Source organism: Diaphorina citri, unplaced genomic scaffold (assembly GCF_000475195.1).
Source record: "Diaphorina citri unplaced genomic scaffold, Diaci psyllid genome assembly version 1.1 scaffold1727, whole genome shotgun sequence".
Lineage (NCBI taxonomy): Eukaryota > Metazoa > Arthropoda > Insecta > Hemiptera > Psyllidae > Diaphorina > Diaphorina citri.
The window spans coordinates 6,101-61,100 of record NW_007379153.1 but is presented as its reverse complement, the minus strand read 5'-3'; the positions used below and the strand labels follow the sequence as shown (position 1 = coordinate 61,100).

General features: G+C 39.8%; 1 protein-coding gene across 1 annotated transcript; it reads right to left on the bottom strand.

Annotated features, from left to right (window-relative positions):
• Window positions 1–32,943: 32,943 nt before the first annotated feature.
• Window positions 32,944–34,655, bottom strand: LOC103517040 (zinc finger A20 and AN1 domain-containing stress-associated protein 1-like). The gene is made up of 2 exons (XM_008482047.2): window positions 33,968–34,655; window positions 32,944–33,124 (listed from the first exon to the last, which is right to left on the bottom strand). The coding sequence occupies exon 1, from the start codon at window positions 34,349–34,351 to the stop codon at window positions 33,992–33,994; it is 360 nt and encodes a 119-aa protein (XP_008480269.1). The 5' UTR covers window positions 34,352–34,655; the 3' UTR covers window positions 32,944–33,124; window positions 33,968–33,991.
• Between the last annotated feature and the right edge of the window lie 20,345 nt (window positions 34,656–55,000).

The following is a 55,000-nucleotide window of genomic DNA, read 5'->3' as shown; positions in this document are numbered from 1 at the left end:
CAAATGTTATGCAATTTTGGCATCCCCGAACAAATCACAAGAGACACAGAAATAGAATACTGTAATTGAACAAGACCCTGACAAAATTGATAGATTTTGCCTGTGTAGTAATTAGCTAATTAGTAACTTTTACGATCTCTTTTTACTTTTTGATTTTGCCTTCTACAGTCGAACCTGTTTAAGTAGGAATAGCTAATTAGTAACTTTTACGATCTCTTTTTACTTTTGCCTTCTACAGTCGAACCTGTCTAAGTGGGAATCCAAGGGACCGACAACTTTTTCCTTCTTCAAATCTTTCCTCTTACAGAGATCTACAACTCCAAATCAAGAGGAAATGACCAAACTGCATTTTAAATACATAGCTCCCAAACAGTTTATTGTTACGACCAACAAGAACTATAAACAGCTTATTCTTCGTGTGCTTAGACAGTGCCGAAGCTTCAGAGAGGGTCTGAGGAAAGGATTTTTTCTGTAGGTTTGATATAGGGAGCTGTAACTGCTAAGGTCTTATCGTCCCGAAATCGAAGAGAGAACGAAGCCAGGATAGGAGAAAGCCAGCCGTTCCGAGAACGAACATTATTCGTTCGGGATAAAATCCGCCCCGGGCGGCAATCGAACCCGCAGCCTAGCGCTTACAAGGCAGACGCGCTACCAACCAAGCTAACTAGGCTGGCTGAGGAAAGGGAACTTGTCGCCATTCACCTGACAAGGGAACTTATTTCAAAGTTTTTATCCGTGACAAAATGCTTGGTTTGGATAAAGAGAGGTCACATTTGGGCATTAATTACTCCATTGTATTCTTTAGCACTGAATAATGTCTGGTCTCGGTCCTAGGATGAACCTCATCACCCTCCACCACTGGGTACCATCACCTCCATCAGTTAAGCACTTAGATAGGACTAAAGACTACAATGTAATCCTAGCACTAGCCTAGGTCACAAGCTGGAGACGTGGGCGTGACATTAACATAGAAAAACGGATACCACTAGACTACAGGGTCACTCAGCAGGAATTGCGAGATAGTTAGGTGGGACAAAACACTTTGAAATGGGGAAAAGGTGGTTTTACTCCCAAAAGTGGAGTAAAAAGGCTTCTTTCCCAGCCAAAATTCGCTGTATTCCGAATGCAAATATTTTAACAGGAATAATTGCTCTTGTTTAGATGTTGGGCTACCTAAAAAGGGTACCAGGGGGACAGAGTGTATTGTGTCTCTTCCAGGCCATTTGATAAAGGGCTCAAGGACATAGCTAGGCACCTACTATACGGAATAGACATACCTACTACAAAATGACTCTGAACCATCATCTTCTTGATTCACCCGGTATATGAAGGGCAGAGCTTCCTATTTCTCGGCTAAGTTCAGATCGTAGGTGGGCAATGTGGCACCAAACAGCATAATGATTCTCCTGATATAACAACGCCCCGGGCGGGAAGCGAACCCGCGGCCTAGCGCTTACAAGGCAGACGCGCTACCAACCAAGCTAACTAGGCTGGCCGAGGAAAGGGAACTTGTCGCCATTCACCTGACAAGGGAACTTATTTTAAAGTTTTTATCCGAGACAAAATGCTTGGTTTCGATAAAGAGAGGTCACATTTGGACATTAATTACTCCATTGTATTCTTTAGCACTGAATAATGTCTGGTCTCGGTCCTAGAATGAACCTCATCACCCTCCACCACTGGGTACCATCACCTCCATCAGTTAAGCACTTAGATAAGACTAAAGACTACAATGTAATCCTAGCACTAGCCTAGGTCACAAGCTGGAGACGTGGGCGTGACATTAACATAGAAACACGGATACCACTAGACTACAGGGTCACTCAGCAGGAATTGCGAGATAGTTAGGTGGGACAAAACACACAAAAATGGGGAAAAGGTGGGTTTACTCCCAAAGGTGGAGTAAAAAGGCTTCTTTCACAGCCAAATTCGCTGTATTCCGAATGCAAATATTTTAACGGGAATAATTGCTCTTGTTTAGATGTTGGGCTACCTAAAAAGGGTACCAGGGGGGACAGAGTGTATTGTGTCTCTTCCAGGCCATTTGATAAAGGGCTCAAGGACATAGCTAGGCACCTACTATACGGAATAGACATACTACAAAATGACTGTGAACCATCTTCTTGATTCACCCGGTATATGAAGAGGGTAGAGCTTCCTATTTATCGGCTAAGTTCAGATCGTAGGTGGGCAATGTGGCAGCAAACAGCATAATGATTCTCCAGATATAACAACGTATACACGATAGTTTATGCCTTCAACAGACTCTGAAGGGGCTTGTTTTTGCTGACTGATGGTATCTAGTAGTAAGTTTACATACTCTTTGTAGACCAGAGTTAGAGTTACTCACAAATAAGTGATAAAATTCTTTGCCCCGTTGGTGCGTTGGCTGAGACTTGAACTTGCCAAGAGTCAAGTTTTCGACCCAGCTGAGATATATCGTTCTATGAAATCTCCAAATGCTTATAGGAAGTAGGAACCTTTTCTTCGTCTCCTCATTCCAGTCCGAGGTTTGATAGAGGGAATTGGAATTGTACACTGTGACGACGAACGTCACATCGAAATCAAAGAGAGACGAACGGGATAATAGAAAGCCAGCCGTTCCGAGAACGAACCTTATCTCTTTTGGGATACATACTCTTTGTAGACCAGAGTTAGAGTTACTCACAAATAAGTGATAAAATTCTTTGCCCCGTTGGTGCGTTGGCTGAGACTTGAATTGCCAAGAGTCAAGTTTTCGACCCAGCTGAGCTATATCGTTCTATGAAATCTCCAAATGCTTAGGAAGTAGGAACCTTTTCCTCGTCTCCTCATTCCAGTCCGAGGTTTAATAGAGGGAATTGGACTTGTACACTGTGACCACGAACGTCACATCGAAATCAAAGAGAAGAACGGGATAATAGAAAGCCAGCCGTTCCGAGAACGAACCTTATCTCTTTTGGGCTCAGCAGTTCTGTACATTACCATATTGGACGACGAGTATTGAAAATTTTCCACTAAAAAAGTCAGGCCTCCAGCTTTCACAAAAATCGAAAAAGAAAGCAAACCAGTGTCAACTGTCAGGCCATTAACGCAGTGACCGCGTTAGCTATGGATAGTATACTTTGTATTCTGAGGGCGAGGGAGGACTCTGTTAGCATACTTTGGATTTGGAGAAGAATATTAACGAATTTTATTATTTCTGCAAATAATAGACGGATAATAAACAATGTGAAGTAAACAAGAGAGGAGGAGGAGGAGGAGGAGGAGGAGGAGGAGGAGAAAGGGGATATAAAAAACTAGTCCACATTATTATTTTGTTGAGCATAATATTGTACAGCATTTTAGCGATATTACAAACATACAGGGTGGTTGAGGAAAACCTCAGGGTGGATTCGGAAGAAGCGCTCATACCATGGTAGATCCACATCGAATGAAGTATACGTGCACACTATATGTATTTTCCCATCCTCAAATCCTTTGATCTTACCTACTTAACATGAGTTTCAGATGTCAAATGACTTTGGTCGACTCTTGTGTAGACGTAATTTGCCCAAAGGATTTTTTGGGCTCCCAAAAGGCCTGCACCACGTTTAGTCACCCTGTACATGGATAGCAACGAAAGACATTCGGACGGAGGGAGGGGATACCGTACAAGCTAGGAATGAGAGAGGGAGAGAGAGAAAGATATCGAGGGAGCAAGAAAGGGGGAAGGAGGGAGGGAACAAGCGAGAGAGGGGGAGGGAGAGGGAGAAGGAGAGAGAGAGGGAGGGAGGAAGAGAGAGAGAGAGAGAGAGGGAGGGAGGAAGAGAGAGAGAGTGAAAGAGAAAATGTAAAGTACAAGAAAAGAGAATGACGAGAAAAAGAGTAGGAATTACAGAACGAAGATGGAAAGAGGGAGAAAGGGGGGATTGAAGAAAACTAGGTAAAGGGGAAGAGAGAGAGAAAGAGAGGGACGGGAAGAGAGAGAGAGAGAGAAAGACGAGCGATAAATCGACAAGATGGGGAGAGAAAGAGATACAGGACAAAGTAGAGGACAGAGAAGAGAAGAGAGCTAAAGGAAGAAGAAAAAGATATTGAGACCAAAAATAGAAACATGCAGGGGTGGAAAAGAAGGAGGAGAAGAAGCAGGAGGAGGAAGAGGAGGAGGAGAAACAGGAGGAGGAGGAGGAGGAGAAGAAATAGAAGGAGGAGAAAAAGAGGAGGGATGAATTGACGTTATTTCTTTCCCTAACATGAGAAGTTGGGGGAAAGTTAGTTTTTGCTCGTAAAATTATAAATTTTTGACACAAGTTTATTCTGTCCGTTTCCCCTCGCCTCATATTCGAGAGAGGAGAGAGGGGAAGGAGGAGGAGGAGGGGAAGGAGAGGGTATATAGACATATTTTCCGACAAACATCTTGGCGTCAGTTCAAATATTAAACTCAAATATTTGCCCCCGTCTGCCCTATGTCCTTCTCTCCTTACTTTTTATGTGCAATATAAACCGGTATGCGAATATCACACGACTTTCTATATGACCATTCTGTATTGCCTTTGACCGATGCCGATGGCCGGCCAGCTTTCAGTTAGGGTCAATGGTACATAAAAACTTACAATAATAGTCCATACTTACTTACTTACTCCAGGGTCTTCACAGACCGCGAGGGTCCTTGACCTCCCCCACCAGCCTTCTCCATTCTTGTCTGTCCTGGGCGATGGTCTGCCAATCTTGTCGGATTCCAATGGATTCGAGAGATTCCCTGACACCACCTTCCCATGTGTTTCTTGGGCGTCCAACAGGTCGAGGGTTGGAGTATTGTAGGTTGAGGGTTCTCTTGATATTGGATGCCTCTTCTGCTCGCGCCACATGTCCTGCCCACTGGAGTATCTTAGCTCGGATGATGTTGCTGATTATTGGTTTGTTGTATAGTGACCTTAGCTCTGCGTTTTTTCTTCTTCTCCATATATTTAATTCTATGTCGAAAATGGGACCAAATATTTTCCTTAGCACTCTGTTCTCAAAAGCTTGTAACCGTGATATAATTTGTTGTTTCAGAGGCCAGGTTTCGCTGCCGTATAACAGTACCGGTTGGATTATGGTGTTGTATATTTTGAGTTTGGCATTTTTTGATATTCTCTTTGATTTTAACACATTGTTCATTGAGTAAAGACTTCTGCTAGCATTGTTCATTCTACAGTTAATTTCGGGGTCTATCCTGTTCTCTTCATTTATGTTAATCCCCAGGTATGTAAAATCTGACACACGTTCGAAAGTTTTGTTGTTTATCCTTATGGTGTTGGGATTGGTGGGGTTTTTGGTTTTTGAGACTAGCATGAATTTGGTTTTGTCTATGTTCATCTTTAATCCTACTTGCAAAGCTCTTTGTTCTAATGTGTTCAGGCTTTCTTCGATTTCTGTGATGTTATTTCCCAACATAGCTATATCATCAGCGTAGGCTAGGAGTTTGCAAACAAGAGAGTCGTCCTTCCATATATCTTGGATAACCTTCTGTAGTGTTACGTTGAATAGGAGTGGGGATAGGCCGTCTCCCTGTTTCAAACCGCTTTCTACTGTAAATGCTGTTGATAGCTCTCCCCCTACTCTTATTTTGTTGATGGATCCAACTGCGCATTCTTTTACCAATCTTACTAGTTTCTTGGTAAGTACCTAATTGGCCATAACAATGATAGTTTTAAATCTCGGAATCCACTAATGGCTGATAAGTAATTGCTAAATGTGTATTAAATAAATAAATTTTATTTTATTTATTTGATTAAATAAATAAATAATAAAATAAAATAAATCTCGGAATAATTTTGGCTTTTGGTCACTAACTTGAGGTAATAGGTTAATAGGAAGTAAAAATTACAAGGAGAAATTGGAGAGGAAAAACGAGTGAATGAAAACGTGGGCAGGATGACGTCTTCTTTTCTTCATTGGGGTAGGTGCTAGGTGGGCATTTACATTTCTTCTTTTTTTCTTTCGTCTTCTCCATCTTATTCGTCGTCTCCCTCTTTCTCTTCTACTTCTTCTTCTTCTTGTTCTACTTCTTCCACTTCTTCTCCTTCTTCTTCTTCTTCCACTTCTTCTTCTTCTTCCACTTCTTCTTCTTCTTCCTCTTCTTCTTCCTCTTCTTCTTCCTCTTCTTCTTCTTCTTCCTCTTCTTCTTCCTCTTCTTCTTCCTCTTCTTCTTCCTCCTTTTCTTTCTCTTCCTCTTTTTCTTTCTCTTCTTCTTCTTTTTTGGCTTCATCATCTCCTCCTTCGTTTTGTTTTGCATTTTTCGTCTTCTTTTTGATTCACTTGTTCTTCATGACATCCGCAATTCCGCATGAATGCTACTACAAGTTCTGCCTGCTGAATACAAAATTTTGGAGACATCGAAAATGTCTCTTAAGTCGAAATTTATAAGGCCTCTCTCTATGTACAATTGTACATGTACATACGTATTTTTATTACTGTAATGACTTGGATCCATGTACATATCTCATCTGTATACAATGTATACATATACATACATATTAGGTATGTCTGACTCCCTGTTTGTCTCTCTGGCTGACATACAGTCCGGTCCGTCCGTCCGTTTGTCTATTTGTCTACTAATTTCTACTTAGTGTTACAACTTTTGTTTCCCAAGGAGTGTTTTTTAGTCCATATGTGGAGCGCTCTTTAGGTACGCCCCCCCAAAGGACTTCGGTACAACAATACCCGGGGTGCGAAATCCCATTTACAATTTACATGACCCATCCCCAGGAGAAGAGACCCCAACCCTAGGAGGACATCTTCCTTTCTTCAAATACTCAATTAGACTATGGTTCAACATGGCTGGTCTGGTCAATCAGTCATTGCACTAATGGTAACTAGCTATGCAGAAGAAGGTGGATTCAGATCCCATCACCAAAAGAAAATTTGTACTCGTATTTTGTATCAGGTATTGCAAATTTTTCAATGGGACACTTTTGCTTTGGGGGGTCAGACTACCCACAGAAACTTTACACTCCGATTTGTATTGTAAATTTTTCAATGGGATTTATGGGATATTTTCTCTAGTCCTTTTGGGGTTGACTGCGTTGGAGCACATCATTTATGCTTTTATTAGGTATACCTACTCCATTTTATCAAGATTTACCTTGCCCTTGGGATAAATAAAAGAAACAATTTACTATAATGAAACAATGCAATCAGTAGAAGAAATTATACTAACTAGCTAATTTACCCATGACATGTTAGTAGTATATTGTTTTTCGGTCCAATTTTTATCGCCATATTGCACTCTGTTTTCAGCAAGTAGGTATACAGGTATAGGTAGCTACTTATTACACAAGGTCAGTTTTCCTGAACTAATTTACAAACCAGGATTACAATCTCATGTTCAAGTGTCTGGGAACCTCTTGAGCGTTCTCGCAGACGATGCCCGGACAGTCTCCAAGCATTCTCAAAGGTTAATAAACAGGATATTATAGACCAGGAGGTGAGAGACCAATCAACTGAATGAAGTACACGAGTTTGTAATCTGAATCTGGTATAGACTCTGTTAGAGTAGTGTTGTACAGTGTACACGAGTGAATTCTGCATAATCTGCATATACTTGTATAGATAATATGCTTACTTATTGAGATAATGGTGCATATATTTGTAGAATATGATATGCTTACTTATTGCTTATTGAGATAAGAGATAATGAGATCTAATAGCTCGTGGCTTCTCACTTCACTTATCGAGTTACCCAGTGGATTCAATGATCTCTAATATGCAATCTATATCAGCTCTGTCACTAACATTGTGATAACTAAGTACAATAAGTAATTAAAATCGATTGTAATGAGATCTAATAGCTCGTGGCTTCTCACTTCACTTATCGAGTTACCCAGTGGATTCAATGATCTCTAATATTCAATCTATCAGCTCTGTCACTAACATTGTGATAACTACAACAAGTAATTAAAATCGATTGTTAATTGCAATTCAAATCAACATAAATTGACACTAATCAGCATAATTAGAAACTGATAGTAGTCATAATGATTTAATAGAGAATTATAGATAATGTAGAGATTGTAGCGCGATCTACAGGAGAAAGAGAAATAATCTAAGGAAGAAGGGCGAGATGAAAAGGAAGAGGAGAAGGAAGGAGAGTGTGAGGAGAAGGAGAAAGAAGAGAAGGCGGAGGAAGAAGCAAGGTAATGAGATCTAATAGCTCGTGGCTTCTCACTTCACTTATCGAGTTACCCAGTGGATTCAATGATCTCTAATATTCAATCTATCAGCTACTCTATCACTAACATTGTGATAACTACAATAAGTATAATTAAAATCGATTGTTAATTGCAATTCAAATCAACATAAATTGACACTAATCAAGATAATTAGAAACTGATAATAGTGATAATGATTACCAAGCTCAGTGGTGTAGTGGTTATCGCCGTGGACTTCGGATCTGGAGGTTGGTGGTTCTGGTCCAAGTCATGAAATTTAGCGGAGTGTATTATACGGGGAACAACATTAGTGACAAGCAATTTTATTATGCTTAACACAGTTGAAATTCCTTTCCTTTTTAGTGATAATGATTTAATAGAGAATTCTATAGATTGGTTTAGAGATTGTAGAGCGATCTATAGGAGAAAGAGAAGTGATATAGGGAAGAAGGATGAGGAGAAAAGGAAGAAGAGTGTGAGGAGGAGGAGAAGAAGAAGAAGGATGAAGAGCGATAGGAAGATGAAGAAGGCCAGGAGGAGAAATATTAGGAGAAGGCGGAGAAGGAAAAAGAGCAGGAAGAAGAGAAGAAGGCCAGGAGGAGGAGGAGAGAACACCAAGATTATTAAAAGGTAACATTGACAACAAGAATTCAGCGAAGGAGGAGAGAAGAATTTGAAGAACAAAAATAAGGAAAAAGAAGAAGGGGAAAAATAATGAAAAATAATAAAGAGGAAGGGGAAAAATAGGGGAAAAAGAGAAGGGAAAGAGGGAGGAAATGTTCATCAGAGGTTCAGACCTTTGCACTTTTCCCTCGTCATATATTTTCCGGGCATGACGGATTCCAAGTAACATTATGTGGAAAAATAGCTGAAGGGAAAAATAGGGGGAAAAACTAAAAAAAAGGTAGTAATAAAAGTTGCTATTTTTTCACGGCAATCAAAAAACATGACAAGAGAAACGTCTGGAAAGAGAATGGAAAATAAGGGGATGAAGGGAGAGAGGGAAGGGGAGGGAGAGGGAGATAAAGAGAGAGGAAGAAGGGATGGAGAGAGGTGGGGGGGGAGAGAATTTTTCGAATTTTAAATTGAAATTGTACTCTGTTTTGCATTAAGAAATGACAACAATAATGCAAAGAGGTGTATTAAGAAAGAGGAGAAAGAAAGACGGAGATACGAGGAGTGGGGAGAGAGAGGGAGGGAGGGAGAGAGAAAGAAGGAAAAGGGTTTAAAAGAGAATGACAGACGTAAACATGATAAAGGCAATGGATGTGGTTAATGCTCTATTTGCTCTATGACGTCATAGTTTTGAATTGAAATGAGGCCGAAGAGAGAAACAAGGAAGGGACAGAGGGAGAGAGACAGGCGGGTGAGGAGAAATGAGGCCGAAAAGAGAGAGGGAAAAAGGATGAAGTGAGAGGGCGGCAAGGGGAAAGAAGACCGAAGAGAGAGAAAGGGAGGGAGAGAGGAGAAGGGGAGAGGAAGAGAGGAGGGAATGAAGAAAAAAGAGAGAGGGCGGGGCAGACAGAGAGAAAATGGGAGACAGAAAAAGAGGTAGGGAAAGAGGGGTAAAAATGGAAGAGATTGAAGCCATGTCGGAAAGGTCGAGAAGAGAAAATAGAGCCATATTGTAGAGACAACCACAAAATGCAAGGGGGAGAGAATAAAAGAGGGAGGAAAGAGAGAGAGAGAGAGAAAGGGAGAGAAGGGAGGGAAAGGGAGTGGTTATCAGTTCATTTCCTTTGGATTTTCAATCAATGTCCACAATATTGTGTATTTTGGCAATCGGGCAGACACAATATTACAAACATCACATATACCTACCCAAGTACATGTCATTTCCTTTGGATTTTCAATCAATGTCCACAATATTGTGGATTTTGGCAATCGGGCAGACACAATATTACAAACATCACATACCTAATTACAGTAATTACCTACCCAAGTACATGTGGGGTCACACATTCAGATCAGTATTTAATCCGTCCGGATTAACACTGACAAGGAGTGTGTTAATCCAAAAGTACTTACTTTAATCTCGGTATGATCCAGTTTTAGGAGGCGTTTGGTATTGGCCGTTTGTGCTTATCACTGTGAAAACAAACTCCTGAAGTCGAGGCAATGTGGACGGTTTCACTCGGCCGTCGACTATGTGCGGGCACAGCTCAACAGATGGGCCTCGGTGGCGTGACGCTCGCCTGGTAAACAGGAGGGCGAGGGTTCGATCCGTAATTCCCTCAAGATATTTCCCCCTGACTTTGATACTCGTATTTAAGAAGAGATACTGCAGACGATCTGGTAGATGAATCAGACAACGGATGATTCAGAGGAATTCTTTATTATCCAACAATACTCGTATGTAAAATTATTTTTAAATTCAAAGTCTAGCTTATAGCTCCACTAAATACTCAGTAGTCCAATAGTGAAGTTAAAACCCCTTAAAAATAAAGAAAAAAAAGGTTCTTCTCTCTTCTCTTGCATCGCTATTGCATGAGGTAAACAGGAGAGCGCGTGGGTTCGATCCCAGCCATCGAAGGAACTTAATTAGTCCTCAATATGATTTGAGAATTTGACGACAATAACAGTAGTATCCTATACTGCTGGGGCAAAGGAGCTAGGGGCAACAATCACTCTAAGGAGGAGGAAGAAAAGAAGGAAAAGCAGAAGAAGGGACAACGAAAAAGGGGGAGAAGAACGAAAGGAAATTATTCAGAAAACATCATATAAAATAAACTAAAACTCTAATAAATAGTAAATCCGATTTCCTGAATTGAGTAAAACGGAGGAAAAAATTAACCCATTTGATGATGACGTCCCCCAAAAGGCTGCAGTTACATTATTTTATCAGGTTTTCTAGTCTTCCCACGACCACCGCGCGTCAAATTCAAACAGTAGTCTTTATGCCAGCCTGAGTTACCTTGGAAGATTTCAAGCTTATCTTGTGAGCGGGTCGTAGGTTCAATTCCCGCCAAGGGCGAACTAAACAGATAAGGTGCGTTCTCGGACCAGTTGACGACAATAACAGTAGTATCCTATACTGCTGGGGCAAAGGAGCTAGGGGCAACAATCACTCTAAGGAGGAGGAAGAAAAGAAGGATAAGCAGAAGAAGGGACAACGAAAAAGGGGGAGAAGAACGAAAGGAAATTATTCAGAAAACATCATAAAATAAACTAAAACTCTAATAAAATAGTAAATCCGATTTCCTGAATTGAGAAAAACGGAGGAAAAAATTAACCCATTTGATGATGACGTTCCCCAAAAGGCTGCAGTTACATTATTTTATCAGGTTTTCTAGTCTTCCCACGACCACCGCGAGTCAAATTCAAACAGTAATCTTTATGCCAGCCTCAGTTACCTTGGAAGATTTCAAGCCTATCTTGTGAGCGGGTCGTAGGTTCAATTCCCGCCAAGGGCGAACTAAACAGATAAGGTGCGTTCTCGGACCAGCTGATCCCATTCCCATTGTCCTCTTTTTATCTGTTCGATTTCGGGACGATAACTCGTATTTATCGACCTCTTTACACTGTCGCCATTAATCTCGGCTCCTAAGAGCAACCCCAGTCACTATTTCTTTACGGAACTCTCGAAGGTAATTAAGAAAAGAGCGGAGAGCAGAGACTGCCATTTTCATCGTCCTGTTTAATAATCTAGCCCGACCACCGCGAGTCAAATTCAAACAGTAGTCTTTATGCCAGCCTCAGTTACCTTGGAAGATTTCAAGCTCATCTTGTGAGCGGGTCGTAGGTTCAATTCCCGCCAAGGGCGAACTAAACAGATAAGGTGCGTTCTCGGACCAGCTGATGTTGGCGTTTTCCCATTCAGTCCTCTTTTTCTCTGTTCGATTTCGGGACGATACCCTGTATTTATCGACCTCTTTACACTGTCGCCATTAATCTCGCCTCCTAAGCAAACCCAGTCTTTACAAAACTCTCGACACAAGGTAATTAAGAAAAGAGCGGAGAGCAGAGACTGCCATTTTCATCATCCTGTTTAATAATCTGGCCCCGTTGTGGCAGGAGTTAAGGGAATAATGAAGTGTGTGGGAGTGAAGATATAGGGGGGCAAAGGGCTAGGAGAAAAGGGCCAAGGGGTAATAAGGATACCCTTCATCCTGGAAGGGTCTGGAAGAGGGTATGGTAAGGGTAAAGGGCGGAGAAAATGATGATGGCAAAATGTGGAGAAAAATAAGTTGCTTGCCATACAGAAGGTCCTGGGTTCGAATACCACCATCGACAAAAATTTGTACTCGTTTTTCGATTGCAAATATTTCAACGGGTTATTTTCTGGTGTTCTCGTGTTGACCCAGCACCTAAATGGGAAGTATTGTGTCTCTTCTCGGTGTAGAAACGAACATCAGTAAAATAGTGTTTTCTTTCTGCTTAATTCCGATGCTATTAGTTTCCTTGAGGAATATCAGTAATTTGGTGTTATTCTTCTGCTTAATTCTGATGCTACTAAAAACAGTGTTTTCTTTCCCCTGATGCTCTCTTAATAACAAGTTCTTGGAAATCCCGGGGATTTTGTTTCCATATACCTTGTCGTGTAATTTATTGATTGCTCTTGTCTGGAGGGAAGTCATTAGTCGAATCATATAGAACATTCCTTGTGTTAATGTGTCTCGAGACTGTTGACTCAGGATTTGGCGACAGTGGTGTAGTTTGCTGTTGGTATTAGCTGCCGGAACTTCCTCAAGAGAATACAGAATACAGGTATGATTGTGACCTGTATTTTATTTAGGTTTGTGACCAGGGATCAGTGGCCCCTACGTGAAAGTTATTACAAGCTCCAATGTCTAAAAGAAAAAAAAAAAAGAAAAAAAAAAAAAAAAAAAAAAAAAAACAGATGCCACTGAGGGAGAAATGACCCAGAATGGGGGTTGTTGCAACCTACACCTTTAGTTAATTAAAAATGCAATACTTACTTAGGCTGAAAACAGAGGAGCGAAGAGCATGGCCCATCGAGCAGGTAGAGGGAAGTAACGACAGAGGGAAGCGAAGCGACGACTTCAAACCACATTAGAACTGAGAGCAAAAAGCTCTATGCTCTTTGCTCTCCCTCCGCTTTTTAAGTTAGCCTCAGCCTTAGGCCTACAATAATGTCAATAAGATAATGAACAATGCCGACCATAGTCGGCGCCCCCTTTCGGGCATAAGGTGAACAACAGGGGTTAAAATTCTTCAAAATGACATCTCCACTGACGAGGATTTAAAAACTTTTGTGTAGGATACAAACCAGAAGAAGACGAGGAAAAGGAAAAAGAGGAAAACAGATAGAACAGAGGAAAAAGAAACAAAATTCTCAATAAATATGCGTTTTAATTAAGCCACCCAGTATAAGGAAGACATATTAATGTTCATGTCGATTCTAAATCGATAAACACGTAGGAATCGCATCTAAATCGATAACCCCGGGCGGGAATCGAACCCGCGGCCTAGCGCTTACGAGGCAGACGCACTACCAACTAAGCTAACTAGGCTGGCAGGTTTTGGATTTGGATTGTTAGTACTGTTAGTAGAAGTCCGCATTGGCGTACTAACAGTCGGGGCTATAAAAGATTTCTTTACTGAGGGCTTTTCAGCTTTCTACAGTTCACTGAACGACTAGCAAAGTCGGCCTCAATACAACACCATTCGCCGCGTTATTAGCCACCCAGTATAAGGAAGACATATTAATGTTCATGTCGATTCTAAATCGATAAACACGTAGGAATCGCATCTAAATCGATAAACATATAGAAATAGCATCTAAATCGATAAATCAATATACGGACACTAATGGGATGTTTCTATTGGTCCTTATAAGGGCAAAGGGTCCTTCCACTTAACCCGTATTTAATTCAATCAGAGAATGACATATCTGTAATTTGTAGGTATTTGCTGTGTAGAAAGAGGAAGGAAGTGGTAGAGAGGAAAGGAACGGACAATGAAAGTAGGTAGGTAAGTAGAGGGAAGGTCGGAAGGACGAAGGAAGAGGGCCAAAGGAAAAGTCCGAGAGAGATGTGAAGGAAAAAAAAAGAGATGTATTTTCATGACAAGACGGGTCTACTTAACCCGTATTTAATTCAATCAGAGAATGACATATCTGTAATTTGTAGGTATTTGCTGTGTAGAAAGAGGGAGGAAGTGGTATGGAGAGGAAAGGAACGGACAATGAAAGTAGGTAGGTAAGTAGAGGGAAGGTCGGAAGGACGAAGGAAGAGGGCAAAAGGAAAAGTCCGAGAGAGATGTAAAGGAAGAAAAAGAGATGTATTTTCATGACAAGACGGGAAAAAAGAGAACGGGAGAGATATTGTAATTTCATCACAATCTAAAATCTAATCTAAATCTAAATCTTGATTTATTTGTGGTGAAGCTGAGATTCCATCAATAAAATTTATCAACGCCCGACGTTCATGCAACATTTCAACATACTCAACGGGGGATTAAAAGCGAGCATTAGAAACGGCAAAATGATAAATTGCGAACAGAAAGCGTTTCGCACATGATTTCAACATACTCAACGGGGGATTAAAAGCGAGCATTAGAAACGGCAAAATGATAAATTGCGAACAGAAAGCGTTTCGCACATGTTACAAACTTATCAACGCCCGACGTTCATGCAACATTTCAACATACTCAACGGGGGATTAAAAGCGAGCATTAGAAACGGCAAAATGATAAACTGCGAACAGAAAGCGTTTCGCACATGTTAAATACGGTCGGAATTCACTGTTGAAGTCATAAATGCATCAACGCGTCATGAGAACTGGCATTTATTGCATCAATAATATCCCTTCATCACTTGAACGCTAATGCAGCGTTGCTCCAATTTCCTCCGAGTTTTTCGCTCTAATATACGAACGCTCTCGGGTGTGGATCGTAATTTTTCGCTCTATTGTAGCCGGGCGCTGTTTTCGAGAGTAACGATAATGATCGACGTCTGGTTTCTAGGGCTCTTCAGACAATTCCGGATCGTTGAGAGTTCAGAGCCATGCCCGGCTTTATAGTTACTGTAGAGAAAATATTTATGAAGGAAAAAGGGGGTAGTAACGACAGGAGGGGCTAGGAAAAGGGAGTAATGATGATACAAGGAGGGAATGAAGGGAAAATGGTCCTTATGGAATTTATACCCACATGTACGCTCTCGAGGCTACTTATTTGCTAAATTGAAGGGAATTCTGGTAGGCAGCTTCTTAGTCTTAAGAAGCTGCCTACCAGAACCATTTTGGATTATACTTTCAATGGCATTTCCCCAAGATGTGCATTTCAAAATTTCCCAGAATACCTTCTGAGATAACATTTTTCGTCAATATTGCTCGAGAAAAGAATACCTTGTTCCTTTTGTTTAGCAGGTTATTTGCTAAATTGGAGGGAATTTCAACTTGGTCTTAAGAAGCTGCCTATCAGAACCATTTTGGATTATACTTTCAATGATGGCATTTCCCCAAGATGTGTATTTCAAAATTTCCCAGAATCCCTTCTGAGATAACATTTTTCGCCAATATTGCTCGAGAAAAGAATACCTTGTTCCTTTTGTTTAGCAGGCTTTCAGTAAAATCAATCCGTCAGAATAAAAAAGATACCAGAATTACCAGCAACATTTATCCGTTCTGTCCTTTCACTTCGTCCATTATTATCCAACACATGGAGGTAGGTTTTAATGCGTTAACCTACATATTCATCTCATAAAATATTCGCCCATAAACTTGGCGAAGCCATCAACCAGAGGGGTACGTCAGTGCATTTTTTGCAGCGTCTAAACTCCTTCCACCCCTCCCTCCTACAACCCTGCGTTCAATACAAATTTTAGGAAGAAGTAAGGAGGGTTGGGGAGGGAGAGGGAGAGTTATTTTATCAAACAAGCGTCAGTCATGTCCAAATTTAATATTCTCTGGAAAAAAAAAGTTGAATATGACTCAGTGGTGCGTTCCATATTAAAATTTTCACAAGAAAGAGGGGCCAGGGGAGGGGATTTTTTTTCCCCCGAAAGCTAGGTTGTACCTATTCAATTTGTGCAGCTTTTTAGTCCGTCCTTCCTTTATTATTACGATAGTAATAAAAAAAAGGTATAGTGGACGGGCTATTGTATTCGCTTCGGTGTCTGTCAGTCTGTCTGTCTGTCCCCATAGAAGGACTTATCCAAACCTACGGACCGCCCTATATATCAAATTAAAGGTCTTTTTAACAGGAACACGAAAGTGGTGGTGCAAATTTTGTCCAGAAAACCATAAAGCCAAAAAAACCGGTTTTTGGGGGATTTTTGTCACATTTTCTCACACAAATGAGCTCTGATCTTGAAATTTGTCGCGACGACCTATAAACTCAAAGTTTTTGGTGGATTTTTTTCACATTTTCTCACACAAATGAGCTCTGATCTTGAAATTTGTCGCGACAACCTATGAACTCGGAGCGATAACACTTCAGTCGATCATTTAAGACCGGTTTTAGCGTCACCTATGTTAAGCTACGCCGAGCAAGGCCAATAAAATTTTTTTTTTAAAAAAAAAAAAAACCTGTTTTAAAAAAAAAAAAAAAAAAAAAAAAAAAAAAAAAAAAAAAAATACGATGAGGGCAAAGAGAGAAACAAGAACATGGGTAGAGACAAGGGGGTGAGATACGGGCAAAGGGCAGACAGAGAGCATATAGCGAGGACAAAGAGAGAAACGGGAACTTCAGGATCGATAGTCCAGATGAAATTTAGTGTCCTAGGTCATGATGGTATGCCGAGTGGAAACCACTCTTCTCCTTTTTACTTTCTTTACCACACTATCTCTCCCGGGTCCAATAGAGACGAGAGTTTTTGCAGATGGTTGTAATTTTATCAAAAGAAAGGGCTTAAAGAATGCTATCAAACCAGTAGTATTCCAAAATTGTAGTCATAAAAACAACAATCTGGTGTGAACATCACACGACTTTCCTTATCCTATTGAATGATGCTTATTTGAGTGTTCTTTTACCCTAACTTTTACAATATCTCTAACCGTTTTGTCGCTATTGCTGAAAACCGCCAAAAAACGGTCGAAATCTGTCCAAAAGCGGTCAAAATAACACAGACAGACACACACACGGACCAATGGCTGAAACTTTGTATTTAGGCTCTAGGGACCTCAAAACGCGTTTTGGCTCTAAAAACTGACCATCGAAATTTTGACCCGTTTTTTAGTGTTGTTTTTTTTGTTTTTTTTTTTTTTTCTTCTTTTTTCCTTAAAAATTTTCATTATTTGTTTTTATTTTTAATATTTACATACCTACATAATATTGTATATATTTTTTACAATAGCTTTTTTTACAATAGACATACCAAAAGGAGGTCAGGAGAAGTTCGGGATTTTTCTCGAGTTCATAAAAAAATGCTGTGCAAAAAATGACGCGAAAAAGTTTAGTAGGAAAACGTAGAAAACACGGTTTTTTAGAGCTTTTCAAGGTCACAAAAGACAATCGATACATTTTTTTCCTCAAAACACAGATACTATAAGTAAGACCTGCCCATCAAGTAAAAGACAGCAGTCAGCAGTCTCAACTTTCCAATATTTATGTGTGTGTACCTGTACGTAATGTGTCTTTTACACGTTCAATCAATTCCTGAACTTCCATCGGGAACTGGTACTACTGCTAATGCTAATTTTACTTTCTCTTACGTGAAAGTAAAATCAAAATCAAATCAAGAATAATAATAAACTGAATATTAAACAAATTAGGTAGGTACATAGGTACTGATTTTCTCTAACTACGATCGAATAAACTACGGGCTAAAAAATTCCCGGAGGGACGGGCCCAGCTTGTTTTCTTCTCTCGCTGTTTTCTGTTGAATTTTGCCGAGATATACCTTGTGTTAGAGTAGGAATGCTGCAGAATAATGACTTCACAGAACTAGAATTTTTAATAAACCCTTCTCTTTTCCTCGTGTACTCTTGGTCACTCATTAGGTATAGGGTATAGCTCAGTACTTCCTAGCTCCTAAAAAGAGTGGGGTTTTGCCCCGGGGTACCGTTTTGCCCCGTGTTCCCCTACTGTGGTAAAAAAGACTGTCCGGACTCCTGAGGCACCCCACACCGGAGCGCCAGCGCCCTTCAAATTCGTAGATTCCTATAGGCTTAACCCGACCTTTAGGGCTTTTTGCCCCTACACCTATAAGCCTTGGAGTGGGCTTTTTGTGTATACGGCGCACTTCAAATAGTATCCCTGTGGTAAAAAAGACTGTCCGGACTCCTGAGGCATCCCACACCGGAGCGCCAGCGCCCTTCAAATTCGTAGATTCCTATAGGCTTAATCCGACCTTTAGGGCTTTTTGCCCCTACACTTAATCCTTGGAGTGGGCTTTTTGTGTATACGGCGCACTTCAAATAGTATCAATGGTATTGAACTGAGTATATTTTTTCCAACTTCCTCGACTAAGCATGAAAACGATCGTAGAAACAAAAAATTAAATTTCAATTATTATTTTTTACTGCTTTTCAAAACCATTTCATTCCCACCAGAACTCGAATGGAAGATGAGAGGTTTTATTGTTTAATAGAACGTTTCAGTGCAGTTTCCTAGTGGGCGTTCTGCGTAGAAACAAAAAATTAAATTTCAATTATTATTTTTTACTGCTTTTCAAAACCATTTCATTCCCACCAGAACTCGAATGGAAGATGATGAGAGGTTTTATTGTTTAATAGAACGTTTCAGTGCAGTTTCCTAGTGGGCGTTCTGATGAGGAACAACAAAGAGAATTTTATGTAAGAGAACCTCTGAGTCGGGCGTTGCAGTCTCATATTATTAAGCGATCAGTTATACCAAAACCCAAGAAGGCAAGAAATAGCTGCTACGGAGCTGAAAGTGGTAATAAGACGAGATAACAAACCGTATTCTTGATGATGGTAATGAAAAAACCAAGTACATAAGTAGGTACTGATAGACATCCTAGTAATGAAAAATTAAGGTAATGAAAACTGAAGTCAGCGGACATATTGAAAACCCCAATTTTCCGATGTCTAGATTTCTTCCTCTTTGTGCCTGAAATTTCCAATGTAAAGGAACAGTCCCCTTTGGTGGCTGGATTTGTCGAACAGAGGGACCGAGGTTCAAATCCCAGCAGGGACATAAAATAACTGAGTCCAAGGAAGCCAACAATACTCGCAATAATGCAAAAATGAAGAACAACAAAGAGAATTTTATGTAAGAGAACCTCTGAGTCGGGCGTTGCAGTCTCATATTATGGAGCGATCAGTTATACCAAGACCCAAGAAGGCAAAAAATAGCTGCTACAGAGCTTGAAGTGGTAATAAGAGGTAACAAACCTTATTCTTGATCATGGTAATGAAAATGAAATCATGGTAAGTAGTGTAAAAAAATGAAGTTGGCAGCCATATTGAAAACCTCCAGATTTCTGATGTCTTCTTCTTTGAGCCTCCAATTTTCAAATGGAAAGATTGCCAAGTGAACGCCAAAATTGAAACAGTCTCGGTGTAGTAAAGTCGTTGGATTCGTATAACAGAGGGACCGATGTTCAAATCCCAGCAGCGACATAAAATAACTGAGTCACAGGATGATAGGAAGGAAATGAGTAAAGTGTTAAAAATACTCGCAAGAATATTCCGCAAGATCAAAAGACATCCTATCCCTGTATGTTGACACACAGAAGTCACAGGCAAGGCTCTTGCGGAAGCCAACTTGCGCAAAATTTATTGCCAGGGATCTCAGCTTTAAATTTAATTCAAACAAATCAATTCCTTCTTAAAAATGACACACTGCTTTATTGGTAAACGACGGCATTTTGTGACACCTTATTTGACTTTTCTGTCTTCAATGGCATCACAAACTAGACCTCTAATGCTCTCTCTTATGAACCTTATCGCTAACAGACTCTATTACCTACTGATACTTATCTTGTCTTCTATACCGATGACTATATTCTTGTATAGTCGCAAAAGACTTGCTATGTGTTAACGTTTGCACACAGGAAGTTATAGGAAAGTCTCTTGCGGAATCCAACTTGCACAAAATTCATTGCTAATTTAACTTCAGCTTAAAATTTAATTAAAACAAATCAATTGATTGAATGACATTCTGGGATACCTTATTCAACTTATTTCTCTCATCAATGGCATCACAAACTAGACCTCTAATGCTACCTCTTATGAACCTTATCGCTAACAGACTCTATTACTGATACTTATCTTGTCTTCTATTATACCGATGACTATATTCTTGTATAGTGACTATTATATCTTCACTTGTCGGAAATGGTTCGACCTTGAACTGACGAAGATTTTTTTTCTTCTTTCAAGATGAGAGAGAATTCTCCTCATCTATGAACCAAATGTTTTATACTTGCATAGATAAGTGGTATCCTCTGGCGGAGTGTTGGTATCCTGGAGTTTATATGGTTTCAGATAAACCAAGTGATGGGTACCACAGAGAGAAGTCTTGTGTTGGGAGTGCCTGCGATACTGCTGTGTTTAGAATAACACCTATCAACAATATTGATCATCATGAAATGAGTTCAATATACCTGTAGCAACTATGCCTTAATCACCATCAACAAGAATATCAAAGAGATCAAATTTCAAATCAGTTTGGTTTTAATAAGAATTATTGTTTTATTTCTCGAATCTGCTTTTATTTAACTAATGAATGTGCCGAACTATACCTGGTGCCGAACTATACCTGGTGCCGAAGATTATTAGAAAAGCGTTATTGCTTGAACGTAAAAAAGTGTTAAGTCGTATATTAATATATACCCTTGAGACTCAAAAGCCCACTTGAGGACCCAAAAAATGTTTTGAGCAGCAGCTAAAAAGTTAGAGAGCAACTAACTGCCAAAGAAAATTTGCGAAACAAAATTTGGTTGGACTGTGACAGCGAAAAATTTAGTAAAGAAAAAGAGTTTTGTTTTTTTGTTTTTTTTTTTTTTTTTTTTTTTTTTTTTTTTTTTTTTTTTTTTTAAGAGGTTTGACAGAGGGAACTGTAACTCTAGGGTCTTATCGTCCCGAAATCGGAGAGAGAAGGAAGACAGGATAGGAGAAAGCCAGCCGTTCCGAGAACGAACATTATCCCATCAGGATAAAATCCGCCCCGGGCGGGAATCGAACCCGCGGCCTAGCGCTTACGAGGCAGACGCACTACCAACTAAGCTAACTAGGCTGGCAGGTTTTGGATTTGGATTGTTAGTACTGTTAGTAGAAGTCCGCATTGGCGTACTAACAGTCGGGGCTATAAAAGATTTCTTTACTGAGGGCTTTTCAGCTTTCTACAGTTCACTGAACGACTAGCAAAGTCGGCCTCAATACAACACCATTCGCCGCGTTATTAGCCACCCAGTATAAGGAAGACATATTAATGTTCATGTCGATTCTAAATCGATAAACACGTAGGAATCGCATCTAAATCGATAAACATGTATAGATTGTATAGGAATCACATCTAAATCGATAAATCAATATACGGACACTAATGGGATGTTTCTATTGGTTCTTATAAGGGCAAAGGGTCCTTCCACTTAACCCGTATTTAATTCAATCAGAGAATGACATATCTGTAATTTGTAGGTATTTGCTGTGTAGAAAGAGGGAGGAAGTGGTAGAGAGGAAAGGGACGGACAATGAAAGTAGGTAGGTTAGTAGAGGGAAGGTCGGAAGGACGAAGGCAGAAGGCAAAAGGAAAAGTCCGAGAGAGATGTGAAGGAAGAAAAAGAGATGTATTTTCATGACAAGACGGGAAAAAGAGAACGGGAGAGATTTTGTAATTTCATCACAATCCAAAATCTAGTCTAAATCTAAATCGTGATTTATTTGAGGGAGAGAGGGAGAGGGAGAGAGAGAGGGAGAGAGAGAGGGAGAGAGAGAGAGCGAGCGGGAGAGAGAGAGAGAGAAATAGGAGGGAGGAAAGAGAAGAAGAGCGAAAAGAGAGAAACATATTTTTAGAAAGCCTTTTTCAAGCAATAAATCAATCACGCAATTTTGAAACTTTCCCCCTAAAAAAGATAGGAGAGGAGAGGGAGGGAAGGAGAGAGAGAGAGAGGGGGGAGAAAACAGAGTGTATTTATTAGCAGAAACAGACCTCATAAATATCCCAACAGGCTTAGTGAGAGGGGAGGGAGAAAAAGAGGGGAAGAGACAGGGAGGGAGAGAAAGAGAGAAAGGAAGGAGGATAAATGAGGGAGGCAAAGGGAGTTGAAGTATTGGTCAAAGTGTTTTTATTTTGAAAGAGTTGTCTTCACCCTAAATTTCATTTTGGCAAAATTTCGACCACCGAGAATCGAACAAGGTGCTCCGCACCAGAGACACTCCGTCGCAGAGTTTGTTTAAACTAATAAGAGGAAACCAAGACAGCTTTGAAAAAAGAGTTTTATTTTGAAAGAGTTGTCTTCACCCTAAATTTCATTTTGGCAAAATTTCGACCACCGAGAATCGAACAAGGTGCTCCGCACCAGACACTCCGTCGCAGAGTTTGTTTAAACTAATAAGAGGAAACCAAGACAGCTTTGAAAAAAGAATACCTACTACCTACCTATGAACCTCGAGATTCATAAAGGAAATTAACAGCATTTGCGTCGCCTTTGCGATTTCAGCTTCAATTTTTCGGAAGAGGACTCCATAAATTTGATATCGTTAAAATTCTGGACAAAGTAATAGCAGAAAGAAATGGAGGAGAAGGAAAAGGAAGAGGAGGACGAAGAAGAGAAGAAGGAGGTGGTGAGAGATAAAGGAGGGGAAAAATAAGAAAAAGGCATATAGGTAGGAGAAAGAATAAGAAAGCGATAGGAGAAGAAAAGGGATACATGATATCTTTACACAAAGAGCTAAGCTGTTAAACAGAAGATATCAATATCATCCAGAAAAGGAAGAGGAGGACGAAGAAGAGAAGAAGGAGGTGGTGTGAGATAAAGGAGGGGAAAAATAAGAAAAAGGCATATAGGTAGGAGGAAGAATAAGAAAACGGCAAGGCAAAAGGGAATACGAAAGCGATAGGAGAAGAAAAGAGATACATGATATCTTTAAACAAAGAGCTAAGCTGTTAAACAGAAGATATCAATATCATCCAGTGGATGGTTATATAAGACAGGGGTTTCCAACTTCAATGTGTATGCAGGCCACATGCTACATTGGCAGGTACTTCGCGGGCCACATATGTACATAGGGGAGCATTGTAGGAACCTTCCCCCCCACCAAATTTTCAGAAATGCAGTCCGATCGATTTTTGATCGCCGCAGGCGAAATTTTTCAAAAAGTATTCTCCTAACTGTAGCTGAACACTAATCCCAAAAAGCTTCGCGGGCCACCAAAATGTGCTGGCGGGCCACATGTGGCCCCCGGGCCGCTAGTTGGAAACCCCTGATATAAGATATACTTATACTTATTATGTATACTATCTTAATAAGGACCTAGACAAGCTATCAAAACAGCTAAGGTGAATAAATATCAAAGAAGAAGTTTTAAAACTTTTACACCGACTTTAATTAAGAACTTGTCGAAAACTAATACCGAATCAAAGGTAAAGTTCGAAACAAAGGTGTGGGAAGGACTTGTGATACTGTTGAGTGTTGCTAGCTTATACGATCTGAACAAGTTGGGCCGTCCCTCCGGGAATTTTTTAGGCCGTAGTTTATTCGATCGTGATTAAAAGGTGAATAAATATCAAAGAAGAAGTTTTAAAACTTTTACACCGACTTTAATTAAGAACTTGTCGAAAACTAATACCGAATCAAAGGTAAAGTTCGAAACAAAGGTGTGGGAAGGACTTGTGATACTGTTGCTTGCTAGCTTACGATCTGAACAAGCTGGGCCGTCCCTCCGGGAATTTTTTAGCCCGTAGTTTATTCGATCGTGATTAAAGAAAATCAGTACCTATAATGTAGTATGTACCTACCAAATTTGTTTAATATTCAGTTTATTATTATTATTATTATTATTCCTAGGTTGTTATTATTCCAGTGTCCTAGGTTGAGACAACGTTAACAACATTAGTTACAAAACAAATTCATTATTGTTTGACTTGTAGAAAGTATAATTGAGCGAACCAAAGTTTCAAGTCGACGATTTTTTCCCCCTTTGTCTGCAACTTTGTTCACCCCAACGCAATGGTTTGTTCAATTTTGATGAAAATCGGAAAACATATTGAAGAGACAAAAGAAAATTTCCCATAGCATCGTGTCACAGGAAGTTCCGGACGGTGTCCTTATTTTTGATCGAGTTTTAAAGCGTTTTGACGTCGAATTGATATCACCGCGACTATTCATAGCCAAAAGCCTCCTTACGCAAACCTCACCCCACCCGAGTAGGGCCGGGAAAAGCCACCAGCACGTGATTTACCCAGATGGTCACCCATCCGGATACGCAACAGAGTGATTCATCGGGAACTGGTGCAGTGGTGCATTCGTGCCATCGCCAATGGCTCCAGAAACTATGTGAGAAAAACGAAAGAAGTTCCCCCATCGCAAACACTATATGCAGGTTCACCTAGTCTGGAGTTTTATTCGCTGAGAAAATCTGCAGGTTATTTCATTTGCTGGTATGAAAAATCTGTACACGAGCGTCACGGTTAATATGCAACATCAAGAGTTGCAATCTAATCGTATATTTGAAAAATATGAATAATATACAAGCTCATAATATTATTATGGGGATATAGGTATATTGGAAAATATATGTTACATGTGTGTATTAATAAAGTGTACATGAAGGTATATTGCAAAATGTGTATGTTATTCACACGTATATGTACAGACATAATAATATTATTATGGGGATATATATTGGAAAATATATGTTACATGTGTGTATAATAAAGTGTACATGAAGGTATATTGAAAAATGTGTATGTTATTCACACGTATGTACAAAATTTGTACATACATTTAATGTACATACTATGTACCTGTTATTGTACCTATGTACAGTGCAAAATGTTGCCCTAGTTTTAGTTAATAAAAACCTGAGCTGGAGGTTAAAGATGTTGCAAATGGGGGTGGAAATGATTTCTCTGAGGAATGCAATTTCCTCTTTCTGGAAGAAAAACATTAACGGATAAACAAGATGGTCGTTTACATAGAAATTGCAGCGGTAAACAGCTATGCCAGTACAGGTAATAAACCACATACTTCAATCATTCATTGATTAGAGATCCTCTTTCCGTATAAGTGAGGTAGGAAAAAAAAGATTAGAGATTTCTTCTCCCTTTCCCCTTCTAATACTCTGCAAAACTCTGAAGCATTCTCAAAAGCCCACCTTTCTTTCCAATAGTTAAATGTCGAATTTAAATTGTTTTTTAATTTGTCTAACAGATATTCCATTATTTAACTTACAACTTTTTTCTATTAGTTTTTCAATGAATCGTAAAGCAAGAAGTGCATTCAATGAGACACGAAACCTATTATCTCCAACTTGTAAGTGAGTGTGAGAAAAAAAAGTGAAGTTCAAGTTCCAATAACATAAAAATCTCAAGAGCACAATTGAGCGGATTTGTTTAAAAAGGGTCAAACCCTACTAATTTGGAATGATGTTGAAAATGATTCCCAAAGAGAATTTTGTGTTAATATCTCCATTATTAGTCAAAATACACGAGTTTTTGTAAAATCCAAAGAAACACTTTTCAATGGAAATCTATTGAAAACTCGATATTTGTGTTTAAGGCCCTCCCTTCAATGTTGTTGTTCTTAACGGCTTAGCTGAAGTCGGGGGTTTGGTCTCCAGCCAGGTATAGCCGGCTCGTCCTGAACTACACGCTTGGATGTGCGATCAACCATCATGAGGACTTGCTTTTTCTTTTGAAGCCACGTAAACCCTATTTTTACTGCCCTCCTTCAATAAATCACCTCAATTATGTATCTCTATTCTATTTATATCTCCAGATAGAATCCTATTTACTCGAGTCCTACATAGATCACGATAATGTTGGTTAGCAATATGATTAGAGTTCATATTGCCCAGAGTGTCATTATAGTGATTTATTGCTATAACTCAGAGTTATTGCTTCCAGGGTAGTAGGCAATGTTGTGCATTTCCAGACTGTTTTGGATTTTTTTTTTTTTTTTAAGAGGTTCGACAGAGGGAAGTGTAACTGCTAGGGTCTTATCGTCCCGAAATCGAAGAGAGAAGGAATTTTTTTTTTGAGGTTTGACAGAGGGAACTGTAAACGCTATGGTCTTATCGTCCCGAAATCGGAGAGAGAAGGAAGACAGGATAGGAGAAAGCCAGCCGTTCCGAGAACGAACATTATCCCATCAGGATAAAATCCGCCCCGGGCGGGAATCGAAACCGCGGCCTAGCGCTTACGAGGCAGACGCACTACCAACTAAGCTAACTAGGCTGGCAGATTTTGGATTTGGATTGTTAGTACTGTTAGTAGAAGTCTGCATTGGCGTACTAACAGTCGGGGCTTTAAAAGATTTCTTTTCGGGAAAAATGACAACTGACCACTGGAAAATTCACCACCGCTCCATTCAGTTTCTATTTTGGAACAGTGGTCGATTTTCCAGTTTCCTGAGGGCTTTTCAGCTTTCTACAGTTCACTGAACGACTAGCAAAGTCGGCCTCAATACAACACCATTCGCCGCGTTATTAGCCACCCAGTATAAGGAAGACATAATGTTCATGTCGATTCTAAATCGATAAACACGTAGGAATCGCATCTAAATCGATAAACATGTATAGATAGCGGGAAATCCGTCATAAAAAGAGAGAATATTTTTTCGAATCTTTTTTTTTATGGCTCGTAAAAATCGAGGGAAAAATGAGACGTCCCCAATTCAAACTATGCTGTAGTGTCCTCTTATTGCTTCCTCCCTTTTTTCCCCCATCACCTGATTATTGTAATCCTTTTTTTCTTTCCACCGATAAACCGATAATTTGAGGAGCATTGGAAAGAGAATGGATAAGGGGGAAGAGAAAGAGAAGGAAGGGAAGAAGAAGAAAGAAGAGGAGTAAGAGAAGTAAAAGGAGGAGGAGGAGCACAAGAAGTAGTACTGGAAGTATAAGAAGGAGACGAAGAAGAACAATGATGAGGACAAGATGAGGGGAAAGAAGCACGAGAAGGAGGAGGAAAAGATGAAGAATAATGACAAGAACAAGGAATAGCAGGAGGGGAAGGGAAAGCAGAAGGAGGAGAAAAAGGAATGGTTAAGAAGAAGAAAGTAGTAGAGAGGGAAGACACGGAAAAGAAGGAAATACATAAAGAGAAGGAGAGGAGGTGGAAAGAGATAGAGGAGGAAGAGAAAGTCTCTGTTCCAGACAACTCGATCATTATTTCTCTTCCGATCTGGGGGGGGTTGCTCCGTAGAGTTTACAGCAGTTGCTTGGTGCTCCGCGGCCAAAAAAAGTTTGAGAACCACTGATCCTGACTACTGGGTATTGGGGTAGAAGAATCGTTAGTCCTATTCAGGCATTATAAACAGGTTATACACCTAACATTTTTCTATTTTTTGTTCAGTTTGTTCTTCCCTATCCGAAAGAATAGACTCCGAATCGCTCCAGCCGCCCTGGAACGATTTAAGTGACGATGTAAAATATTATCTCCCATCGCGCTGGAAACATGAACACAGGCAGCACCGCAGCACATCGGCGGAGTGTTGGTATCCTGGAGTTTATATGGTTTCAGATAAACCGAGTGATGGGTACCACAGAGAGAAGTCTTGTGTTGGGAGTGCCTGTGATACTGCTGTGTTTAGAATAACACCTATCAACAATATTGATCATCATGAAATGAGTTCAATATACCTGTTGCAGCTATGCCTTAATCATCATCAACAAGAATATCAAAGAGATCAAATTTCAAATCAGCTTGGTTTTAATAAGAATTATTGTTTTATTTCTCGAATCTGCTTTTATTTAACTAATGAATGTGCCGAACTATACCTAGTGCCGAAGATTATTAGAAAAGCGTTATTGCTTGAACGTAAAAAAGTGTGAAGTCGTATTAATATATACCCTTGAGACTCAAAAGCCCACTTGAGGACCCAAATTTTAAAACTATTTCTGAGTGGGAACAGTCGAGTACATGGACTGCTGGCCGATAGGAGAAGGGCTGAAAATAACATCACCTACGTCGATATATCAACATTTACATATCAATAAGGGGTACTTGTTCATAAATCACGTCAATGGAAAATTTCTACAAAAAGGAGCTATCACAGATGAAAAGTGACATCATCAACAAGAATATCAAAGAGATCAAATTTCAAATCAGCTTGGTTTTAATAAGAATTATTGTTTTATTTCTCGAATCTGCTTTTGTTTAACTAATGAATGTGCCGAACTATACCTAGTGCCGAAGATTATTAGAAAAGCGTTATTGCTTGAACGTAAAAAAAGTGTGAAGTCGTATTAATATATACCCTTGAGACTCAAAAGCCCACTTGAGGACCCAAAAAATGTTTTGAGCAGCAGCTCTATTAGAGGCAATAAACTGATGAATAATTTTGAGCAAACGACCAAATGCCAAATTTAACAAGGAAAAAGCTATTTTTTTCCTGTGCAAATGCAAATGAGTCTCACATAATTCTCCTGAATTGTAACACGGTAACACCTATCATAACGCAGAAATATGCAGAGACCACATCAAGTTCACACTTTACTGGTTAAGCGAAACAGATACCAAGTAACCGAAAATGCAAATGAGTCTCACATAATTCTCCTGAATTGTAACACGGTAACACCTATCATAACGCAGAAATATGCAGAGACCACATCAAGTTTACACTTTACTGGTTAAGCGAAACAGACGGTAGCAACAAAGAGCAACAGATCTCATACTCCAAGATACCCCAATCAAGTGCTAACTTTCGCCACACCCTGAACATGATTACTGGCACAAGATTGAAGCCAGCACCTACAAGGATGAAGAAGCTCAATCATCATGATAACGACGATTGGGGGTTGAATTTTCACTCTTTTGACAACCTTCGAGATGAACAAATTTATTCATCAAAAATGTGTCATTATAAATATTAATATCTTTAAGCCCCTCTCCTCCAAAAGATCAATCCTCTCCTTAAGTCCTCGAAAATTTTCGGGCCAAAATATTGATGGAAAAAAGCTGACAATATAAAACCTTTTCGTTCCTTCTACAGTATTCGTTCTGAATCCATTCCCTCCCCTTTTCCTCCCTCCCTATCCCTTCAACTTGTTTATTTTCTGAATGAACTTTGAACTTTAGGCACAGAGAGAGAGAGAAAAAAAGAGAGAGAAAAAGAGAGAGAAAAAGAGAGAGAAAGAGAGAGAGAGATGGAGGGGGAGAGAGAGATTAATTTATGCAACCTACAGTAAGTTTTACGAAGAATAAAATTATTTAATTTAGAGAGAGAGAGAGAGAGAGAGAGAGAGAGAGAGAGAGAGAGAGAGAGAAATTCGCGTTGATAAATGAAAAGTAGAAAAAAAAGGCTCAGTAAAAACACAGCCTCCCAACTCAATTCTTACAAAAACACAGACCCTTCCTCTTCTTCTTTTCCAGACTTCTCCTCCTTTCCTCTTCTTCTTTTCCAGACTAATTGTATTTGCCAATCAATCAACTTAAAAAAAGGGGGAAGGAAAGAGGGGTATTGATTTCATCCCCAGGGATGAAATCAACGAAGAGCCAAAACACAGTTTAATGGGAGTACTTTTAATTTTGATGGGAGAAAAATTAAGTTTCTCCCCCAAGTGCAATTAAATGAAGTACCAAGCTAAATGAGTTGGGAACTTTTTTTTTCTTCTTCGAAAATTAAACATTTTGTTTCAACAAACTATTGCATTTTATTAATTGTAATTTATAATAGACTCTTGAGTGGTAGGTAACCAATAGGCGAGGTTTACACGGCGAGCCATAAGCCATAGAGCTCCATATAATGATGTGATCAAATGCTCAAATTAATCCCATAACACTCTTACTAAGTTCATACGTAGGTACTAACTAAGGCAACTCATGACAAATTTATCTTGCAAAAATTTAGTTCTCTTGTAAATCTTATCTGAAGACTTTACTCCCTGGGATAAGTGTGCTAATAGATTCGTAGAAGCTTAACCCATTCCTTTAGGGCTGTTTGCCCCTACACCTAAGCCTCGGAGTGGACTTTTTGTGCTACTTGTCGACTATCACATGTACCAAAAACCAATGTTGGTACAGTCAGGTCATGCCCTAAAGACCCCTGAACTAAAACCAAAACAACCAATAACCCCAGTACCAATAAACACAATGAAGACTCTCTACAACCTCAACTAGAATCGGACCAGAACGTCAAACCACATACCGCAATTAAGAACATGATTCCAACGAAGGTTGGGGACGGTAACAGGTATACAATGTAACAAGTGAAATCTGCAGTCCTCTCATGCAATCATGAAGGACGGGCACCCAACTTACAAAAATTCCAAGTATTTTTTAGAAACAAACCACAAAGGGAAAGGAACAGGATGAAAGGGAAGGAGAAATGCAGGGATAGCAGAAGAAAAAGAAGAATGAGGAGGAAAACTGGGGGGGGGAGGAAGAAGAAGAACAAGAAAGAGGAGAAAGAAAGAGAAGGAGGAAAAGAACATGAAAGAAGAAAAGAGACAAGATAAAAGAAAAGAAGAACAATTTTCAGCATACAAAAGAAAGAAATAGCACATCAGACAAGACATTAAAAAAATGTAATTAGTCAAGTCCTCTCCTTTTCAACCCACTTCTGTATCTTATATATATCATTTCATTCCCAGAACTCGAATGGAAGATGATGAGAGGTTTTATTGTTTAATAGAACGTTTCAGTGCAGTTTCCTAGTGGGCGTTCTAATGAAGAACAACAAAGAGAATTTTATGTAAGAGAACCTCTGAGTCGGGCGTTGCAGTCTCATATTATGGAGCGATCAGTTATACCAAAAACCCAAGAAGGCAAAAAAGTGGTAATAAGAGGTAACAAACCGTATTCTTGATGATGGTAATGAAAAAACCAAGTACATACGTAATAGGTACTGATAGACATCCTAGTAATGAAAACTGAAGTCAGCGGACATATTGAAAACCCCAATTTTCCGATGTTTAGATTTCTTCCTCTTTGTGCCTGAAATTTTCAATGTAAAGGAACAGTCCCCTTCGGTGGCTGGATTTGTCGAACAGAGGGACCGAGGTTCAAATCCCAGCAGGGACATAAAATAACTGAGTCCAAGGAAGGAGAAAGGCCATTTGTACAGTACCAACAATACTCGCAATAATGCAAGAGACTTGCTATGTGTTAACGTTTGCACACAGGAAGTTATAGGAAAGTCTCTTGCGGAATCCAACTTGCACAAAATTCATTGCTTAAAATTTAATTTCAGCTTAAAATTTAATTAAAACAAATCAATTGATTGAATGACACACTGTTATTTTGGTAAAAGGCGTCATTCTGGGATACCTTATTCAACTTATTTCTCTCATCAATGGCATCACAAACTAGACCTCTAATGCTCTCTCTTCTGAACCTTATCGCTAACAGACTCTATTACTGATACTTATCTTGTCTTCTATACCGATGACTATATTCTGGTATAGTGATAAAGTTTGGGGGGGGGGGGGGGGGGGAATCGAACCCGCAACCTAGCACTTACAAAGGAGACGAGCAACCTTCCACAATAACTAGGCTGGCGAAATCGGACTTTTAAAACGGAATAAATTTTGCTCTCTAAAGGGGGAAATCCTTAACCCTAAGAGGCTCTTGAAAATTTCCTCCAATAATAACAAAACACGAAAGTACTGAAGTACTTTGCCCCCCCTAATAGCAAATAATAACATTTTAGAAAGAGATGGTAACAATATAAATAGAATAGGTGAGTGAGAAGGAGATAAAACAAAAGGAAGGAGGGGAAGGACAAGGAAGAGGGAGGGAGGGAGAGAGAGAGAAGGTGGGACAAGAAGGGAGTAACCTTTAGAGTAGGTACAGAAAATGTAAAAATACTTATCATAAATAACCATGATAAGTCGAACCCGCAACCTCTGGGCAGTGAGGCACTACGTTTTCCAAACTTACCTCAAACTCAACTAATGTGTGTGAACTAGCTAGAAATGTCCAATGATAAAGATGAACTATATTTACCTGAAACATACAACAAATAATCGTATTTAGAGAGAAAATAGAGATTGAGAACCGTTTTTTGCACTCTACCTAACGCTAACCTCTCAAGCAAATGGGTACAATTTTAGCCTACCAACTTGAAGAGCCTCGTTCTGACATGACGTTCTTCACGTTTTTGGAAGAAGAAAAAAAAAGCTTTCCTTCCTTCTCTCCCTGTCTTTCTCCTGTACTACCTATCTTCCTTCTCTTTTAAGAAAGAAAACATTTATCTTCATAATATTTTATGCCTCCTTTTCACTCAGGAAAAACGACAAGGAAAACACGAGAGAGGGAGGGAAGAGGAAGAGGAAGGAAAATAGGAATCATCTCAAGGAAATGAAACGAAAAAAAAAAAAAAATGTCAAAAATACAAAAGCTAAAAATGTTTGACAACATAAATTAAGTCTTCCACAATGTATTTTAACATTACGAAAGGTATAGGTAAATTTTTTATCCGTCGTCTTACAGTTATGGGAATCATAAATCGGTTAAGCCGCAGATATGGAATGTCTTCGGAGGACATTAGAAAGAGGTGATTGAAATCAATAAATGTCAAAAATACAAAAGCTAAAAATGTTTGACAACATAAATTAAGTCTTCCACAATGTATTTTAACATTACGAAAGGTATAGGTAATTTTTTTATCCGCCGTCTTACAGTTATGGGAATCATAAATCGGTTAAGCCGCAGATATGGAATGTCCTCGGAGGACATTAGAAAGAGGTGATTGAAATCAATAAGTAAACCACACAAGGTACAATTAAGGAACGTAAGTAATGAAAAACTCAATGGATGAAAACTAAAATTTAGGTTCCTCAATACGAAGGTAAAGTACTAGACATTTAATGTACCTAGTCCCCCATCAACCTCACCAGATAAAACACTCTAAGGTTTCGCCACGGGCCACAAGTTTCACAACCTCCTTTGAAGCATCGTCACTCGCCCCAGGATGCATTCTTCCTCGCCCCCAAAAGATGCCCGGACCGCGCAGGGATAGTTCAGATGCGTACAACCTTGTCAGCCACTACCAGCGGATTGGTCGCCGCGAGCAGATGCCTCCCGTACGCCTTATAGTCAAACGTACACGCATGCTCCTCCGGGTGGCGATGCCGGGGATGGTGGAAGTAAAAACAAAATAAAATATAGCCAATAATGCCAATATGTTAAAGGTAAACAAAGTTCGATTAGCAGGGGCCAAAAGATGACCGTGGATTATAGTGGAGCAGTCAGTAATTTAGCTCATTAAACATAACTTTCCTAAACATAGTCATACGGCAGCGAATGGCAGTCGGTTTATTAAAGAGACCAATAAGTAATAATCTTATTGGTTTTATTAATTTATTATGATTAGCCGGATTAGGGTTTGATTAATAAACAATATAAAAAAGGAAATAATTTTAATGAGATTAAATACCAAAGGTCTCCGGTTTATACCAAATAAGGAATGCTCTTCCACCGAATCACCCTAGTCTCAACTGACCCTTACCTAATATGCAAAATAGTAAAAACTTTTAAATAACTACAGCCAGGTAAAACTATTCAAATGCTTGATAAAGTGATAATGATAAATAATGTTAACATTTGAAATCTAATAAAGTTCATTTTTGACCAAGAAAAAAAGATGATTTCCAAACAAGAATCAAACCAAATTTCAGTATGGTTTTAATTTTAAGTCCTTGATCGGTCGATCAAGGACTTAATTCAAAAATACCTGACCATAATGCCAAATGCCCATACATGGATGTAACAAAATTTGATTGTGACATTGTTGTACTCATAAACAAATCAACAAAAATTAGAATCCTCGCCCCCAAAAGATGCCCGGACCGCGCAGGGATAGTTCAGATGCGTACAACCTTGTCAGCCACTACCAGCGGATTGGTCGCCGCCAGCAGATGCCTCCCGTACGCCTTATAGTCAAACGTACACGCATGCTCCTCCGGGTGGCGATGCCGGGGGCAAAACAGCTTCCTACACCGGCACGTGAAACTCGAACACACCGTGAGCTTCGCATTGCACTGGGCGCAGCGAGACCGCTTGTGTTTCGTCTTCTTGACGCACCCGCCCGCGACGGTAGTGCCTCCAGCAGTGGTCGGTTTACCGCCCGCAGGAGAGTTCTTGCCGGGTCGGGGTGTGCTGGGCGGGAGGTCCTTGGATATTGCCCGCACGGAGGTGTTGGATCGGGCTCGAGAGTTGACCATTGCGATGCGGAATCGTGGATGGGCTACGCCTGGAGTTGGAGCGACACGAATTTTTTGGTACTACCGTATGTAGAATTCTCTACGGAATATTGTTCAAGCAGGACGCGGAACTAGTGGACAGGGTACGTTTGGAGTTGGAGACAAATTTTTTGGTGGATCCCCTAGAATTCTCTACGGAATATGGTTTGCAGGATATTTGAAATGACAAGCGGACCTGCGATGATTGAGCCTATGAAGAGTTGTTTTTGAAATCCTTAAAACTTCGAAGTGGAACGTTAAAATTGTTGATTTTAGGGAAAACTATTTACTGAAACCTATTAGGAGAACTGCAACCCAGAATACCATCAGTAATCAGCAAGACAGAGATCCAGAAGAACGATATCATACCAGATCCAACCAGAATCTATCTCTCTATCTCAGAAGAAAGGAAGGTAGTTCAAGATATTTCAGTATTTAAATCATGATGAGGACTTTGAAATTACATGGTATCCCACTTGCTACTATGTGTGCGATGTTATTTATGTCCGGGGCATGTTTACCCATAGACTTCACATTACTGAATGGAATATGTATATTTCAGTATTTAAATCATGATGAGGACTTTGAAATTACATGGTATACCACTTGCTACTATGTGTGCGATGTTATTTATGTTCGGGGCATGTTTAACCATAGACTTCACTTTACTGAATGGAATATGGATAAATGTAGAATAATGATATGGAATATGAATGAATGATGTCATTTTTGGTCCATCTGACGAACCAACGAGCCATATTGAAATGCTAAGCGGCAAGGACTCAGGACAGCCCGAGTTATTCAAATATCGAGGAAAATATTACCGTTCTTAAAATGGCGACTGCACGCAAAAACAAAGAGACAACTTTCACGATACGCGGCGGCCGCGAGATTCCTATTTAAGGAGTTTTTGAAACAACTGGTCCACAAATGTGAATGAATGGACAACCGTAACAGTGGAGCATAAATTATGTGAGCTGAGCTGAGTTGTTTAAGCTGAGTTGCAAGCGAAAATCACATGGAATAACAAGTTCGGAATTCATTTTAAGACTTTACTTAATAATTCGGAATGATGCTATAAGAATCATTCTCAAAGAGAATTGTGTTGATATCTCCATTATTCATTAAGATACATGAGTTTTTGTAAAATCCTCCAAACACTTTTCAATAGAAATCTGTATTAGAAATCAAATCTTTAAATCTTCTTTTAGTGAAAACCCGAGGTTTGTGTTTTAGGCCCTCCTTCAATAAATCCCCTCAATAATGGTAGCTATGTGCCTATGTATCTCTATTCTATACTTATATCTCCAGATAGAATCCTATTTACTCGAGTCCTACATAGATCACGATAATGTTGGTTAGCAATATGATTAGAGTTCATATTGCCAGAGTGTCATTATAGTGATTTATTGCTATAACTCAGAGTTATTGCTTCCAGGGCAGTAGGCAATGTTGTGCATTTCCAGACTGTTTTGGATTTTTTTTTTCAAGAGGTTTGCCGCGAGATTCCTATTTAAGGAGTTTTTGAAACAACTGGTCCACAAATGTGAATGAATGGACAACCGTAACAGTGGAGCATAAATTACATATGTGAGCTGAGCTGAGTTGTTTAAGCTGAGTTGCGAGCGAAAATCACATGGAATAACAAGTTCGGAATTCATTTTAAGACATTACTTAAATTCGGTTAAGACATTAATTTCGAAATAATCATGTATCTTCGAAATCTAGACATTCCGGTCGCGAATTCATGTTGAACATAATTATGATCATTGAGTACAATCAATCCTTGCAATCCAATAAAATCCGTCGTGTTTCGTGTCGGAAAGACAAAAGCCCAAGTGCCCAAGATTCCCATCAAAAGTTGAAAAGAGCTTTGGTCTTTGTAGACCCAAAGATTGGAGGACCTTTGGCGTCTTGAATCGAAACTGTAAGATTCCTATTTAAGGAGTTTTTGAAACAACTGGTCCACAAATGTGAATGAATGGACAACCGTAACAGTGGAGCATAAATTATGTGAGGTGAGCTGAGCTGAGTTGTTTAAGCTGAGTTGCGAGCGAAAATCACATGGAATAATAAGTTCGGAATTCATTTTAAGACATTACTGAAATTCGGTTAAGACATTAATATCGAAATAATCATGTATCTTCGAAATCTAGACATTCCGGTCGCGAATTCATGTTGAACAAAATTATGATCATTGAGTACGATCAATCCTTGCAATCCAATAAAATCCGTCGTGTTTCGTGTCGAAAAGACAAAAGCCCAGTGCCCAAGATTCCCATCAAGAGTTGAAAAGAGCTTTGGTCTTTGTAGACCCAAAGATTGGAGGACCTTTGGCGTCTTGAATCGAAACTGTGTCGGTTAAGACATTAATTTCGAAATAATCATGTATCTTCGAAATCTAGACATTCCGGTCGCGAATTCATGTTGAACATAATTATGATCGTTGAGTACGATCAATCCTTGCAATCCAATAAAATCCGTCGTGTTTCGTGTCGAAAAGACAAAAGCCCAGTGCCCAAGATTCCCATCAAGAGTTGAAAAGAGCTTTGGTCTTTGTAGACCCAAAGATTGGAGGACCTTTGGCGTCTTGAATCGAAACTGTGGATTGTGTTTGTGGAAAATTACCTTGCTCCTTACCAAAAGAATTACCCCCACCAGTCACCAGTGAGCCGAAATTGAGCGAAGGTTATTAGATTAGAGCCTTTTCTGTTTACTTTATAAAATTACTGAATACGTAAACCCATTTTCATAATTCAATCATCATGATAACGACGATTGGGGGTTGAATTTTCACTCTTTTGACAACCTTCGAGATGAACAAATTTATTCATCAAAAATGTGCCATTATAAATATTATGACGTAATATCTTTAAGCCCCTCTCCTCCAAAAGATCAATCCTCTCCTTAAGGCCTCGAAAAGAAAATTTTCGGGCCAAAATATTGATGGAAAAAAGCTGACAATATAAAACCTTTTCGTTCCTTTTACAGTATTCGTTCTGAATCCATTCCCTCCTCTTTTCCTCCCTCCTTATCCCTTCAACTTGTTTTTTTTTTCTGAATGAACTTTGAACTTTAGGCACAGAGAGAGAGAGAAAAAGAGAGAGAGAAAGAGAAGGAGAGAAAGAGAGGGAGAGAAAGAGAGAGAGAGAGAGAGAGAGAGAGAGAGAGAGAGAGAGAGAAATTCGCGTTGATAAATGAAAAGTAGAAATAAAAGGCTCGGTAAGAACACAGCCTCCCAACTCAATTCTTACAAAAACACAGACCTTCTCCTCCTTTCCTTTTCTTCTTTTCCAGACTAATTGTATTTGCCAATCAATCAACTTAAGAAAAGGAGGAAGGAAAGAGGGGTATTGATTTCATCCCCAGGGATGAAATCAACGAAGAGCCAAAACACAGTTTAATGGGAGTACTTTTAATTTTGATGGGAGAAAAATTAAGTTTCTCCCCCAAGTGCAATTAAATGAAGTACCAAGCTAAATGAGTTGGGAACTTTTTTTCTTTGAAAATTAAACATTTTGTTTCAACAAACTATTGAGCACGCAACGGAAATGAAGTTTGTTTGTTTTTTTTTTTTTTTTTTTTGTTTTTTTTTTTTTTTTTTTTTTTTTTTTTTTTTTTTTTTTTCTTAAAAATTTTTATTTTTTATTTGTTTTTTATTTTTAATATTTACATACCTAACATAATATTATTGTATATATTTTTAACAATAGCTTTTTTTTACAATAGACATACCAAAAGGAGAGTCAGGAGAAGTTCGGGATTTTTCTCGAGTTCATAAAAAAATGCTGTGCAAAAAATGACGCGAAAAAGTTTAGTAGGGAAAACGTAGAAAACACGGGTTTTTTAGAGCTTTTCAAGGTCACAAAAGACAATCGATACATTTTTTTCCTCAAAAACACAGATACTATAAGTAAGACCTGCCCATCAAGTAAAAGACAGCAGTCATCAGCAGTCTCAACTTTCCAATATTTATGTGTGTGTACTGTCACGTAATGTGTCTTTACCGTTCAATTATTCCTCTGAAACTTCCATCGGGAACTGGTACTACTGCTTAATGCTAATTTTACTTTCTTTACGACCGAAAGAAATTAGAAAGCATTGCAATATTTGCAATTTCTTAATGCATTCCTTAGGTGACAATCATTTACCTACTGTCCCGGATGATGCTTTACAAATTAAGTTGTTTCTTGGTTTACATTTTTTTTTTTTCTTTTTTTTTTTACCAAAATAGATGATTAATATCCAGGTCAATATTTTTTTCTGGTATTTTAGATTAACTTCCCCCTCCCCAGCGCCTTTCTTTGTTATTCACTTTTCGGCATTAATATCTTTTCGCCTTCCCTCAACATTTTCGCGTTTTATTAACTCATCAACCTCACAGGGGCACGTCAAATTTCGCTCAAAATAGTAGAGAAACTTGAGAAAAAAAGAGGGTTTGGATAGAGGGAACGGGAACTGCTCCAGGTCTCATCGTCCGGAAAGGCGAAAGAAGTGAGACAGGAAGGAGAAAGCCAGCCGTTCCGAGAGCAAACTCAACCATGTTAGGATAAAGGTTGCCTGGGGGGGGGGGAATCGAACCCGCAACCTAGCACTTACAAGGCAGACGAGCAACCTTCCAAAATAACTAGGCTGGCGAAATCGGACTTTTAAAACGGAATAAATTTTGCTCTTTAAAGGGAGAAATCCTCAACCCTAAGAGGCTCTTGAAAATTTCCTCCAATAATAACAAAACACGAAAGTACTGAAGTACTTTGCCTCTAATAGCAAATAATAACATTTTAGAAAGAGGTGGTAACAATATAAAGAGAATAGGTGAGTGAGAAGGAGATAAAACAAAAGGAATGAGGGGAAGGACAAGGAAGAGGGAGAGAGAGAAGGTGGGACAAGAAGGGAGTAACCTTTAGAGTAGGTACAGAAAATATAAAAATACTTATCATAAATAACCATTATAATTCGAACCCGCAACCTCTGGGCAGTGAGGCACTACGTTTTCCAAACTTACCTCAAACTCACCTAATGTGTGTGAACTAGCTAGAAATGTCCAATGATAAAGATGAACTATAATTACCTGAAACATACAACAAATAATCGTATTTAGAGAGAAAATAGGGATTGAGAACCGTTTTTTGCACTCTACCTAACGCTAACCTCTCAAGCTCAAGCAAATGGGTACAATGTTAGCCTACCAACTTGAAGAGCCTCGTTTTGACATGACGTTCTTCACGTTTTTGGAAGAAAAAAAAGTTTTCCTTCCTTCCCGAAACTGTAGATTGTGTTTGTGGAAAATTAACTTGCTCCTTATCAAAAGAATTACCCCCACCAGTCACCAGTGAGCCGAAATTGAGCGAAGGTTATTAGATTAGAGCCTTTTCTGTTTACTTTATCAAATTACTGAATACGTAAACCCATTTTCATAATTCAATCATCATGATAACGACGATTGGGGGTTGAATTTTCACTCTTTTGACAACCTTCGAGATGAACAAATTTATTCATCAAAAATGTGCCATTATAAATATTATGACGTAATATCTTTAAGCCCCTCTCCTCCAAAAGATCAATCCTCTCCTTAAGTCCTCGAAAAGAAAATTTTCGGGCCAAAATATTGAGGGAAAAAAGCTGACAATATAAAACCTTTTCGTTCCTTTTACAGTATTCGTTCTGAATCCATTCCCTCCTCTTTTCCTCCCTCCTTATCCCTTCAACTTGTTTTTTTTTTCTGAATGAACTTTGAACTTTAGGCACAGAGAGAGAGAGAAAAAGAGAGAGAGAAAGAGAAGGAGAGAAAGAATATTAATATCTTTAAGCCCCTCTCCTCCAAAAGATCAATCCTCTCCTTAAGTCCTCGAAAAGAAAATTTTCGGGCCAAAATATTGATGGAAAAAAGCTGACAATATAAAACCTTTTCGTTCCTTTTACAGTATTCGTTCTGAATCCATTCCCTCCCCTTTTCCTCCCTCCCTATCCCTTCAACTTGTTTTTTTTTCTGAATGAACTTTGAACTTTAAGAGAGAAAGAGAGGGAGAGAAAGAGAGAGAGAGAGAGAGAGAGAGAGAGAGAGAGAGAGAGAGAAATTCGCGTTGATAAATGAAAAGTAGAAATAAAAGGCTCGGTAAGAACACAGCCTCCCAACTCAATTCTTACAAAAACACAGACCTTCTCCTCCTTTCCTTTTCTTCTTTTCCAGACTAATTGTATTTGCCAATCAATCAACTTAAGAAAAGGAAAAACTATTTCTGAGTGGGAACAGTCGAGTACATGGACTGCTGGCCGATAGGAGAAGGGCTGAAAATAACATCACCTACGTCGATATACTAACATTTACATATCAATAAGGGGTACTTGTTCATAAATCACGTCAATGGAAAATTTCTACAGAAAGGAGCTATCACAAATGAAAAGTGGCCAGTGTTATTATAGGCCTATAGGGTTAGGTTAAACACAAAAAGGAGCTTCCTTTTTCATTGTCGTCGCTTCTGAATAATTACCTCATAAGGGTAGCAACAAAGAGCAACAGATCTCATACTCCAAGATACCCCAATCAAGTGCTAACTTTCGCCACACCCTGAACAAGATTACTGGCAAAAGATTGAAGCCAGCACCTACAAGGATGAAGAAGTTCCAGAACATACGGAGTACGGACACATGTGTGCGATGTGCAATGGGTCAGAAAAGTTGTAAACTTCTCCGCTCTGAATTATTTTGTTCTTTCCCCCTCTAAACATTTTGTCCAAACTTCCAAGAGGAGTTGGCACATTCTATTTCCAGAGCTGGGCGGCTCAACACGAGAATTATCAGCGTTTTTTTAGTGGGAGGATACGTTTCCCCCCGATATAAGGAAGTTATGAGCGCCGAGAAGCCATATTTCTTCCATCCATGGAGGTATCCGAGGTATGAAGGCCCAAGAACGGGCACAACAAGGATCACTCTTTCAAGTTAGATTGGAAGTTTTGAAGGTGGAAGCTTTGGAAGCGCTAGGTCAAGAGTTCGACTCCCTAAAAGGGCAAACTTTGTGCAATGGGTCAGAAAAGTTGTAAACTTCTCCGCTCTGAATTATTTTGTTCTTTCCCCCTCTAAACATTTTGTCCAAACTTCCAAACAACGTTAAAATAGGATAGAAAGAAAAAAAGTGTAATATCCTTATAATACCCACCCAATAGGTTCGTTTCAAAAAAAAGGTTCAAGGCAAAAGCTTTCTACATAATTTATTAAAATGAAGTTTCGCAGACTTTCCGAACAAGCGCTTTAATAATATGAAAATTCAAACTAAACTAAACTTTACAAAAAAAAAATCCATTTTACGAACAATATTCTTCGTTTTATTTTGTACCTAGAAAAATTATCTAAATTTGTCGAGAAACTTTTCCTTTCTTACAAGCTAGAATGCTCTAGATTCTGGTTAAAAGGATCTCCGTACAAATTTGTTATTGCTAGAAAAAAGGAGGACGAAACGCACAATAGACCACCGAAACGTCTGTGGCGGAAAAATCTTCAGGAAAGAATAGAGGAGTCAAGGGAGAAGTGTTCTATTAAGTACAAAGAGGAGTTGGCACATTCTATTTCCAGAGCTGGGCGGCTCAATAGAAAAAGAATTATCAGCGTTTTTTTAGTGGGAGGATACGTAATTCCCCATCCAAGGAGGTCATGAGCCCTGAGAAGACATAATTCTTCCCTAAGGATATATCTCAGGTATGGAGGCCCGAGAACGACCACAATAAGGACCACTTTCACCCAGGAGATGGTTGTTTGACATCCTCTATGAAAGAATCCAGCCTCCTTTGGAAGGCTCGGTCGCGAGTTAGATTTCCTCCTAGGGCGAACTCCATCCTAAACAGATGACGTTCGTTCTCGGAACGATTGGCTTTTTCCTATCATGTCCACAACTTCTCTTTTAGATTTCTGGAGACTTTATCTAGACTACTGGGTATTGGGGTAGAAGAATCGTTAGTCCTATTGTGAACAGGCAAAAATCTTCCAATTTCTAGGTTTCCCACTGACGGTCTGAAGACTAATGAAGTCGGAGCTTTTTCCGACACACATATTCCGGGCCTCTGTCCACACATAGATGACTGCCGTGGATCGACGAGATGAATTTATGTCGTCGAGGCAATGTGGACGGTTTCAGTTGAAATCGATCGATCGACCGTCGAAAATGTGACACATCTTACCAGACCTAAATCTGTTAGAGAGAGTCGGAGCATGTGCCCTGGAACGATTTAAGTGACGATGTAAAATATTATCTCCCATCGCGCTGGAAACATGAACACAGGCAGCACCGCAGCACATCGGCAGGCTTCCAGAATTTCTCCTCTCGCGTGATTCCCAGCCACTTCCCGAGGAATGTGAAATTTTGCTTCCATATAAAAAAGAATTAGGGACAGGGATAGGAATTGTTTCGAATTTCTTCTCAAAACTCCCACTTCCCTCTCTACAGGGTGTTCTAATAGATGGACATGGGAGTAAGGGGGTATAGATTCAGCCAGGTTCTTAGGACCCAACCTCTAACTCCGACTTTAGTCGCAGTGACATATGACTTGAATATAGCCGATGGCCTTACTTATACCAATACCCCAATTCATCAGAACAGTACGAACAACACACTTTTAAATAGAAATCTTCTTATCCGTCTGACCTGGACGTCAGTCTTCAAACAAATCTCAATCTTCTAACTGTCAATAATTGTCAAAGCTTTTGATTATGACGAATGATGATGTTAAAAAGCATTGTCCAACGATGTCTCACAATCGACCATACCAATGCCGGTAACAGATATACTGTCAGTAGGACAGCATTAACCAGAAAAGGACCATCCATAAGGCAATTCCTCTTATGGATGGTCCTTTGCGGCTTAATCCTGTCCAATAATCACCAAGAATCTAGGTAATTGTTTCGAATTTCTTCTCAAAACTCCCACTTCCCTCTCTACAGGGTGTTCTAATAGACGGACATGGGGGTAAGGGGGTATAGATTCAGCCAGGTTCTTAGGACCCAACCTCTAACTCCGACTTTAGTCGCAGTGACATAGGACTTAAATATAGCCGATGGCCTTACTTATACCAATACCCCAATTCATCAGAATAGTACGAACAACACACTTTTAAGTGGAAATCTTCTTATCCGTCTGACCTGGACGTCAGTCTTCAAACAATCTCAATCTTCTAATTGTCAATAATTGTCAAAGCTTTTGATTATGACGAATGATGATGTTAAAAAGCATTGTCCAACGATGTCTCACAATCGGCCATATCAATACCGATAACAGATATACTGTCAGTAGGACAGCATGAAGCAGAAAAGGACCATCCATAAGGCAATTCCTCTTAAGGATGGTCCTTTGCGGCTTAATCCCGTCCAATAATCACCAAGTATCTAGGTAATACTGTCAATACAAGAGTGACCGGGCAATATTACCTGGTAATATACACACCATAGTTACTCGGCAATATTGCCTGGCAATGACAACTGTACCGACAAGTATGCCAGAGCCAGAAAACATATGGATCTGACACTCGGGACGTATTAAAATTTCAAATGGGGGGGGGTGCTCCGTAGAGTTTACAGCAGTTGCTTGGTGCTCCGCGGCCAAAAAAAGTTTGAGAACCACTGATCTAGACTACTGGGTATTGGGGTAGAAGAATCGTTAGTCCTATTCAGGCATTATAAACAGGTTATACACCTAACATTTTTCTATTTTTTGTTCAGTTTGTTCTTCCCTATCCGAAAGAACCATAAGAAATACACAGAGTGCAGAGACTGCGGGATAGAAAACTTTTCCTCGCTCGCCTAATATTTGAGTTTCGTTTATGTTTTTAGTTTGATAACTACAAGTTCGGCCATGCCTTTTCCACAAGTTTGGCCATGCCTCGGGATGAACTAGCGGGATTCCGGAGCGAAGCGACGGAATTCAGCTAGTCGGATTTGTACGCCGAAGGTCTCGGGTTCGATTTGGGAGGGTCGGTTTTTACTGCCCTTATCCTATAAGATAGGAAGGAAAGTAATGTAATCGACAAAAAAATGGATGCTCAGTTTTTAGTGCCAAAACACGTTATGAGGTCCCTAGAGTCTTTAAAGGTTCAGTCATTGGTCCGTGTGTGTGTGTGTGTCTGTGAGTCTGTCTGTAAACAAAATATCTCGAGAACAGACGAGCGATTTCTGTGGCCGCTAGGCTTGTACGCCGAAGGTCTCGGGTTCGATTTGGGAGGGTCGGTTTTTACTTCCCTTATCCTATAGGATAGGAAGGAAAGTAATGTAATCGACAAAAAATTGGATGCTCAGATTTTAGTGCCAAAACACGTTATGAGGTCCCTAGAGTCTTTAAAGGTTCAGTCATTGGGCCGTGTGTGTGTGTGTGTCTGTGAGTCTGTCTGTAAACAAAATATCTCGAGAACAGTAAGATACACCACCGTTAAAATTCCGAGGGAAAGGGAAGCTGACACGTCTTGAGTCGCCCGGTATACTCTGATCCGATATATCCAAAGCATATGGAGGTTTTTTCAATAAACCATAGCTAGTTTAATATCTTGTTCAAAGCGATAGGTAATTACTTTGAGCCGTACATGGAGATGAAGTGTGATGTATTTGTTCAGCTTAATGTGACTGACACGGTTATTTACGATCGAACGTGAGTCTGATCACAATTATGACGATAATCATACGTAGGTACTAACTAAGGCAACTCATGACAAATTTATCTTGCAAAAATTTAGTTCTCTTGTAAATCTTATCTGAAGACTTTACGCCCTGGGATAAGCGTGCTAGATTCGTAGAAGCTTAACCCATTCCTTTAGGGCTGTTTGCACCTACACTTAAGCCTCGGAGTAGAGTTTTTGTGCTACTTGTCGACTATCACATGTACCAAAAACCAATGTTGGTACAATCAGGTCATGCCCTAAAGACCCCTGAACTAAAACCAAAAAAAAAAACAATAACCCCAGTACCAATAAACACAATGAAGACTCTCTACAACCTCAACCAGAATCGGACCAGAACGTCAAACCACATACCGCAATTAAGAACATAATTCCAACGAAGGTTGGGGACGGTAACAGGTACAATGTAACAAGTGAAATTTGCAGTCCTCTCATGCAATCATAAAGGACGGGCACCCAACTTACAGAAATTTAAATCTGCAGTCCTCTCATGCAATCATGAAGGACGGGCACCCAACTTACAAAAATTCCAAGTATTTTTTAGAAACAAACCACAAAGGGAAAGGAACAGGATGAAAGGGAAGGAGAAATGCAGGGATAGCAGAAGAAAAAGAAGAATGAGGAGGAAAACTGGGGGGGAGGAAGAAGAAGAACAAGAAAGAGGAGAAAGAAAGAGAAGGAGGAAAAGAACATGAAAGAAAAGAGCGAAAGGAGAAAAGAGACAAGATAAAAGAAGAACAATTTTCAGCATACAAAAGAAAGAGATAGCGCATCAGACAAGACAAAAAAAATGTAATTAGTCAAGTCTTCTCCTTTTCAACCCACCTCTTATGATTAGTTAGCTACGATCGAACGTGAGTCTGATCACAATTATGACGATAAATCCATAACCGAGCTGACAAACCTGTGGTGATCTGATAAGTCATTCAAGGAATGATGGATTTATCATCACCAGGGAATGATATTGGACGTGATATAGACAATGGCTATGGCAATGCACCTGTGTACTGTTAAGACACCAGTGACTACCAACTGGTTCACAAGATCCCAGTTATTAGAACTGTTTCTGCCTACAGTTAGTACTGTCAACTCTGCGGAACTGTCAGTACTAAGCAGTATCTAAATGAAACCCTCCTTAGACTTTTCATAACCGAGCTGACAAACCTGTGGTGATCTGATAAGTCATTCAAGGAGTGATGGATTTATCATCGCCAGGGAATGATATTGGACGTGATATAGACAATGGCAATGCACCTGTGTACTGTTAAGACACCAGTGACTACCTACTTACTGGTTCACAAGATCTCAGTTATTAGAACTGTTTCTGCCTACAGTTAGTACTGTAAATTCCGCGGAACTGTCAGTACTAAGCAGTATCTAAATCAAACCCTCCTTAGATTTTTTCAAGGGTTTAACCTCATTCTTCGCTCGCCTAATATTTGAGTTTCGTTTATGTTTTTAGTTTGATAACTACAAGTTCGGCCATGCCTTTTCCGCAAGTTCTTCTAACTGCTAAGGTTTTTAATATGACGGGGGTTTTTACCGACCAATCGGTGACAGGCTACGCACCTCATCACAAGAACCTCACCCACCCTGAGTAGGGCTGGGAAAAGCCAGCAGCATCTGATTGCCTAGACGGTCACCCATTGGATAGCAAACCCCGTGCAACTTTCCTCCCCACAGTCATCCATTGGGAACATGTGAAAAATTAAACACCAAAACTAAAGCACAAAGTACACAAAAAGAAAAAAATTGCATCAGAAGAACAAAAGATATCCAGTTATTACCACCGCAAACCTGATCACTCAATACACGTAATTACCCAGAAACTCCCAGATTAGATAGAAGATATGGGATTTTTTCCTATAGGTACTCGACCATGGGATTTTTTCCCTATGGGTATATGCATCTACTCTGGCAGATAACACAATATTACATTGAATGCGGCAATATTTTATGACACGTTCTCAATAACAAAATGGAACTAATAAACAACTGAGTACACTTGTTCTCCTAATGGAGATCACAGCGACGTATATTTTAGGAGGAAAAGATGAAGAATAATGAGAAGAACAAGGAATCGCAGGAGGGGAAGGGAAAGCAGAAGGAGGAGAAAAAGGAATGGTTAAGTTGAAGGAGAAGAAGGTAGTGGAGAGGGAAGAGAAGGAGAACAGGGAAATAAAGAGGGGGAAAAGGAGAGGAAGTGGAAAGAGATAGAGAAGAGAGAGGAAGAAAAAGTCTCTGTTCCAGACTAGTGATGGGAAAAATGAAACTTTTCGGGGCTCCGGATCCCAGGTTTCGAAACGCTCTAAGGTTTCGGATCTGAGTTCCGAAACTGAAACCGAAACCTTGAAACCTTCGGGTCCGTTACGTAACGAAGCAGAGCGGTTTCATGAAACCGGATCCGTATTCTCGGTTTCGAAACCGCGTTTCGAAACAGTTTCATGAGACACATCACTATTCCAGACATGTCCATGTCAAGTCATGAAATCTAACGACGTATATCTGTTAATTGGGAAGAGGCAGACATTTGTTCGCAATTTGTCAATTTAGAAGAGTATTAATCCATGTCTTAAGTTGAATCAAAGAGCAGGGACCAAGAATGAAGCATATACTGGTGGTATAAATGAGTTTGGCAGAGATTACCACAGGCAATTTATCACACATCAGCTGACACAATGTTTTCAGTTTGTCAGTTTAGTAGAGTTTTTGACTGATGCCTCAAATTCCATCAATTAGTAGGGGGACCAAGGGTAAAGAACATACTGACGTGATGTGAATGGGTTTGGCAGAGATTGCCACGGGCAATTTATCACACATCAGCTGACACAATGTTTTCAGTTTGTCAGTTTAGTAGAGTTTTTGACTGATGCCTCAAATTCCATCAATTAGTAGGGGGACCAAGGGTAAAGAACATACTGACGTGATGTGAATGGGTTTGGCAGAGATTGCCACGGGCAATTTATCACACATCAGCTGACACAATGTTTTCAGTTTGTCAGTTTAGTAGAGTTTTTGACTGATGCCTCAAATTCCATCAATTAGTAGGGGGACCAAGGGTAAAGAACATACTGACGTGATGTGAATGGGTTTGGCAGAGATTGCCACGGGCAATTTATCACACATCAGCTGACACAATGTTTTCAGTTTATCAGTTTAGTAGAGTTTTTGACTGATGTCTCAAATTCCATCAATTAGTAGGGGGACCAAGGGTAAAGAACATACTGAATGGGTTTGGCAGAGATTGCCACAGGCAATTCATCACGTCAACCGACATGTTTGCAATTTGTCAGTTTAGAAAGGTTTTTGATTGATGCCTCTCAGCTCGTCATCATTTGACACCTTGACCCACGTCACGTTTTTGATGACATGCCCATAATTTATCATCCAAATGTCCATTTGGACGTATACCTACTACAAATGCTTGGAATAATCTCCTAATACTAGTATATGTACCTTCCCGGAGAGTCAAACTTCGTCACTTCGATAGGCATGTATTAAACTTAATCCTATTGGCAGACGCATTAAGAGCTCGTCATCATTTGACACCTTGACCCACGTCACGTTTTTGATGACATGCCCATAATTTATCATCCAAATGTCCATTTGGACGTATATACCTACCTACTACAAATGCTTGGAATAATCTCCTAATACTAGTATGTACCTGCCCGGTGCCCGGAGGGTCAAACTTCGTCACTTCGATAGGTATGTATTAAACTTAATCCTACTGGCAGACGCATTAACACGTTAAATACACCGATGATGTAACGTAACATCGGTTTCCGGCGGATTAACCAACAAGCGTTAACAAATCACCGTTAATGATTAAAAAATCACCGTTAATGATTAAAAAATCACCGTTAATGATCAACAAATCACCGCCAAAAGCCATGTTATCAGGACGGCTGAGTATTCGGGTCAAAAAGTTCGGCAGGTTCAGCTGGCTATTTCGTGGTGCACTCAAAGCGTACGATTGAAATTTCAGCCCAAAAGGTGAGGCTTAAAAGTCCGATATCCAGCCTAGTTAGCTTAGTTGGTAGTGCGTCTGCCTTGTAAGCGCTAGGCCGCGGGTTCGATTCCCGCCCGGGGCGGATTTTATCAGTTGGTAGTGCGTCTGCCTTGTAAGCGCTAGGCCGCGGGTTCGATTCCCGCCCGGGGCGGATTTTATCCTGATGGGAAATGTTCGTTCTCGCAACGGCTGGCTTTCTCCTATCCTGTCTTCCTTCTCTCTTCGATTTCAGGACGATAAGATCATAGCAGTTACAGTTCCCTCTGTTAAGCCTCTTTAAAAAAAGTCCGATATTGATATGCATTTATTTATAGGTTTAATTAGAGGACAGAGGGAACTGTAAACGCTAAGAGAGCTAAGGTCATTGTCCCGAAATCGAAAAGAAAAGGCAGACAGGATAGGAGAAAACCAGCCGTTCCGAGAACGATCCTCATCTGTTCCGGATAAAGTTTGCCCCCAAGCGGCAATCGAACCCGCGACCTATAAGCGCTTACAAACGCGCCACCTTTCAAGATAACTAGGCAGGCTATGACTTTAGCAGGGCTGTTTCTCTCGTGCCAAAAATCAAGTGCTTATTGCTTAATATAGGGATGATAAGGATCAGGGATCTAATAGTACATTTTGTAGCTGTCAGCAAGTTAGGAGTTATTAATGGGAGATTTTAATAAACCTTTCAGCACCGTAAGCGCTTACCTACCTGAATCCTACACGACTTATGGCATGTACAGGCATCATTACCACGTCGTTAGGAGGTACAACATTTTTCACACGTTCCGAATTTTTTTTCACAAGTGGCTTCTGAGGAGGAGAGGAGAAAGAACAGGAAGGTAGAGGAGAAGAAGTAAAAAAGGTAGAGGAGTGAGAAGTATTGTTTCGAATTTCTTCTCAAAACTCCCACTTCCCTCTCTACAGGGTGTTCTAATAGACGGACATGGGGGTAAGGGGGTATAGATTCGGTTCTTAGGACCATACCTCTAACTCCCACTTTAGTCGCAGTGACATAGGACTCAAATATAGCCGATGGCATTACTTATACCAATACCCCAATTCATCAGAATAGTACGAACAACACACTTTTTAATGGAAATCTCCTTATCCGTCTGACCTGGACGTCAGTCTTCAAACAATCTCAATCTTCTAATTGTCAAAGCTTTTGATTATGACGAATGATGATGTTAAAAAGCATTGTCCAACGATGTCTCACAATCGGTCATACCAATGCCGATAACAGATATACTGTCAGTAGGACAGCATCAAGCAGAAAAGGACCATTCATAAGGCAATTCCTCTTATGGATGGTCCTTTGCGGCTTAATCCTGTCCAATAATCACCAAGTATCTTGGTAATATACTGTCAATACAAGAGTGACCGGGCAATATTACCTGGTAATATAGTCACCATAGTTACTCGGCAATATTGCCTGGCAATGACAACTGTACCGACAAGTATGCCAGAGCCAGAAAACATATGGATCTGACACTCAAGACGTATTAACATTTCAAATGACTACCACAAAGTCCCTCAAGATATTCCACATACCTAAAACGATTCCTACAAGGTACTCAGATTTAACTAATAATAGTCACAGCTACTTACAATTGTCAAGTACATAGGATAGAGAGATATATAGAACATAATTAGGTACATATGGAATAGGATTACAGTAATCCGCGAGCATTAATAAAACGATTCCTACAAGGTACTCAGATTTAACTAATAATAGTCACAGCTACTTACAATTGTCAAGTACATAGGATAGAGAGATATATGGAACATAATTAGGTAGTAGGTACATATGGAATAGGATTACAGTAATCCGCGAGCATTAGGCTTCGGTCTTATCACTCCATGTTATCACAACAATTACGATAATCTATTACTTAGAGACAACTATAAGTATACCGGATGGACCAGTACTTGTGGACATCTTATATTATAAGAACGAGATCCATTCACATTTCACACACTGATCGCTCTATCTCTAGAACCACAACACCTACTTTGATATGGTGACCAAAAGAGGGGAAGGAGAGAGGGAGAGGACAAGAAGGAGAGAAGAGGGGAAGAGAACAGAAGGGGAAGGAGAGGGGGAAGAAAGGTATTTCCAGTTACAAATTTGATATGGTGACCACAGGAGTGGAAGGAGAGAGAGGAAGGGAGGGGAAGGAAAGAGAGAGGAAGGGAGGATAAGGAAGGAGAGGATGGAGGAGAAGAAAAAGTGAAAAAAGTCGTGGGAAGGGGAAATGAAAAAAAAAAAATTCGACATGCTACCTTCTTCTGGCATTTCAGGCATGGAATACCTACCACTACCAACCTACATAACACCTACCTAGTTGGTAGGTACCCACATAGAACCTATGTACCAACCTACATACCTATACTTATATCTGTAAACTACTACCTACTAACCTTTCAGTATCTACAACCTACATACCTTCGTAATACCCACCTCCCAATTAGTACAGGTACCTCTCTAATTAGGCTTGCCAAATATCCAAAATGTCGATTCGGGAAGCGAATCCGCGAACATAATTGCCAAATCAAAAATCTTCCAATTTCTAGGTTTCCCACTGACGGTCTGAAGACTAATGAAGTCGGAGCTTTTTCCGACACACATATTCCGGGCCTCTTAATCTGTGTCCACACATAGATGACTGCCGTGGATCGACGAGATGAATCTATGTCGTCGAGGCAATGTGGACGGTTTCAGTTGAAATCGATCGATCGACCGTCGAAAATGTGACACATCTTACCAGACCTAAATTCTGTTAGAGAGAGTCGGAGCATGGTCGGCCTATCATCTATGAAATCCGTCTATTTGTCTTATGAAAATCAATGTGCTAGCAAGAATTGAACCATTTTCTTCATCCATTGAATTTATGTCGTCGAGGCAATGTGGACGGTTTCAGTTGAAATCGATCGATCGACCGTCGAAAATGTGACACATCTTACCAGACCTAGATTCTGTTAGAGAGAGTCGGAGCATGGTCGGCCTATCATCTATGAAATCCATCTATTTGTCTTATGAAAATCAATGTGCTAGCAAGAATTGAACCATTTTCTTCATCCAGTTCACAATGTCATTCTTCGCAATGGCATTATCTAATGAAGTGTTATTGATTGCAATACCAGTATCTGATTTGGAATGCGGTTTAGTTCGGTTCAGGAATTCAATGAGTGGGACAGATAAGGAGATTATGAAAGTGGTACTGGAGTGACAATGACAGAATATAGGCATTGTGTCGGTAAATGGGGTGCGATAAAAAGGGGGTAAAAAGTTTCACCTTGGTATTATTGGTGTTACATTATTATTTCATTTTATTAATCGTAATTTATAATAGACTCTTGAGTGGTAGGTAACCAATAGGCGAGGTTTACATGCGAGCCGGAGGCGTTCTCTACCACCTAACCCTTAGAGCTCCATCATAATGATGCGATCAAATGCTCAAATTAATCCCATAACACTCTTACTAAGTTCATACGTATAGGTACTAAGGTAACTCATGACAAATTTATCTTGCAAAAATTTGGTTCTCTTGTAAATCTTATCTGAAGACTTTACGCCCTGGGATAAGTGTGCTAGATTCGTAGAAGCTTAACCCATTCCTTTAGGGCTGTTTGCCCCTACACCTAAGCCTCGGAGTAGACTTTTTGTGCTACTTGTCGACTATCACATGTACCAAAAACCAATGTTGGTACAGTCAGGTCATGCCCTAAAGACCCCTGAACTAAAACCAAAACAACCAATAATGCATTAAGCTTCGGTCTTATCACTCCATGTTATCACAACAATTACGATAATCTATTACTTAGAGACAACTATAAGTATACCGGATGGATCAGTACTTGTGGACAATCGGATATAAACGTTGAGTTCTTTTACGAGCGATTTCTGTGGCCGCTAGGCTTGTACGCCGAAGGTCTCGGGTTCGATTTGGGAGGGTCGGTTTTTACTTCCCTTATCCTATAAGATAGGAAGGAAAGAAATGTAATCGACAAAAAATTGGATGTTCCGTTTTTAGTGCCAAAACACGTTATGAGGTCCCTAGAGTCTTTAAAGGTTCAGTCATTGGTCCGTGTGTGTGTGTCTGTGAGTCTGTCTGTAAACAAAGTACCTGCCAGTACCAATAAACACAATGAAGACTCTCTACAACCTCAACCAGAATCGGACCAGAACGTCAAACCACATACCGCAATTAAGAACATGATTCCAACGAAGGTTGGGGACGGTAACAGGTAAAATGTAACAAGTGAAATTTGCAGTCCTCTCATGCAATCATAAAGGACGGGCACCCAACTTACAGAAATTCCAAGTATTTTTTAGAAACAAACCACAAAGGACAAAGGGAAAGGAACAGGATGAAAGGGAAGGAGAAATGCAGGGATAGGAGAAGAAAAAGAAGAATGAGGAGGAAAACTGGGGAAGAAGAAAGACAAGAAGAAGGAAGAGGAGGAAAAAGAGAAGAAAGAGGAGGAGGATGAGGATATAAAGGACAACAGTGAGAGTAGAAAAGAACAACAACGAAAACAAACAGTAAGAAGGGACCGAATTTTCAGCATACAAAAGAAAGAGATAGCGCATCAGACAAGACAAAAAAAATGTAATTAGTCAAGTCTTCTCCTCTTTAACCCACTTCTATATGATTAGTTAGCTACACAGTTAAATGTGATTAGTGGAGTAATTTCACTCCTCCGTCGTAAGAAAAAAAGTCACCATAGCTAGTTTAATATCTTGTTCAAAGCGATAGGTAATTACTTTGAGCCGTACATGGAGATGAAGTGTGATGTATTTGTTCAGCTCAATGTGACTGACACGGTTATTTACGATCGAACGTGAGTCTGATCACAATTATGACGATAAATCCATAACCGAGCTGACAAACCTGTGGTGATCTGATAAGTCATTCAAGGAGTGATGGATTTATCATCGCCAGGGAATGATATTGGACGTGACAATGGCAATGCACCTGTGTACTGTTAAGACACCAGTGACTACCTACTGGTTCACAAGATCTCAGTTATTAGAACTATTTCTGCCTACAGTTAGTACTGTTAACTCCGCGGAACTGTCAGTACTAAGCAATATCTAAATCAAACCCTCCTTAGACTTTTCCAAGGGATTAACGTCATTCTAACTGCTAAGGTTTTTAATATGACGGGGGTTTTTACCGACCAATCGGTGACAGGCTACGCACCTCATCACAAGAACCTCACCCAGCCTGAGTAGGGCTGGGAAAAGCCAGCAACATCTGATTGTCCAGACGGTCACCCATTGGATAGCAAACCCGGTGCAACTTTCCTCCCCAGTCATCCATGTGAAAAATTAAACACCAAAACTAAAGCACAAAAAGAACAAAATTGCATCAGAAGAACAAAAGATATCCAGTTTTTACCACCGCAAACCTGATCACTCAATACACGTAATTACCCAGATACTCCCCAGATTAGATAGAAGATATTGGATTTTTTCCTATACATAGGTACTCGACCATGGGATTTTTTCCCTATGGGTATATGTATCAACTCTGGCAGCGCGAACATAATCGCGAAATCCGCGAGCATAATCGCGAAATCCGCGAGCATAATCGCGAAATCCGCACGCGCGAACATAATCACGCGCGAACATAATCGCCAAATCCGCGAACAAAATCGCGAAATCCGCGAACATAATCGCGAAATCCGCGAACATAATCGAGAAATCCGCGAACATAATCGCCAAATCCGCGAACAAAATCGCGAAATCCGCGAACATAATCGCGAAATCCGCGAACATAATCGAGAAATCCGAACTTAATCGCGAAATCCGCGAACATAATCGCGAAATCCGCGAACATAATCGCGAAATCCGCGAACATAATCGCGAAATCCGTGCCCGCGAGCATAATCGCAAAATCCGCGAACAAAATCGCCAAATCCGCGAACATAATCGCGAAATCCGCGAACATAATCTTTTTTTTTTTTTTTTTT

Excerpts from the sequence above, each read along its gene's own strand:
- LOC103517040 (XM_008482047.2), bottom strand. The coding sequence starts at position 34,351 with ATGGTCAACTCTCGAGCCCGATCCAACACCTCCGTGCGGGCAATATCC.